This window comes from Balaenoptera ricei, chromosome 10, assembly GCF_028023285.1.
Source record: "Balaenoptera ricei isolate mBalRic1 chromosome 10, mBalRic1.hap2, whole genome shotgun sequence".
Lineage (NCBI taxonomy): Eukaryota > Metazoa > Chordata > Mammalia > Artiodactyla > Balaenopteridae > Balaenoptera > Balaenoptera ricei.
In genome coordinates, this window is record NC_082648.1 from 104,710,538 (window position 1) to 104,782,626 (window position 72,089).

Sequence of the window (72,089 nt, forward strand, 5' to 3'; positions counted from 1 at the left end):
GGGGCAGTTTTTTTCCAGATGATTATGGAGACTCATTAGAAGACTCATTTATTCATTCAGTTAGTAAAACCTTCCCGTCCTGGAAGGATTAAGTTCCAGGTCCTGAGAGGAGAGACATTTACAGAGTGATGGGATCCAAGGTAAAGAATGAGGCGCCTGAGACCCTTCCCTTGAGTTTATTTCCGTTGACCCCCCAGAGCATCTTGCCCTGCCCCACCCACCCCTGGCAGCCTTTCCAGTTGCTTAGTGTGTGTTTTCCCACATAAGAATTTTGACTAAATGTGGGCCATTGTTTTAAAACTATGAACTTCAATGCATGTGAATGGGGGTGCCTTATCTATGGCATCCTGTCTCCTCTTCCTTAAGAACTTCCGTGGTGTTATCTGCGCATCTAACCTGTTGTCACGTGCTGGGCGGTGGAGGGGGCAGAGGCATGCTTTGTGCAGATTTCCACGTGGGGGGGGGAATGTTGCACAGCAGTAACAAGGGGGGGCCTCCATACAGCAGACACATGAGCGGGTCACACTCTGCAGGCGCTGAGCAAAGGAAGCCAGGCACAGAGGGATGCGGTGTGACCCCACTCCTACGCGACCCAAACCCAGCACGGGTGCTCACAGAGGGATGGCAGGTACGGGCTGGGTTTGGATCTCATGAGAGTGGCGGAGTAGCTCCTACCTGTATGGGGATGTGGGAGCCCAGAAGCAGTAGCACCTTGGTGACAGGAGGGGCTGGGAGAGGCTTCCCAGAGCAGGTGAGGCTGAGCTGGGCTTTGGATGGTGCATGCGTGAAGCTGAGGGTTAGGATTAGGGCTAGGGATGGATGCCTTGGTTTGAGAGCAGAGTGTGGGTTTCCTGGAGAACAGAGCAGGGCTGGCTGGGGAGGGGAGGGGAGGTCAGGAAGCTTGGGGAGGCAGGAAGAGGGGGCGTGTGCACGCTAAGAAGCTCCCTTGAACTGCGCACATTACATGCAAATCCACACAGCAGGGGATCCCACAAACACAGCCCCTCCCAACACATCTGCTTCAGGGTGTGTGATCTGTTGCCAAGTGCCCAGCTTTCTGGACCTAGATTTCTCCCGGACGGGAGTCTCTCATCATCCTCACTGCCCCAAAAGCTGTCCTCTGTCCTGATTTCAGCTCCATCCGTCCTCCAGAGTGGCCAACACAGATACGGCAGCGGTCTGATGTGGCCCTCGCCCCAGGCTTGGCCATGGCTGCTGCACGGCTGCGTCCAGGGACCCCTGCGGGGTCAGGATTGGGGACCTGCCTTCTGCACGGTCGGTCCTGGGTACACTGCCCTCCTGGGAGGGAGGACGTGCACATTGAGCTGGCAGCTCTCTGAGGGGGAGGGCGAGGGTGCCTGCGACGTCCCCGAGGCTGAGGATATACAGAAGCCCATGCTACCGCTTTCGTTCCTAAGCCCCTAAATCATCTCCAAAGGCACATAATTAAACCACAAATCAGATAATCTGAGGGCTCTGGATTTGTTTTGTTTTGTTTGATCACATGTCACACGTCTGGAGCAGTACGCAGTAAAGTCCTCCCACACAAATGTCGCCCAGGATGACTCACGGTCCTTTGCAGCAGGATGCAGCAGCGGAATGCCAGCCAGAGCAGACCCAGGTCAGGTGCTGGGGCTCTGGGTACCACTCCTGCCTCAGTTTCCTCTTCTGTAAAAGGGGAGTAAAAATGGCCCCTACCGCTCAGGGCTGCTGAGCGTGGATGCCGTAAACACTAGGTTATTCTTCTCGGCACCCAAAGCAGCGTGTTCTCAGTTTGTGCACTTGTGTGTTTGTGGAGACCAGGGATGGAGCTCCGCCAAGACCTGGGAGTCCTGTGACCTCTCTGGGCTCAGTCCTCTCATTGGCAGACTGTGGGTCCTTCCTTCCAAGGGTGCCTGTTCCACACCTGTAGGAACAGGAAATCACGTGAGCAAGGCAGCCCAGAGCACCACGCCCAGGCCCACTCACTCAGGGCACAGGTGAAGGGATTGGGTCAGGTACCAGCCCGTGGACCCTTCTGTGGGCAAAGCAGGCAGAACAGGTGACAAGGTGTGGGTGGAAAGCTTTAGGACCCATGGCCCGCACAGCCTTGCCCATAGCGGGAAGGTGGGAGAGAGAGAAGGTCTGCAGTACCTGGCATTCTCCTGGGCTGGAAGCCTGGAAATCCCACGGCAGCCTTCTTCAGCGTGATGCCCAGCAAATCCTGCAAGACCGGGACCCATCCTTCCCACGTGGCCGCCCACACACACCACCTGGTTCTCCATCTCAGAGTCTCTCTGGCCCCTTGTGAGCCCACATTAGGCCTGCTTTCCCAGTTCCTTCCATGCAGGAGCTGGAAGCTTCTTTCTTAGGATATTGGCCGACCCTGCCTACCAGGGGTTTAGATCTGTTTTCTCACCATGTTTCTAATATTTCGGAGTCTTCTTTTATGTTGCAGTGACCTGTTTTTGTTAGGTTAATTTTTATTTACAAATTAAATAAAAAGCAATTTATTTAAAAAGTAGTTTATAAAAAGTATTTTATTCTAATGCATCACCCTTACATTCATTTACAATTTTTTTTTTCCTGTAGCCACTGTGTGTACGGGCTGTGCTAGGAGCTGGAAACACCCAGCCCTGCCCTGGAGGCCTGACATCGTCTGGTGGGGAATGGGGCCTATTCAAGCGATGCTGGAAACGCAGCCAGCCGCGTGATGGGCTGGAATTTGTCCACATACAAAACGTTGTTTCAAGAGGGCCAAGAGCTTCACCTTGCCTTGCAAAGCTGATAGCATGCTCTGCATTCGTGAGATTAGTAACACTCTGGTTTAAGAAATAAACTCCAAACATCGCTGGCATAAGGTAACAGAGGTTTCTTTTTCACATGGAGATCTTCCACATGGTGATTCAGGGACCAGACTCCTTGCATCTGTGGCTGTGTGGTCCCCTAAGGCCTCAGTCACCTCTGCTTTTAGCCACAGTAAAAAGAAATAGAGAGAAAGAGAGGTGCTTCTTAACTCTGTCAGCCGGGAATGTCAATATATTTGGGAGGACTAGTCACATGGCCTTAACTAGTCACAAAGGGGATTAGGGAATGTAGTCGCGCTAGCTGTGTCCACCATGGCAGACACAACAGTGGTCCTCAAACGGGGCCTGCCTTCGTTCGGGGGTAAACCATTGTCTATCAAGAGATTCAAGGCAAGTGCCCACCCACTGTCCTTGGGAATCCACTCTATCAGGAGATGAACCCAAATGCAGATCCTTCAAATCGAGATGTTAAACATTTTGTTTAGTAATATAAAAGTTATGTTCAATGTAGGCAAAGGGCATCTCTCCCTTGACCGGTGTGCATCTTCTCTGGTCGAGCCAGCAAACTGGAAGATGCAGGGTTGGGCTCAGAGAAGAGAAGGAATGGACAAGGAGAACTTCTACCCCAGGGCTGAGCACTGTCCCCTGACACTGTCCCCTGACAGTGGTCAGAAGCCAGGACAAGGGACCAAGAAGACCAGGAGTCGACACCTGTGAAGGGGCAGAGCTGCAAGAAACAAATGTAAGGTTTTCTCCCCTACCCAATAATCCTTCCACCATATGGTCAAGCCGGTTGACACTTCCTCCTAAATGTCACGGCAATCTGGGCATAATGCTCCATCTCCACTGCCACCAGCCTGGCCCAAGCCAACATCCTGCCTGGACTCACACAGCCGCCTCCCAGTGGTCTCCCTGTTTCTGATTCACCACCAGGTAGACATCACAGAGCAAGTTTAAAATATAAGTTAGGTCATGCATTCTCTTACAAATATCTTCTAATCATTCACTGAGATATTATTAATAATACTGAAAATCTGGAATTGGTGCAAATGCCCATCAACAGGGACTTGTTAAATCAATGTTGGTCCATGCACACAGTAGGGGCAGTGCAGGGGTACAAGGAATTAAGAGAGAATTCTCCGTACTATTAGGGAGTTATTGCCAAGATATAGTATTAAATTTAAAAAAAAACACAAAAGAACAATGGTCTAAAATATTTTTTTTCTGTTGAAATGGAAAGAAGTGGAATAAAACGATGAAACAATAAATCAAAAATGAGTTAAAATGGCTACCTACGGGGAAGGGGGGGTAAGGAGGTAGAAAAGAGAGACATCTCTGAAAACACCTTTTGTTAAAGATTTGATTTTGAAACCACATAAATCTTTAAATACTTCTAAAAGATGAAGTCAAAGAGAAAATAAAACCATAAAAATTTGAAAACAGCCTGAAATAACCTGTATTTCAAGTCGGTGGCCTACACACACAGGAAAAAAAAAATTATTATAATTGACTTTAAATTCAGCATTTTGACTGTACCTCCCTAGAGGAATATATCATAATACAAAAGAACACATTCAGAAGTCTTGTTGGTAGAAGCCATACTGTTACTTTGAAACTATCTCTTGTATATTTGTATGATAGAAACAAGTAGTAATTACACTGATGTCATTGGAGTCAAGATTTCCAGCAGAATAGAGAACAGATGCAAGTGTAACACAAAAGAAGTTAAAGAAAAACCCAGCAGTCTTAACTCTGAACTGGAAATGGGCTAAACTAATGTTTTTTTCCCTTTAAAGATATATTTGATATGTATTTCCCAGGTTAGTCTAGTTAAAATGCCCAGAAGCATTGACAGTCCGGAGCCATGAGCACTCTCAGACCTGGATTATGTTCTCTAAACACAGCTTCCCAGGAATTCCCTGGTGGTCCAGTGGTTAAGACTCCACACTTCCACTTCAGGGGACGTGGGTTCGATCCCTGATCAGGGAACTAAACTCCCATGTGCCATGCAGCATAGCCAAAAAATAAAAATTAAAAAAATAAAAATAAGAAGATGTAAAAAAATAAACAAACACAGTTTCCCACTGGAGAGAATCCGGTTTTTTGTGAGGAATGGCGAAGTCCAGCTCTCAGGCAAGAGCTTCGGAAGATGAGCCTGGGGAACGTCCTAAACCAGAAGCTGATGAAGCTACCAGTCGTGACTATGGCTGTGTCGAAGGGACAGGGGGCTGAAGGAGATAATTTGAGCATCAGAAAGAACATGGCCGATACTGACTGAAAGCGCTCATAATTGACAAGGACACTCAAAAACAAAACAGAAGTCATCATTGTTGGTTGCTAATGTAACCACTCATTCCTCTGAAAACTGAAGAAAGGGAGGAGAGAAGAATCACAATTGACTTTGCTCTTTTTGTATGAAGTATGTTCCAGGGTAAATAAAAAGTTGATGGAAAAACTATTTTATAGAAATACGTCAGGGTAGGCTTCCCTGGTGGTGCAGTGGTTAGGAATCCACCTGCCAATGCAGGGGACACGGGTTCGAGCCCTGGTCTGGGAAGATCTCGCGTGCCGCGGAGCAACTAAGCCCGTGCGCCACAACTACTGAGCCTGCGCTCTAGAGCTCACGAGCCACAACTACTGAGCCCGTATGCTGCAACTACTGAAGCCCACATGCCTAGAGCCCCTGCTCGGCAACAAGAGAAGCCACTGCAATGAGAAGCCCGCGAACCGCACGCAAGAGTAGCCTCTACTAACCACAACTAGAGAAAGCCCATGTGCAGCAACGAAGACCCAATGCAGCCAAAAATAGATAAATAAAATAAATAAATTTATAAAAAAAAAAAAGGATCATAGAATTACAAAGTCACCATTTTGCAACCAACAAAGAACACGTGGCTCTAGTTACAGTCATTGATGGATGATACACCTGTAGCCAGGAGTTGAGGGGGCAGTTATGATGGAGGGATCAGGCTGGCAGCACCTGACCCACCCATAATCTTGACCTAAGTAAGTGGCACAACCCACATAATCAAGCCAAAATCTAAGTCTCTGGATCTAACTACCATTTATCGGAAATTCAAGAATTCTAGAAACATTCTAAATAGCACCAAAAAAGGGAATGATACACTGAACTGAAATATTCTTCAGGTCCGATGACCTGACCTGATGCTTCCACGCCAAATCTTAACACCACCCACCCCCGAAAACGGGAGGAGGAACCATTAGAGATGAAACGAGGCTGAACAGACATAACAGCCGAATGGAGGTGTCAGCTGATGTGGACTCAAGCAAAACACATATAAAAAGACACTTTGAGACACTGAGGGCGTTTGGATATGGTCAAGTGAACTTAATCAGTTGCCTGAGGTCGTCTTTCAGCAAATGGCAGAGTTAGGGCTCAAATCTGGGACACGGACATCCTAGTTGTTTACACCATCCCATGACTCCTCCTTGGGTATCATATGAATTAATATAAAAAAATCTGCTGAAGAAGCCGGCATCTAACGAGAACTGACACAGAGTTTGCTGAATGAATGAATGAATGAATGAAAGAACGAACGAACGGTCCAGTGAAGGAGGCTGAGCCTTTCTCACAGGAGAGCTCGAAGCCTTGCAGCTGGTGGTCACTCTCAGCAGGATCCACCCCACTGGGTTCATTCGAAACCAAGAGAGACTCGAAGTGACCCAGATACGTGAACATCACTCCCGTTTCCTGAAGCCATGCAGAGCTGACTTTTCTTCTGAAAACAGAATAACCCTCCTAATGAGAATGGAAATGCAGACCTCATTTCCATGGTTAATTAGGAAGTGGAGAGCTCAGTGTCAGGGAGCATCTCCTGGTTTCTCCTGAAGCTGCTCCCTCTGCATCAAGTCTGTGCGCAAGATCCCAAGCTGGATGCTGACTGTGGGGGAACAGGTACCCAGAGGAGAGAAAAAACGGGCTTGGGGAAGAGTCTTTTCCCCCTGAGAACACACAGCACCACTGCGGTGATCTGGGACATGGCTCTTCCCGGAGAGAACAGCTAAAAGCTCTGAATTCAGTGATTCCATGAGCAGGATAGAACCAGCAGGCTTTGGCCAAAAGGGATGGTTTTTTTTGGTTTTTTTTTCCCTGGAGGCAAACACTTTCTCTTCAACAGGAAGGAAAGCACTGGCCCAGCCTCTGCCCAGTGGGAATTTAAGATTTGGTGAGGATTCTCTTGAAATGAAGGCAGCCTCTCTGAACTATTTGCAAGGCTCTTGTTTAGGGACCCCCAGCACCTGGGACAATTCGGGTACAGGGGCAACTGCAGCTGGAGACAAGCCACGGGGGAGATGGCGTTGAGATCCTGTCTTGCTGGGTCTCTGGGGTCAACTCCTGCAGGTTCTGTGGTCCAGGCTGCAGACCATCCTGAGCCGGCACAGAGCCTGTTCTGGGGACCCGGCCTGGGGGAAGATCTGGAACCCATCTTGCAGTGAGCGTGAGTGTGACTGTGGTTTGGTGCGTGATTGAGGAGATTCCACGGACCATAAACTCAGGCTGAGAATATCCTCAGGGTTAGAGAATGATGCTGCAGCTTTCAGGCTGCTTCTCCCAGACCCACCATGGCTCCAGGTGGGTCAGCAGCAGACAGCTTGCACTTGGCGATGGAAAGAGGGGCGAAGAGGCCCCAGTGTCTCCTCCAGGATTGGAAGGATGAGAGATGCTGCGTCCCTGCGCCCCTGGAGCGTGTGGAAGGCAGAGTGTACCAGGAGGAAACATCTGGCCAGAGGGCCCTGACGCCCGCCTGCCTGCCCGCTGGTCAGCAGAATCCGCCCCTTCCCCTCCTCCAGCGCAGCCCCCCCAGCGGCTCCTCCCAGCAGCCAGCTCCACACCAGGGGGCCCCCTGCTCCCGCACCTGCCCCTCCGCCCCCTGCTTTGTCAGGAAGAATCTGCTTTCTTCTTCCAAGTCTCACTGTCCTCACTGGATCCCACTTGAAGTTAGGGCTTCAGGCCAGACTGCCCCAGGCCTCAGGGAACCAGGGTCTCTGGAGTCTTCCTGCTGCATCTCCACTGCCTCTAAGCCCTCTCTGGCCCTGGGACTATTTCAAAATGAGACCAGAAGGGCCTGTCCTTCCAATCCCACAGATGGTGACTGAAGTCCAGCACCGTCCCAGGCACTGGGGGAATAAAGACGGACACCTGTCTGCAGGGAAAGGTGCAGGCGTGGGGCGCCCTTCATCATGGGTGCAAAGGACCGGAGCAGGACACGGTCAGCGCTCTCTGGGAAGGTCAGAAAGGGCTCCCAGGGGAGGTGGAATTTTTGAGTAGGGTTGTGAACTGCAGAAGGTAGGAATCCATCAGGTGCAAAAGGAAGGGCTCTTGACTCCCAGAGCCCTGGGTTTAAATCCTGGCAGGCTCTGTTAGGAAAAAGCCTACTTGCACAGGCCTGTTTGGCCGGCCCTCTTGATTACAGAGTTCAGGGAGGGTGTTTCATCCTTTCAAATGAACACAGCCCGAGGGCCCGTGAGTGCCAGCTGCCCAGGGGAGTGGAGTGCAGCTGAGTGCCGACCTCCGCCGGTGGCCCCAGGTCCACATCAAAGTGCCCACAGGTTGACTAGAGCAGCTCTGCTCCACCTCCACCCCCTGCAAAACCTGGGGCTCAAATGATGACATCATCTCATCTCTTCTTGCCTTTTATGTGAGGTTGGAAAAAATAACTCCCCAATCCAACCTCGAAATGAACAGTCATACAAACAAAAATAACAAAATATGGTTTTAATCTATTGCAAGGGCCAAGCAACTAACACATCGATGACAGTGAAAGGGACGTGGAGCTTTGGGGACTTAGTTTTTCATGGAAACACAAACTGGAAAGCGCTTTGGGGAGCAACTGGAGAGCACACATCAGTATGTAAGCCGTGCAAAACAACTCACGTTGAGGAGTCCAGCCAGAAAGACACAGGCAGCTTGGAGATTGATGCGTAACCGCATTCATGCCAATGCTTTTTCTAATAGAAAACACTGAAAAAAGAAACATGAGTGATGGAAATGGCCGAGTGAGGAAATGAAAGAGGGAAGTGGGTCTGCGCCCAGCAACCTGTGGGCGTGTCCACCCGCGGCTGTGCGGGAAAAGGGTTTTGCTGTGATACCACTTCAGGAAAAAATGCCTGCGAGTGTTAATATGTGAAACCAGAGAAAGCACACGTTGACTTGTGAACAATGATGGCTTCCAGGAATGTGTGTAAGGAGGGGTGTGAATGGCTGGGTATTCTGAATGTTTTTTAATCAACTCTTACTACTTTTACAATTAAAAAAAAAACTGGAAAAAAAACCCCACTTCCGTGCTAAGGTAAACACTGTCTGCTGGTTCAGGTACTCAAGCAAATGAGTAGTTTGTCTTCATCTAATTTGCTTAAAACGTGAATGACTTGAGAGATGCTGGCGCTCTGATGGTGGGTTCCGAGTGCCAGGGACGGCGGACCGTGCTTTTCACTTATTAACTCGCTTTGTCCTCAGAGCGTCTCTGCGAGGTCTGTGCTGTCACGATTCCCACTTTCAAAGTGGGAAACCTGAGGTGCAGAGGACAGAGAACTTGCCAGGTCCCCAAAGCTGGTGAGAGGCACAGCTGTGGTTTGAACACCAAGCTCCGAACTCTTGCCGCCCTGCCAGGGGGTGCTTCCGAGAGCCCCCATTTCTCCCAGCTTCAGGCCACCACCACCCAGAGAAGAAGTCCTCTCCTGCCCATCTTCTCTCTCCAGGCACTTGCTACGGTATCCCTAAAGGCTGGGGCACCTAGTGAGTCCTCTTCCCTCTCGGGGTTTGAATTCCGTGAGAGGGGGAGACAAATCTGGCTAAAATTTTACTAGCAAAACTCCAGTGACTTCAAACTGCCAAGCCTCTGGTCACAAGTCTCAGTGGGCAAGCTTCAGCCCTGAGGCCAGCTGCCTTGGCCCCCAAACTGAAGACAGCCAGCTCTGGGAAGGGTCAGGCTGACTCTGCACACAGCACAGACCCCGGCGGGGCGGCACCGGCCGTGGCCCCCAGTGGAAATCCACTCTGCTCGCGTCCACGCTGGCCGGCCCAGCTTCGCATCCAGAAGCCTCCCACACGGGCCACAAAGGGGTCTGCTGAATCGGACCCCGGGCCTCGATGTCCCCGCCGGCATTCAGGGACATTTCAAGGAGCCCTAAGGATGAAAACGTAAGGGCCTCCTTGGGGCCATGAGAACACTTCCAATGACTGTGTTTCCAGAGAACAATTAAAATCCAAATTGAAATCTCCTTTACCTTGGCAGTTAAAGCCCAAGGAAGTGAAAACCTGCCCTGTTTCCCTCCGGGTTCTGATTCCCTCCGCGGGAGCCCAGCACAGCGTCAGGACACAGGGCAGGGGGAGATCCCAGAGCCCAGCCCCGGGACTGCCCCTCCCACCCCAGCCCCTGCCTCCTGGGGACCAAGACTTTGCGGGGGGTCTCAGGCCGGCTGACCCCCAGCAGGGCTGCCACCTCGGAGACCCAGGAGGGCGCTGCCCACTGCTCTTCTGCTGAGCCCTGTGCCCTGCAGCTTTGGGGCCATCCTGGTGTCCCGTAAGGACACTACTTCACCTGCGCCCCCCTCCCCAACCCTCTGTCCAGCAGGAGTGTCTCCCTCATGTCACGGCCCCTCCCCTGTCTCCTCCTCCCTCGAGCCAACCCAGACATGGACGGGAAGAGGCTGACCTGTCCTTAGGTCCACTCCAGCCTGTCTTTCCTGCCACCAGTAATGCTGAGTGCAGATCCCAGTACCCTCCTTCCCTTCTCCTCCCTCCTCCCCCTCCCTCCTCCCCCTCCCCCTCCTCCCTCGTCCTCCCCCTCCTCCTCCTCCTCCTCCTCCTTTGATCCTGGTGTTTCTAGGACCCCCCAACTCTGTACCCACGCAGCCTACGCAAGTCATTGAGGAAACGCATACATGGGACCAGGAGGGAGACCTCGGTCCACCTGCCTGTGTAAATAGGAACTTTCCCTACCCAGAGGTGTTGGAAAGCCTCCCCCTCCTCTCAGTCCTGCTTCTCCAGGAGAGGGAGTGACAGGTCAGAATGTGAGCATTTGGCTGGAGCCTTCGGCTCTCCCACTGGCCTCCCCTGACCAGGAAGCCCTGGCTCTGCCCTGGGAAGGACACCCCGCTTTCCAGATGTTCCTCTCACTTGAGGAAAAGCCGTGGCCGGGCACACGCCCCCAGCCCCAACCTGTAGACACAGGGAGATGGCGATGCTGTCATCCTGAATCACACCGTTTCCGTTGCCCAGAGACAGGAGGGGGGCACCTGCTCCGTGTTTCACACCCCAAACCCCGACACACACACTGCTCCCCTCTGTGTGTCTCAAATAAACTTTGTTTGGGTCTCAAAGGAAGAACTTAAGAGGCTAAGTTCCAAAACGGTTAGGCCCAGCAGTTGACAAGGGGTTTCCCGGGCCCCTCCCGGGCCCTCAGCCTCGGCCGTCCCGTCTGTGGGATGAGGGTCTGCACCAGCCCCATCTGCCGAGAAGAGCCCCCGGGTCCCTGACAGACGGCGTTCAGCCTCTACCCGTCACAGCTGGCAGCTCAGCTCCTGCGCCGGGACGCGGCTCGCTCTGTAGCTAACAGCTCTTGTCAGTAGGTCTGTCCTCAAATCCGGCCGAACTTCTGTCTCCCTGCTGCTGGCCGGGCTGCTGAGGGAAGGCTGCTCTCCCCGGAGAGGCCCTGAGTGGCCCGGCGGAACCCTCCACTGCTCAGCAGCCTGCAGCCGCTGTCTGCCCCGCAGTGCCCGGGGCCTTGGTTCTCAGCCCTGGGCGACTTCCTGCAGCCTGAGTCCCCGGGAAGGGGCGGGGACCCCTGGGCACGGCTGTGACTCTGCAGCCGGCAGACCACCCGCTCCTCCCTGGGCCGGGCCTTGCTGTTGGGCTGGGGTCCAGGGGGTCGGGGGCAGCCTGTCTACAGCTCAAGCCTGAAGCCGGCGCTGCAGGAACCGCACATAGGCCAGACCCTCCCTCCCTCCCTCCCACAGCTGCTCCCGCACTTGTGGTTGATTTTTTTTTTAAACCAGCGAGCCAGACTTCACACTTAACCTTGCTAAATTCCATCTTGTTCACTTCAGTCCATTGTTTCAGCTTGTCAGGAGGCTTTTTGTACCCGGAGTATTTCTTCCACCACGTTAGCTATCCCTCTGAGCTTTGATCTGCAAATTTGACAAGCAGGCCTGTTACGCCTTTATCCTGGTCGTGGATAGAAACGCTGGATGGGGCCAGGGCAGGACGGGGCATGTCACTGGAGGTCTCCCCCCGCCTTGACATTGATCCATTTCTCAATACACTCGGGCACCACCGTGCTGGCAGCTCTACCGCTACCTGGCGGCAGAGGCCCGTCGCCCAACGCACGCGGCAGACCAAGCTACGCTGCAGCCCACCTGGCCTGGCTGCGGCACCCACCGCAGCCTCAGGGTGCTGCTGGCTGCATCTTCCAACGACGCACCTTATAAACCCCCGGGTGGCCGCATCTTTCCTGGCCTCTCCTCCACACTCTGTCCTCGTCACTCCCTCAGCCGGCAATGCCCCCTCATCGCCGGGTCCTCCTGGAACTCTTTTTTTAATTGAAGTACAGTTGATTTATAATATTGTGTTAGTTTCAGGTGTACAGCAAAGTGATTCAGTTATACGTACATATATATGTATATATCTATATTCTTTTTTTCTATTCTTTTCCGTTATAGTGTATTATAAGATATTGAATACAATTCCCTGTGCTATACAGTAAATCCTTGCTGTTTATCTATTTTATATATGATCGTGTGCATCTGTTAATCCCATAGTCCCAATTTATCCCTCCCCGCTCCCCTTTGGTAACCACAAGTCTGTTCTCTATGTCTGTGGGTCTGTTTCTGTTTTGTGAATAAGTTCATTTGTATCATTTTTTAGATTCCCCATATGCGTGATATCATATGATATTTGTCTTTCTCTGTCTGACTGACTCCACTTAGTATGATCATCTCTAGGTGCCCCCTGGAACTCTTAAAGGCCCAGCTCACGTGCTGCCCTTCCGAGGAGCCCCCCCTGTTGCCTCCAGCCGATCCAGGGGGGACCTCCCTGGTCTGTCCTTGGCTTGGCTGTGCTTCCAGAAGCCCCCGGCTCAAGGCTGGAACGCCCACTGGGTGGTGCACGCCGCATCTGGGCAGGACTCTCACGGTTAATTCATCTTGACTCCTCCCCACATCCTGGGTGGGGCCCATGGTCGTCATTCTAGGATATCAATGGACCGAGTGACCATGTATTGGCACTCTTTTATGATCTGGTCAGGCAAGGACCAACAGACTATGGCTTGTGTGGCCAAATGCGGGTTGATGCCTGGTTTTGTATGGTCTGTGGGTTAATGATTTTTTTTAACATCTTTAAAAGATTGGAAAAAATTATGAATGATAATATTTCATGACGCATGACAATGATATGAAATGCAAATTTCAGTGTCCATAGCTAGAATCCTACCGTGGCTGCCTTCCCACTGTAGCCGGTGGAGGCCACAGCCGCAGGGCCACAGGGCCAAAACTACATGCTCACTGGCCCTTTAGAGAAAACATTTGCTGCCTCTCTTGGAGAGAAATGGGCCCCTAGTAGGGCACACATACATCCACAGACTACAAGCATTTATTTATTCAAGGAGTAGTGACTTGTAGCCGGTTTGTGCTGGACCAGGAGCTAAGTGCAGGCAACTTGAGGAAATCACATTTAACTGGGGGAAAGAGACAAACAAGGAAACACAAAATAATTCCATACTGTGAAAAAGTGGCATGAATCACAGGGAAGGAGAATGTCTTAGAGCAAAGGGGCTGGGGGTTGGGGGGGTAGAGTGGCTACAGAAGACTCTGGCAAGGGGAGCCGCCCTGCGGGAGCTGAGGGCTGCCTGGAGGAGGGAGCAGGGGATGGGCGGGGTGGCTTGCGGAGGTCCTGCCAGAGGCCGGAGCAGCCAGACTGGATGCCAGGGAGGCCCCGCTCGCTGGACAAGGAGCCGGCTTTCCTCCAAGGTGCCCTGAAGGCATCAGGGTTCAAACAGGGAAGCCACGTGACCCGATTTGCATTCTGAGAAGTAACAGGCAGACACACAAATTAGCGCCGAGGACTGGACACGTGACAAAGAGAGGAAAACAGGCTGGTCTGGTCCCAAGTGACCCCTCATATTTTACTGCGGATGTGGAGGCTGGAATCCACGATTTCCCCCGCGCAGATCGTCTGCTGCCTGGCCTGCTGACGTTCATCCACCCTCCATTCACCCTGCTCCCACCCCGCTGTCACTGGTCAGCCTGCTCTGGCCCGTCCTGAGCGGGGACTCAGGGTGGATAGCGACCAAACACCCCCTTACATAGGAGGGGACAGCTCTAGGTGGGAGGGGCCCTCGTGTGTTCACACACACACACGGCCTGCGGTGGCAGCGTCACTGCACATATGGAGGTCGGGGCACAATGTCCCCGCCCAGGGCAGCACCCCAAGGAGGTGACAAAGGAGGGATTTAAACCCAGGAGGTCTCCAGCCCAAAGCCTACAGCTCCCAGGATGAACAAACGCTCACAAATGCACTCCAAGTGCCGGGGTCCCACACCCCTCCCCGGCAGACAGAAGCATGACATCCTGGCTCTTTTCAGCCCTGGCCTAGCATAGGACCCGGGAAGCCCTGGGCAGACTGAGATGGGGCCCCTGTGGTGCGGCAGGGCCCTTGGATGGGCAGGGCCACCCCACTTTGCCCGTGGGCCCCTGGTCTTCCCAAGGGCTCAGGCTGGCTCTGCTGTGACAGGCATTGGGTCAGTGTCCAGTTCCCCACTGGGATGGAAGCTGGGCTGGGGCAGGTGCCAGGTCCTGCCCTCTGGAGTGTCCTGGGGAAAGCAGAGCAGAACATGAGAAACACAGAGAACACAGGCTGGGAATGCCAGGGTCTCTGATGATGTGATTTGAAAGCAGAATATCAAGGGTCCCCACTTGGTGCCACCTCTCCCACCCCACCCTGACAATGGCTCAGACTGCCCACATTATGCTCAGCAAACCCTTCCTGGGGATAATGGCAGCAACAACCAGAGCACAGGCCTGCTGGATGCCAGATGCCTCACCCCACAGTTCCAGGAGGATAAGGGATATTTCTCTTTGCTTTATGGGTCTCTCTCTAGTGTCTGGAACACAGAGCGGGCACTCTGGGAAGATTATGGAATAAATATACTGACCTAACCCTTGATTACAGGAATGACGGGAAGGAAACTCAGAGTCACGGCTGCAGTGTCTGCTTACACGGCAAATACCACGTGTCCATCTGGAAACTGACTTGCTTCAGGAGATTCACAGCAGACACTACATATTCTGCTCTCAGATCACATCATCGGAGCCCTGACATTCCCAGCCTGTGTTCTCTGTGTCTCTCAGGTACTGTGCTACTTTACCCATCACGATGTATTTGCTTGTCAAGCTGGCTTGGTTGGTGTCTGGTTCATCGCTGTTAACACAGAATCCTGTCCAGTCCCAGGACTCCCTGCCTTGCCAGACCCCTAGTGAAGGGTGCACTGTCCCTGTGGGCACCTCTAAGGTCTCAGCACAGCTCCCAGATCTGACCAGTTACCTGTCCTCCCTTCCCCATGCACAGGTCCTGCATGTCCAGCTGCAGGTCATCTCTCTTGATTGGCCCATGGCACGCCAGTCTTATTCAGTACACAGTGTCCTTACAGCTTCCCCTTTCGACTGACTAGGACCTTTCAAAACTGCAGGCATCCCTTGCCTTTTGCTTCTGCCCAAGATGCCAAGCCTTTATTGATTGTTCTTCCCACATTTTCCCTAACAGCAACCCAGACTGAGGCATAGTCATTCCTGGATGAGTCAAATCCCTTCCAAATCAACATACTCCCCAATTCTCTCTGCTCCTATAGATCCTGCATTTGGCTTCTGAATTAATCCACACAAGGCAAAACCTCCACTGTTCATTCTTTCTCAGGAGACCCAGAGAGATAGCAGGGAAATGTGGGGGACAGAGAAGCAATCTGGGTGATGGGGCATGGGCCTCGGAAAATCCACTCTTCCATAAAAGCAATGAGAACGCTGGAAAAATTTATCAAAACCAACCTTTTCAGAGCTCTGTACATTAAACAAAGTCTTGCAACAACTCAAGAAATTTTTCTTTTCAGGAAAAATGGCTGAATCTTAGTAAAAATAGTAAAGTTTGCGGCCTTTTGACTTACACCATTCCCACCTCCCTTCCCTTACTCTGTGGTAGCTTTAAAAGCCAACAGCTTTAATGCCCCTGCAATCATGGTCCATTAGTCAGATGGCTCCAGAGAAACAGGGCCAACAGTACCAATAGGACACACACACACACACAGGTACATATAACCTAGTATGTATTTTCTATACATAAATATAGAAAATAGATTTACTATAAGAAATTGGCTTATATGATTATTCAGGCTGAGAAATCCCAAGATCTGCAGTTGGCAAGATGGAACAGGAGAGCTGATGGTGGAGCTCCAGGTCCAGTCCAAGTCCAAAGGCCTGAGAACCAGAAGAGCCTACAGTGCACATGACAGTCTGAGATCCAGCAGGCTTGTAAACCAAGAAGAGCCAACTTTTCAGTTCAGGCTTCAAAGCAAGAAAAGACTGATGTTCCAGTTCAACCAGACAGGCAGGAGGAGTTCCCACCTACTCAGCCTTTTTGTTTTATGCAGGTCTCCAACTGACTGGATGGGGCCCACCCACCTTGGGGAGGGCAATCTGCTTTACTCAGCCTAACAATTCAAATGTTAATCTTATCCAGAAACACTCACAGACATGCCCAGAGTAATGTTTGACCAAATGTTTGGGCACCTCATGGCCCAGCCGACTTGACATATAAAATTAACCATCACATATGGTGAAAATCAGTAGCCTCAGAACCATGGTAGGTATAAAAACTAGCAGCCTGACAGCCATTAGCAGGGACTGAATGAGTTTGCAGCTCCCCCCAAATCTCCAAAGCTAGAGAACTATCACTATGTGACCTGTTTGACAGTTAACTGGAAACAGCCACTCAAAGGGATAGTCTTTATTTGACTTAACCCAGAACTCACTCTGTGCAAACAAGCTATATACCCGTGATGTTTGTCAGAAACAATCAGCAGTGATTACTTAATGTTGCAGCTGCCTGAAGCAGTGACACCAGCTGCAGAAAATGGAAACTGGCTTAAAAATCTTAATAGGAAAATTGGGGGAACTCAATGTCCACAAGGGGCTTTGAAAAACTTTGAAATATTCCTGGGGATCTAGAAGGCCCCACATACTTCCAGAGCTGTGCACAAGCCCAGGAAAGACCTGAGAAGGGCTCAGTCTCTCACCTGGACTGACCTTGAGGCTCTGTGAATGCAGGAAGTGAAGGCTGAGGCAGAGTTGTAAACTGCCTGCCAAAGAATCGAAAGTGCAGCCCAAAGACACACAGACCCCCTCAGCAAAGCCTGAGAGGCTTATTGATGAAGGCATTAAAGGAAACCTATGTCCAATCATTAGCAGAGAACTGAACTAACCAAGGAGAGACCTTAGTTGCCACACACAGCAAAGAACACAAATTTTACAGAAATAGTTTGAGAAATTAACTTAACAAACAGCAGAAACAACAATAAGCATGGGGGTTGAAGGGCAATCTGATTTCCAGAATTGTTACATTATATTATTTAAAATGTACAGTTCTCGGAAAAAAATTATGAGACACACAAAAAAATCAATATATTATTGTTATTGTATATATAATATATTCTTGTATATATTACACATAGTATATATTCTTTGTATATTGTGTATATACAATTAAATTATCTATAATATTATTCACCCATTAAAAATTAGGAAATCCTACCTTTTACAAAAACATGGATGGACCTTGAAGGCATTTTGCATTGTGCTAAGTAAAATAAATCAGACAGAGAAAGACAAATACTGTATGAACTCACTCGTATGTATGTTTAAAAAAAAACAAATTTAGAAAAACAGATCGGACTTGTGGTTACCAGATGTGGACAGTGGAGGAGGGAAAATTGGAGGAAGGTGGTCAAAAGGTACAGACTTCCAGTTATAAGATAAATGAGTACTAAGGATGTAATGTACAATATGGAGACCAGAGCTAACGCTGCTGTATGATCTATATGAAAGTTAAGAGAGTAAATCCTATAAGTTCTCATCATAAATAGAATATTGTTTTCTCTTTTTCTTTCTTCTCTTTTTACATTATAAGATGGATGTTAGCGAAACCTATTGTGGTAATCATTTCACAATAAATGTAAAACAAACCATCATGCTGTATGCCTTAAACCTATACAGTGACCTATGTCAGTTATTTCTCCAGAAAACTGTAAAAAACAATTTAGAGACACACAAAGAAACCTGAATATATGTACAAAAGTGGGGTGGGGATGCAGTTAATAGAAACTCTCTCTAAGGAGTCCAGACATTAGGCTTAGTAGACAGACTTTAAACCAGATATCATAAATAAAACAGACACAGATATCACAAGAAAACTACCGACCAATATTTCTTATGAATATAAGGGCAAATATCCTCAATGAAATACTAGCAAACCTAATCCAATAACATATAAAAAGGATTATATACCATGACCAAATGGGATTTCAGTGTTAGTTAAACATCCCCCAAACAATCAATATAATACACCATATCAGTAGAATAAAGAACAAAACAACACGACATGTCAGTATATGAAGAAAAAACATTTGACAAATTCCAACACATTTTCATGATAAAAAACATTTAAGAACCTAGGAATAGGAAGAAATTTCCTCATCTTGATAAAAGATATATACAAAAATCTCACAGCTAATGTCATACTTAATGGTAAAATACCGCTTAAGATCAGGGATAAGACACTGATGTCTGTTCTCACTACTTTTATTAGACATTTTACTGGAGGCCCAGTCAGGGCAATTAGGCAAGACAAAGCAATAAGAAGCATCCAAATTGGAATGGAAAAAGGAAAACTATCTCTATTCACAGATATCATAATCATGCATATTGAAAATCCTAAGGAACCCTCACACACACAAAACTATTAAAACTAATAAACAAGTTCAGCAAGGTTTCAGGGTACATGATGACTATTTGAACTCAATTGTATTTCTATACACTTGCAGTAAACAATCTAAAAAATTATTAAAAACAAGTCCATTTACAAAAAGAGTTAAATACTTAAGAATATATTTAACAAAGGAAGTGCAGAACTTGTTTACTGAAAACCACAAAACATTGCTGAAAAAATTAAGAAAGATCTAAACAAATGGGAAAAAAACCTATATTCATGGATCAGAAGACTTAAGATTGTTAAGATGATAATATTCCCCAAATTGACCTACAGATTTAACATAATCCCTATCAAATTCCCAAATGTCTTTTTTTTTGTAGAAACTTACAAGCTGATCATAAAATTCATATGGATATGCAATGGATCCAGAAGAGTCAAAACAACCTTGAAAAAGAAGAACAGAGTTAAAGACTTACATTTATTAAATTTAAAACTTCCTTCAAAGCTACAGTAATCAATGTAGTGTGGCACTAGCATAGGGATAGAAATATAGATAAATTGAATAGAATTGAAAGTCCAGAAACAAACCTTTGTTTGGAACAAGTAGTGTTCACATGTGAAAGAATGGTGTTGGACTCCCTACCTCACACCATATACAAAAGTTAACTCACCATTGACTCTAGAATATGACTCTTCTAAATAAGATTATTGGCTCTTACTAGAGATAAAACTGTAACACTCTTAGAAGAAAAAAATCACAATAAAACTTTGTGGTCTTGGTTTAGGCAATTGTTTCTTAGATATCACACCAAATTGGACTTCATCAAAATTTAAAACTTTTGTGTTTCCAAAGTTCATTAAAAGAAAACTTATGTAATGGGAGAAAATATTTGCAAATCATCTATCAGGTAAAATACTTGTATTCAAATATATAAACAACTCTTACGACTGAACAATAAAAATAAATAGATTTAAAGGTGGGCAAAGAATTTGAATAGATATTTTTCCACCGAAGATATATAAATGGTGGATGAGCACATGAAAAGATGCTCAACATCATTAATCATTAGAGTAATGCAAATCCAAACCACAATGAGATACCACTTCACACCTAATAGGTTGGCTAAAATTAGAAGAAAAAAAAAAAAAAAAGACAAGCAATAGCAAGTTTTAGCAAGGATGTGAAGAAATTGCAATACTTGTACATTGCTGGTGAGATTTTAAAATGATAATGCCACTTTAGGAAAGAGTTTGCTTATTTCTCAAAATATATGGCAACGCAGAGTTACCATATGACTCAACAGTGCCACTGCTTGGTAAATATCACCCAAAATTGAAGCATATGTTCACACAGAAACTTGTGTATGAATGGTCATAGCAGCATTATTCCTAACAACCAAAATGTGCAAAACAACCAAATGCACATCAATCGTATAAAGAATAAATAAAAAGTAGCATATATATAGAATACAATATTTTTCAGCCATAAGAAAGAATGAAGTACTGACACATGATTCAACATGCAAGAACCTTGGACACATTATGCTAATTGAAAGAAGCCAATCACCAAAGATTCTGCTTACATAGAATGTCTAGAATAGGTAAATCCATAGAGATAGGAAGTGGATTAGTGATTTCCAGGAGTTGCAGAGGGAACAGATGACCGCCAGTGGGTACAGGGTACAGAATTTCTTTTCAGGGTGATGAAAATGTTCTCTAATAACCAGTGGTGATCATACACAGCTCTATGAATATACTAAAACCCACTGAACTGTACACATCAAAAGAGTGATTTTTATGATATGTGAATTATAACTGAATTGTTATAAATTACATTATAAAATGAAATTAGATCTTCAGCATGCTATAAACTACACAAATAAAGTTTGCCTGTTTGGGTCAGGGGAAACTTGAAAGAAAACGTTACTTTATCAGTGAGGCTGTCGAAGATGACCTGCTTTGTTTTTCTCTGTGGTATCTATCATCCTCTGACATCCATATATAGTAAAACCCAATCACGTGTGAAATCCAATAACTCCAGTTGTGTGATTGAGGTTACCGGATAGCTGATGAGTCCATACAGATAGCCATCTGGGTGTCTGGGGGTCCAACTGCACAATTCAGATCCTTCCCAGACCCTGCCCAAGTTTGGTGGCACCTGTCAATATCAGTGGAGATGATCTTGGACCCTGTGGTGTGTTTTCGGGGTTCTCCAGGGAAACAGAACCAGTAGGATGTAAAAATATGATGTATTATAAGAAATTGGCTCACAGGGTTATAGGAGATGGGTAGCTCCCAAGACCTGCAGACTGCGTAGGCAAGGCGGACACCCAGGGTGGCTGACGTGGAGTTCCAGTCTGAGCCCAAAGGACTGAGAATCAGGTAAGGCAATGGCGTGGTTCTAGGCTAAAGGTGGGAAAAAAGCTGACGTCCAAGTTCAAAGGCCACGGGCAGAAAGAATTCCCTCTTCCTTGGGGGAGGGTCAGCCTTTTTTGTTCTCTTCAGGCCTTCGATGGATTGCATGAAGCCCACCCACATCAGGAGGGTTCACTGATTCCAATGTTAACTTCAACCAAAATCACCGTCACAGAAACACCCAGAATTGTATTTGACATGATACCTGGGCACCCTGTGGTCCAGACAAGCTGACAAACACAACTAACCATCACACGGGGTCACCAGCTCTACCAGCCCAGTGGCCACAGTCCTAGGAGTATCTGGGCTAGTTGGCAGGTATCCCAGCTGCTCAAAGCAGGAAGCTCAGACCCAGAGAATCCCCCCACCCTGCGCCCCAACCTGGCTGGTCCATTTCTCCCTGTCTATGGAGCTAAGAAATTCAGTCCCCTTCCACTCGGGAATGGAAGCTGGGTAGGAGGTTAGAGCCAATTTCCACCCCTATTACTTGTATCTTGTGTGATGGTTGGATTTGTTAGTGAGGGGTTTTACATATTTACTTGCATTGGTTTATATCATTTTTCCCAACATCTAAGTTCTGTGGGGGAAGACTGGCATCCTTTCTCTTTTTCTTTTTCTTTTTTTTTTAAACTATTTTACTTACTTTATTTTCTCATTTTCTTATTTTACTTATTTTACTGTTTCTTCTGCCTGGAGTAGGGAGTGGTATAAGTTGATGTTTAATAATATTTTGAGTAAATAAAAATGAACCAAATTACATATGGATAAGTTAACCATAAATAGAATAAACCAGGTAGCTATGGTTGAGTTTTTGTTTTCCATTGTGATCAGTGTTCAAGATGCCTTTCCTGCTAACACCCATCAAAGCCCAACTTCATAACCTCTGAGAAACTCAGATCTCCCCACGATGTCTGTCAATTCCAGGCCTCATTCTCTGTTCTGGGTTCTGGAATCTAAGAGCGTGATAGGGTTGGGCTTCCCCAACCCTGATTCACTGAACCTACTCTGCCCCAGCATGTCAAGAGCATGCTGGCAGCTGAGGGTGACTGAGGGTCACGGAGGGCACAGGGCAATGGCGCCTCAGTTCCCGCTGTTTCATACTTCTCATATCCAGATCTTCACGCCTACATGAGCTCCCTAGAAAGCTCTAATTCTTCTCCTTCTGCCCAGAACAGTACAGCTATCCCACCTCCCACCCCCACCCCAACCCAGCACCGTCTCAGCAGAGAAAGAGCCCTTAGGTAACAAGACCCACCCTCTGTGGGAGATGTTTAGACTTAGCATTCCTATTTTTTCCTATCACCGTATATTTGGTGCATTCTGGTATTTCCCAATTCATTCACAATGGATGCATGTTACTTTGTATTTAGGAAACAATCAGCATTATTTTTTAAATCCCTAAAACAGCTCTCTGCTATTTCAGTAATTTGCCCAGGTTTAGTGAATGGTGGGGGAAGGAGGCAACTGGCCCCCAGCCTGAGGCCACATCCAACAGATCCCAGAGCACCCCCCAACGCTGACTTTCCCTTCCGCCTGGGCGTTTCTTATGGGCCGCTGGCTCCTTCATGAAGTCACCATTTTCTTAGCCAGCCCAGGTTTAATGTTTCTGCCCTCCTCTGTTCCTCCCTGCAGAATGCCCTACACGTCAAACCCATTGCCAAGGTCCCCAACTGAGACATTCCAAGGTCTCCTCTGCCCCACAGTCTCCATCGCGGCTCTCTCATTTAGGTCCAGGTGACGTCCCTAGGATTGGAACGTCCCTGCTTCCAGACTCTTCTGTCCATCCTGCCTATCACTGTGGACGTCCTGTCTTCCTCCAAAACCTGCGACTGATCCCTTTTCCCCTGAAATAACCTCCAACTCCCTCCCCCGCACCACCACCCCGCCCCACCATCCCAAGTCCTCTACTTGCCCCATTCACTCCTGCTGGGTCCTCTGACCCAAATTCAGGAACTTCCATTGAAGTCTGGCATGCTTTCATGCCCGGATGCCCCTGCTGGTGATGGACAATGGTCTCCTGCCTGGAATGCTCCTCTCACACTTCTCCACGTTCTAGAACGTAAGCCGTTTTTAAGACCAAGGTGAATTGCCAGAGCTTCCACAAGCATCTTTCAGTCTTCCACTCAGAAGGAATTGTCTGCACTCTGTAGTTTATGTCTGGCATAGTGGCCCTGCCCTTGGCCCTGGAGTAGTTGTTTCTGGGCTGTCCCGCTGGCAGGTCACCCTCACCCGCCTGGTCTGGGCCTGGCACACACCAGGGTGGGAGGCTCAGGGCGGTGGGGCCACGGCTGCCCTCTGGAGGGGCTCACAGGTATGCTGGCTGGGCTGCCCGCAAGCCCTTCTTTCCTCCCCTGGACTGAGGGGCAAAAGCGGGGGCTGTCACCCCTGTGGATGCCAGCCTGCATCTTGTCTGCTCCTGAGGCCTCTGAGATCCTACTAGGGGCGTCCCCCCGAGTCTCTCCGGGACCTCCCTCCCGCTTTGGCGTGTTCGCGTCTGCAACTTCATCAGAGATTCTGCCCTATTATTCCTTGTCCCCTGGGTCTCAGTGCACTTCTGGGAACTGCATAGGTGCTTAATAAACGCTCTCTAATAAAAGGGATTAGATAATTTATGGCCAAAGATAGAGAAAAATTGCCAATGAGAATTACAGACTAATAATGCGAATAGCTCCGAGTTCATCTTGAAATTTCTGTCTTGGCCTGATTCTCAACAAGGGGAACATAAAATCTAAGGTCAGCCTAGTTAGCCGGATGGCACAGAACTGCGGAGCTTCAACTGGCAGCCGGGGAGGCCTGATTACACAGATTAGAAATGCGTTTCTAGTGGGCCCTTTAATCCCCCGGTAGAGAAAGTAGGAAAGGGAGCCCGTGAATCCTTCGATATTTCCGTGTCTTTCTTTCCCACCTTCACATGGCACAGCTGGGAATCTGCCCTTTTCATACAAGTTTAGTTTCAATATTTGGACGTGGGCTTTTCCTCCTTGGATGGAGAAGCCAGGTCTCCCTTTTGAAAGGTAATCCTCGGACCCTGCAGATGAGCTGCCTGATGGCTGAGGTGGTTTTCCACATGATGGGGAAACACACATGTCACCACCTGCACGTTGTCTGGAAGCTTCTCAAGGAGGGTCAATCATCTAACTCAGGTCTGTGTCTAAACATAGGATGATATGCAGATTGACCATTTTCTCCCCGAAGCAGTAACTCTGTCTTTCTCTCTCATTTACATAAAGTCCCTGTTGCCCAGGCACCTGCTCGAGTTCCCTTCCTGGGATGACCCCCACCCGCTGTGTCCTCAAAGCTCCCAGCCTGGCTTGGAGGCACAGCCTCTGACTACCCCCTGCACACAATAAGCCCATTAACTGTGAAAATTGGGAGCACTGACATTTGGTGCCAGCGTAATTCATGAATAAGCAAAAATACACTGGCAATCCACGGGAGCTCTGGACAGCAGGACTTCCGGGATCCATTTCAGAGTCCCAAGAACTTTGGATGGTGCCTGGTCATCCCATTACTCAGGGAAGTTTGTTTATGGAAGGAAGGGAAGGAGGGAGAGGGAAGAGGAGAGAAAGGAGGTGGGAGGGAAGGAACAGGGGAGGAAGGAAGGAAGAGAAGGAGGGAAGGAGGGGGAGGGAAGAGGAGAGAAAGGAGGTGGGAGGGAGAGAGGGAGCCTTGTAGGGCATCTATTCCAGTAACTGAAAACAGGATGGCATTTCACGGAGCCATGAGAAACCATGGACCTCAACTTTCCCAAATACACAGTAATTGATGAAAAGCATACAGTATCAGTTGTGTAAAGATAATTATATGTTCTTAATAATATACACTAATTATATACACACTTGTGTATATAAATGTGGCACCTGGGTGACACCTGTGTGAAGTGCTTGTGACTAGAGCAGCTCCCCAGGAAGCAGCCCTGCAGCCACGGGGGGCTGGAGTGAGGGGTAGGGAAGTGGCCCTCTCCCTTGTCTACACAGCTTTTAGGGAGACCTAGCCCTTTATTACAGAGAGTCAATATTTGTACAGTTGGTTCATCGTAAAATTGTATAGTTGTGAGGTGACACGTTTTCCTAACTGGTCCCCAACAGCAAAAGTTACACGATGATCGAGGGCAATAGGAGGGAGTTATCGAGTGCTTAGGGCATGCAGGGCCGTGGCGGGCACCACCCAGGTGTCCCACGCAGCTCCGAGAGATGGGATCAGCCACCACCCTCACTTCACAGAGGAGGAGGAGAGGGAGGCATAGGGGGTTAAGAATTTACCCTGAGGGTCCACTGCTCCAAGTGGGGTCAGACATTCCACCCTGGCGTCCACCCCCAGTCCGTGCCCTTAGCAGCTGGACCTACACTCTCTAGCACCTTCTTCTTGACTCACTTCAGCTGTGATCCTTGGGGTCTAAAGTCCTGGAAAGATATGTTCTAGAAACCAGAGGCTTCTTTCCACCTCCTTGGTGTTTGTGTGTATGACGGGCATTGATAGGATTTAACATTGCAAAGTACAAAGTTTAACAGGTTTTACCCCCAGACTTCATTTTCTCTGTAAAGACACTGACGTTCTGAGGCCCTAGGAATTTGTCCACAACCGCAGAGCCGTTCAGGGTAAGAGCTGGTGGCCAGGGCCCGGTCGCCAGCCACCTCATGCCATGCTGCTGGGAGGCTCCTCGCCCAGCTGGTCCTTGGCCTTTGCAGGTCCTTTCTGACCCCCCGCTGCCCTCTCTCCCCTACTTTATCTGCTCAGGTCAGTCCCAGACTAGATGAGGCTCCAGTTCTCAATTCAGAAGTCACTTTTCATTTCTGGTTTTAAAGGACATATTATATTTTAATTTTAGAGTGATCTTTTTCTAAAATCATAAGAAAGAGAAACCAAAACCCAAAATGGGGAAGCACGCAGAGCCCTGAATCAAGATTGAGACACAGCAGCCAAACACAGTGGAAGTCAGAGGAGGGTAGGAGCATCGCGAGAGGACAACTATGACCCCGGAATGCAGGTGACTCCACAGGGACATGCAGCTCCAAAGTGGCAGGTGGAGAGAGGGACCGGGTCTGAGTCAGGTTCCCCCCCCTCAAGTGGCAGCATCAGCCACCAGGAGTGCCACCAGCTTCACTGCTGGTTCTGAGCAGACACAGGGGAGCACCCCTCATGGAGAAAATTGTGAGGGGCCCCTGGGGTGGCCACTGGCTGGGGCTGGCCTGGCTGGGGAAGCTGGTGGAGCCCTGCACCTTCTCCCCCAACGTGGGCCTGGGGCGGACAGTGAGGGCTTCCATTTTTGCTCCACCTGGAAGCTCAGGTCCAGAGCCCAGGAGGAAACCATGGAAACACTGACGCTTCTTCCTGTGAGAAGCTGAGAAAAAGCAGTAGAGGCCAGCTAACTTCCAGGAAGCAGGAGTGTAATAATCTAGACAGCGTCCTCCCACTGTCCCTGCCTCCGGGAGGCAGTCAGCCTTCACTGGCAGGTCACCTGTGTCCCACCCTGGGGTTCACTCACCACTCCATCCTCTGAGCTTCCTGAGCTAACACGGACAGGGCCTGACCTTTCCTCTGGGGGAAAATGAGCTGAAATAACAAGGCGTTTGAGCACAACTATTTCAGAGAAAAAAATAGAGAAAATGGATTTCAGATGGCATTAGAAATAAAAATGTAAGAACTGATCAAAAATTAAAATTCATCTAATAAATGTATTTCCTGCACCCAGGGTTACTGTTGAAAAACCTATTAATCTCATTCTTGTTTCTTTGTAAGTGATCTTTTCTTTATTTCTGTAAGCTTTTAGAGTTTCCTGTTTGTTCTTTTTATACGTGAATATTACTATAATATGTGAATGTATAAGATGATAATGGGGTAGTGTGTTCAAAGCATTAAAGGAAAGTACTTCAAACGTGGAAAATAGTATTTTTCTCCAAATAGGCTGTCATTCAAATATGAGGGCATGGTAAGATATTTTCAAGAATACAAGAGCTCAGAAGCTTTGCCGCACAAAGAACCATAATGAAAATAGTTTTTTTTTTTTAAATAAAAAAGGAGATGTTAAAGGAAATATCTGAAATAAAGACAGTCAAATATCTTGGGAAACTTGGATGTTCTTATCAAAATAGGAGAGAACTAAGACTAAGTAAAAAGAGAAAATATATCTAAAATAACTTGGAATTAAGGTATAGATACAATCAACATGATAGGGGTTTTGGCAAAGCCTCAACAGTAGACATAAGAGCTTGCTGAAGTTTGTGTCTGTGGTATAATAAAAAATAATAAATATTGGTCTCTCCATCCTTCACCCAGCTCCTTAAAATCCTTGGAGTCTCTGGGGTGATGAGTCTCTTTTGTGTGCTAATGAGATAACTGGTGGTGGGGGCACCCTAAAGGCTCAGGATGGAAGCTGGTCCCCAGAAAGACCAAGGCATGATTAGAGGTCTGGATTTTTCAGTCCAATCCACAACCCCAAGGAGGGGAGAGGGGCTGGAGATGGGATTCAATCACCAAAGGCCAATGATTTAATCACGTTTATCTATGTAATGAAATCTCCATAAAAAGCCCTAAACCATGGGGTTCAGCTTCTGGGTTGGTGAACATGTGGAGACACTGGGAGGGTGGTGTCCCAGAGAGGGAGTGGAAGCTCCACACATCCTGCCCCGATTCCTTTCCCTATGCTTCTCCTCCGTGTGGCTGTTCCTGAGTTGTATCCTTTATAATAACCTGGTAAAAGAAAGAACAGTGTTTTCCTGAGTTCTGTGGGATGGGAACAGATCCAAATCTGTATTTGGCTGAGCAGAACTGTGGGTAACCTGGGCACCTGTTTTCAGTTGGCATCTGATGTGGGACAGTCTTGTGGGACGGAGCCCTTAACCTGTGGGGTCTGCAGTAGCTCTAGGTGGTTAGTGTCAGAAATGAATTGGATTGTAGGACACACAGCTGGTGACAGAGAGTTGAAGTGGTGTTGGAAAAGACACCATGGACTTGGCATCAGGAGGAAAAAAACCTCAGTATCTTATTAGGAAATGTTAAATATATTAATTTTTAAAAGAGGAACAAAGAAAAATATATAAATAATGGACAGATTTTGATTAATTATGATCAGTGGAAATGATCAAATATGTCAACAAGCATAATAAATGTAAGTAAATTCATTGCACCAATTATGGAATGATAAATTGTCTTAAGACCGGAAATCCATATACATGCTATTAATATTATCAGACCTAAAATATGACTGAGGTCTGAGAATAAAAAGAAGAACACTTTCTGGCAAATATTAACCCAACAAATTTGGCACGGCAACATTAATATATAACAAAGTAAACCTTGATGGAAAAATATGTGTTATTGGGAATGCCTCTACTATACAGTTTTGGACAGCCTTACTTCACCAAGAAAACTCATATTATTATCTTACTAGATGTAAGAAAAGCTTCAACATCTATTTGTGTTAAAGAAAAAAAAAAAACACAAGGAAAAAAATAAACTCAGCAAAATAGGAATAGAAGGGAACTTCTCTAATCAAATAAAGTGTATCTGCAAAAATAACTTAAATACTATACTTAAGGTTTCCCATTGAAATACAAATTGAGAATGGGACAAATTGAGAATAGAATGACATCTATTCAACATTGTAATAGTGACCATAGCTAGAGCAATATGGTAAGGAAAAAAAAATAAAATCCACTTGAATTGAAAAGAAAGAAATAGAACTATTATTTTAGATGACATGATTATGTATTTGGAACAGACTCTAAACTATTAGGACTAAGAAGTTAATTTTACAAAAATGCTGGATAAGAATAAATATATACAATTGAATATATTTTGCATATCAAGAAAAAATAAATATAAAATAATTTAAATGATATTTTTTAAAAACAAAACAGAAAACTAGTTCTTCACTACAGATAGTTTGAGAAGCACTGTTGCATACTAAAACCTTTAATTTTTTGAGAATAATTAAAAGCCTACATAGAGAAGTACTCCATGTTTGTTAATTAGAAGACTCAATAATGTAAACATGACAGTCTTTATGAATCACTCAATAGGTTTAATGTAACTTCAATAAAAATTCCATGAGTTTTTTTTCTTTTTGAGCGTATAGAAATTGATACATTGAATCTAAAGTTTATATGGAAATTCAAAAGACCAAGAGTAACTATGGCAACTGGAAGGAAAGGGACAAAGCTGGATCACTTGCAATTCTACATGAAAAATTTTATTATAAAACTGTATTAATTGAGACAGTGTGGTATAGGTGCAAGGGTAGGTAAACAGATGAATGGAACAAAACAGAGTCCAGAAACAAATTCACACATTTACAATCCCCTGACAAAAGTCATACTGCAGTGAGGTAGAAAAGGATAAGATTTTTAGTAGATAATGCTTGGCCAACTGGATATCCATGAGGAAGTGAAAATCACAGTGTTACCTCACACCATATGCAAATGTCAATCAGAGGTGATTTTTTTAACACTAAATATAAAAGGTTAAAACAAGGTTTTTGGAGGAAAACATAGGGGGACATCTGTATGGCCTTGGAGCAGGTAATGATCTTAATCTTGATATAAAAATTGATAAACATATAGGAAAAAGAATGGCTATATTTGACCTTGTTAAAATTGGGACATCTGTTCGCCAGAGGACACCATTAGAAGTGAAAGCCAAGAAACAGACTGGGAGAAAATTCCTGTAAAACATGTAACACATGGGCTTGTGTCTAGAACATAATGAAAAATACATACAAATTAACAATATAAAGGCAAGCATCTCAAAATCAAATTAGGCCAAAGATTGAAGAGACACTTCATAAAAAGAAGCATTCAAATGGTCAATAAAGTATATGAAAACCCACTGCTCTTCATTAGTAATCCTGAAAATGCAAAATCCATTGCCAATATGTATCTACCAAATGCTCAAAATACGGAAGACAGACAATGGCAGGTCTTGACAAAGATGCGTAGTAAATGAATAGAACGTGGTCCTATTGCTTTGTGAAGCCATTTGGAAGAATTCTCTGCAGCTCCACAAATCTATGTCTTATGCAAAGCAATTCGATTCCTAGGTTCATACCGAACAGAATGTATGCACAGACTCTTCACAAGACATAGAAAGAGTTTATACCAGCACTATTCACTAGAGTCTACATCTAGAAGTTTCCCAAGTAGATTACATGCATCAGCCTTAGGATACTCATAGGTATGACATCCTTGCAGCAGGAGACTCAATAGTCCACAATGATGCCCAGAAATATGAATGCTCCTTTTACTGAGTGGAAACATCAAGGCACAAGAGAGTGTGTGCAGCACGATTCCATTTACACAAAGGACAAAAAAAGGCAAAACTATGGGGTTAGACCTGGCTGCCCTTGAGGATGGGAGAGTAACTGGTGGGGTGAATGAGGCAGGTTGTGGGACCTGCAGCATTCTGTTTCCTGGTCTTGGTGCTAGTTACACGTGTGTGCTCATCTACACACCTGTGAAAATCCATCGAGTGGTACATTTATGTGATATGCCCCTCCTGTAGGTATGTTATACATCAGAGAGGAGTTACCTTAAAAATATGAACCCTCATTTATGGTTTAAAAACCACTTTTCTAAATAAGAAAATGACAAGATATCCTTATCTGAAAAATAATGTGTATTACAATAAGCAAACAAACAAAAAAACCAGAAATATGTAGAAAGAAATTATCCTACAGAGGGACATCTTAGAAACAGTCCCTTTAAAATCAAGAATGAAACATAAAAGTCAGCTATCAGAACCTTTGTTAACTCTGATATGAAAGTCCTAAACAGCACAAGTACCAATAAACAACACCAAAAATAAGGACATACGATGCAAAGAAAATACTAAAATCATTATTAATTTCAGAGTAAGTAATTGTTAGCACAGAAATCTAATCTATAGAAGGATTTTTATGGGAAAGATTAACAAGGAACATTAGATGAAAACTAAGGAAATATGAATCTATTATCTTTGGTTAATAATAAAGTATCAATATTGGTTTATCAATTGTAAAAAATGTACCATGCTAATGTATTTAATGATGTCAAAAACAAAACTTTAAAACTTCTCATAGAAAACAGGGATATCTTTTATACCTTGGAATAAGGAATGATTTATTAAATGACACACAAAATATATTAACTAAAAACTTTAAATGAAAATGTTTGAGTATATTTAAATTAAAAATTTTTGCTTATCAAAATAAACTTAAGGAAAGTCAGAAAGTAAGTTACAATTTGGGAGATGAAATTTGGAAAACAGAAATAAACCAATTCATATCAAGAATGTATAACTGGGAGATTGGGATTGACATATATACACTAATATGTATGAAATAGATAACTAAAAAGAACCTGCTGTATAAAAAGTAAGTAAAATAAAATTAAAAAAAAAAAAGAATGTATAAAGAAGTTCTTTATTTCAATAGCAGAAACAAAACAAAACATGCAGCAGTGGTCAACATTAACAAATAGATATTTTATTCAAGAGCAAACACAGAGAGCCAATAAATATATGAAGACTTTACCATCATTACCTAACAGGGAAATGCAACTGAAGACCACATTCTACACGTGTTTGATTGAGAATATTTTTTAAATCTGAAAAAACTGTTGCAGTCTCTTGTGCACAGAGTTTGGCATCATATTTTGAAGCTGCACATTCATATACTCTCTGGCCTTCCAATTCTACTTCGGGGTGTTTATCCAAGTGACACTCTCGCATGCCTACACCAGATGTGCTCAAAATTGTCCCTGAGATCTCAGTTCACGACAGCCAAGCTGGACACAGATTGGTGAGTGTTGCTAGGAGGGGGACAGGGAAATGGCTTGTAACAGTCAAAATGCATACGTCACAGTCATGGGAGAAATGCTGATGAACACTGGAAATAAGATAAGCAAAGCACTTAGGCCAGGATGATTACACACAGCATGAGGTGCTTTTAAATAAAGTTAAAAACAATAAAAATTGAGCACATGTGTCTATTGGGAACCTTAAAAATAAAAGGATTCAACTTTTCTGTAAATGTAACTGTTCTAAAATTAAAAGTTTATTTTTAAAAAAATGGGGCCACGCAACTTAGGGATAAACCAACCATCCCCAGAAAAGTGTGTGCAGACTGATGGTATGAGTGTCAGTGGCCCCACTTTGGCCTTAAGGACACAGAGGATGACAGAGCTGACCAGCAGTCACCCTGTGAGGCTGGGGGAGGGGAGACAGGCACAGAGCTTGCAGAACAGGAGGGGAGAGAAGAAAAGGCTGGAACCAAGTGCTGATACATATAGCCCTACTCCCAAGGCACATCTCCAGGGAGATTCCCAGAGCTGGGACATATTCTGCGTGAACCTTGCCGCTTTAAGTCTTCCAAGAAAAATTCTCTCATTGAAAAGGAGAAACAATCAACAAGGAACAAGCAGTTGATGTGTGCAAAGACTGAAAATTAAAAGGAAAAAGGAGTAAAAAACTATAGACAAGAAAAGGCATACTAAAAATATTCACCAAAAAAAAAAACTGTATGAAGAGTCTAAACATTTTAACCAACCACATCACCATGAAGAGAAGAAAAACGACAGTAAACAAAATGAAACGATTCTTCTAAAGAAACAGAGTACAAAAAAAAAAAAAAGCTATTATAGTCAGAGATGCTACAACAGGAGAAGAAAGATGGGCTGGCAGACCTCAGAATAGAAGTTGAAGAGAAAAATAAAAACATGACAAAAATGAAGAGTGGGACGGATGCCACATACAGGAGACCAGACGGGCCTGAGGTTCCCCGTTTCCAACCCCTCCGTACCACCGTCCCGTCCAGGCCTGGCTTAGATCTCTGTACAGATGCTAGAATCCCTCTCCCTGGAATACACTCTCTCCCCCATCCCTGTGGTCCCTGTGATGACTGTTGGATCCAACTCCCCTTCCTCTGCACTGGGCAGAGAGATGGACACCTGGGCCCAAAGTTGACACCTACCTCTACGTTCATGAACCTCAGGCTGACATCCACCCTCCCCCAGACCTCTGCGTCCCAGGAAATCCCCTGGGCTCGATGCTCAGCTCTGCGTTCATCCCGGGCAATCCACCCTCCCAGGCTCAGGCGGTCAACTTGCATAACTTCTTTTTCCTTAAATATCCGTTATTATCGAAACACCCCACCCCATCTTACAACCTCATTTCTTATTTCACACACAAAACCCAGAAATAATCATTAAGAGACCGTCTCCCCATCACCAGGAAGCCAAGCGCCCCTCCCCAGTGACCCTGTGTCCAAGAGCTATCCACACCCCCACTGTCTGCAGGTCTATAGCCAACGCCCCCGTCACATGTGCACCTGACACTGACTCTTGTCCCCTTCCAAGGACTTTGTATGGTTGTCTCCACTCTCCAGCATCACTGGTTTTCCCTTCTTTTGTGGATATTCCCATAGCCGAACAAATGTGCTCTAAAATCACTCTTCTAAAAAAGTTATTTCATGTCACATTTCTTTCCAGGTACTGGCCCGTTGTTTGCTCCTCTTTATAACAAAGTCCTTTGCAAGAGTCATCTCTCTGCTTTCTCTCCTCAGAGTCTTTTTCGAACTCTCGATTCAATCACATTTTTAAAAACAGCATCTGTGTTGCCGCATCCGACACCGACACCCCTTGACCTGGCAGAGCTCGACCGCCCCCACCATGCCCTCCCTAACATGTTCCCTGCTCTTGGGTCCAGTGCGCCCCGGCCGTCTGGTCTCCCTCTTGCCTCCCTGGCCACCCCTCCAGGTCTCCTCATGGACCCTCCTCCTCATCACAGCCTTTCACTCTGGCTTCGCTGAGGTCCCATCCCCGGGCCCCTTTCTTCTCTGCCTTCCCAGGAGATCTCTGGGATCCAGTCCTGGGTTTCTATCACCATTTCCTCCCTCATCTTTAAGCTCAGGAATTGTGTACACAAATGTTCACTCTGCATCTGTACTTGTTGTCTAGTGAGTTTCTAAAATTTAGCATGTTCAAGTCTAAAACTCTTGTCTCTGCACCTTTCAAATCTCTCTCATTCTTTCTTATTCATTGAGCTTCCAAAATTTACCAAACTGCGGAGGCAAAAACCTTAAAATCACCCATGATTCCCCTCCCCTTTCTACCCCATATCCAATCCACATCCATCACCACTCAGAGGGAAACTCAAGCTGCATCCTGACTCTGAATAGCTCTCATACATCTTATACCACAGTAGCTGATGCCTCCCTTTTTGCATCCCCATTTTGGCCTATTGTCTACACATTGTCAATATATCATATTCCCCTCCTACTTGAAACCTAGTTAGGGGGTCCTTGTATTTAGAATAAAGTCCTTAGCCCTCCCCTGGCCAACAACCTCACACAATCTCCCTGGGGGTCCAGAATTCCAGGAGACATCCATTTATTTTGGATGGGCTGGGATACCAATGTTTCAATCTTAACAAAAATAACATTTAAGTTGAACAATTTATATCTTGAGATCAAGGTCAATGACTTAGGGCTTCCCTGGTGGCGCAGTGGTTGAGAATCTGCCTGCTAATGCAGGGGACACGGGTTCGAGCCCTGATCTGGGAAGATCCCACATGCCACAGAGCAACTAGGCCCATGAGCCACAACTACTGAGCCTGCGCTCCGCAACAAGAGAGGCCATGCTAGTGAGAGGCCCACGCACCGTGATGAAGAATGGCCCCCGCTTGCCACAACTAGAGAAAGCCCTCGCACAGAAACGAAGACCGAACACAGCCAAAAATAAATAAATAAATAAATAAATAAAAAAGAGATCAATGACTTAATCATCCGATGTAGGCAAAACGGTGGAACAAAGTGTAGTCTACAAGTCTGGGGATGGGGGAACAAGTATATACATATATACAGCAACACAAAGCTTCTATTTGAATAAAGGCTCTTTCTGAAGTCCAAAACTTTCTGAAGAAATGGAATACAAACAAGACAGACTGAAATAGGTATGGGACTGTGGAGAATTTCCATGTATACATGACAGAGATAAGAGAAGATAAAGATGAACGGGAAGTATCCTGCCATCAGTAAAAAGATAAAGATATCATGCTATCAATAACAAGATACCAGTCCTTGAAAAAAATAGCTCATAATAATAATACCGATAATACCAATAATAACAATAATACCAATAATAGCTCATAAAAATAATACCAAGATTATCAAATGATGAATGGGGTATTTGAAGATTAAAAAGTCCAAAAATTAAAAAAAATAAAGTACAACCAGAGTTACCTTATAACTATCTCCTCACTCTTATCTTGAATCAGAAAGAGGTTTTCAGTGGATGAAAATATTTTCATGAAAAAAAACCCACAAAAAAACAAACTCAGTATTCAACCATCATGAAACCAACAACAAATCGTGTTTCTTATGATTGCATTTTAAAGAAATGGATAGATTTTCATATTTGTGGTTACTTTTATCCTACACAGTGTTTATTTTATTTCTAATACTTTAATTGTATTATTTTTTCTCCCAATAATTTATGGAACAACAATGTGTACTTAACTACATTTTTAAAGATTTTATATTTCAGTTGATTTTTTAAAATATGTTTTATCATTTTTGGTATGTATATCATTTAGTTTCAATTTCTTTTTTAAGTGACTGTTGAACACCTAAAATAAAATGTCTGCGTTTTGACCCTGCATAAAATACCCCAGGGGCAGTATTGTTACTTCATTACAGCCTAGGCATCATCGCTAACCCCTCCCCCACTCCACTCTAGCCCCGCCAGCCACCTGGCTGGACTTCACTGTGCACAGTGGTCCCTTTCTTGGCCGATGGCACTTGCTCTGTGTAGTGCCTGGAACGTGTTACTGGGAAACTCAAATGTCCTCTCAGTTCAGGCTTTTCTGCACGTCATCATCTCAGAGATGCTTTCTTGACCATCCTTTCCGGAGAGATTCCCTGTCACTCTCTGTGCCTGTACCCTGTTTTATTTGTCTTAATGGAATTAATTGATCTGAGGTTAAATAATGTATTTGTTGCTCGTGATCTGCCTCCCTTGTTAAAATTAATCACCATAAAAGCAGGGATATTGTCAGGGTTGTGATAGAACAGTACCTGGCACGGAATAACATTCAATATGCATTCCTTAAATAAATGAATGAGCATCGCCCAAAACAGGGGTGTGGGGAGGAGGAAAAATGAAATGTAAAAACCAAAGCTCAGAAGTGGAAGGAAATATCAGAGACGTGGAAAGCAGAAAAAAATGAAGTCCAACGTTACTGATAAGTGGTGTCCCTTAAAAAAGAATCCAAATAGTGTCTTTGAAAATGTAAAAAAGTAATTCAAAATGTTATTTCAGACATTAAAGGAATCTTTAATCCATCCATTAAAAGGGCACCTCATTATCTGGGAAAAATTGATGTCAAACAAATCATCACTGAATCCTATCACAATAAAATTCATTGAATTTTAAAATAAATAATTTTTGAAAATGCATGCTAAAAGATTAAATCATCTAAAAGGGGAGAAACATCTCTTTGCTTAAGACTTCTCAACTATAATACTCAACACAATGAAAAAAAATTCCCCAAAGAAAGAGAAAGAGACCAAGAACCTACTACCCAGCTATACCCTTTATGAAAATAGAAACAACAGATAGCCGTTCTTAACACACGGGACCCATGGCCACTTGACATATAACAGGGTAAACTTTGCAGGTTAGTGGGTAAAGAATAGCTCTTCAATAAATTGTGCTAGGTCACCAGTAACTATAAGAAAATAATAAAGTAAACAGATCTCTACTTTGATGTAAGTACAGAGGTGATTTAAACACTCAAATCTAAATGACAAACTTTGAACATCTAAAACAAAATATAAGAGAATGCCAGGGAGAGGTTTTTAAAAATAATAACACTGTAAACATACACCTAAAATTAATACTTTGTAAGTTAATTAAAAATTAAAAATAATAAAAACAGTGCAAATCATAAAAGAAGAGAACTTCTTTTTTGAAAAGTTACCATGAAGGAAGGGAAAATTCAATCTACAAAACATATTAGCAATTCATGTGATTTATAAAGAACTAAAATTCAAAATATGAAACAAAATAACTTTTCAACAATCAATAGTTTAAAACAATCCAATTGGCAAAATATATGAATAAGCATTTTATAGAAGAGGAAAAGGACAATTAATACATGAATCAACAATATGCCTGATTAATAACCAGGGAAATGAGAATTTAAAATGACATATATATTTTAAGCCAAAAAGATTGACATAATTTTTAAAAATTTGACGTTTGTAGGCAAATATGTAAAATAATAACATTGCTTAAATATTGCTTGTTACAAACACTTTGGTAGTGAAAACAATTAGGCTTTATCTTGTAAAAAGTAAACATATTCATAAACTATGACTCAGCAGAACCATTCTAATTATATACACCTGAACCAAAAAGGAAATAATCAGAACACAAAAATTTATATGAGCACAGCAGGAAACATACAAAGTATTCAGAGCAGCTTTACTTATAATAGCATAAAACTTGGAAACAATCCAAATGGCAATAGGGCAATGAATGAATAAATTGCAATAAAAAGATTCTGCACTATATAACAAAAACATTGAATAGAGTTATGTCCATCTATATGTATGAATCTTAGACCTTCACCATTGAGTGACAAAAGCAAATTGCAGAAGATTGCAGAAACACTGGTACCATTTGTATAAAGTGCACAAGCAAGAAAAACTAAACAATCTGCAGCTTAGGGATATATATTAGTTTGGTAAAATAATAAAGGAAATCAGAAGATTCGTGAAACCCAGACCAGATTATTTGGTACCTTGGTGGGATGGAGCTGGGACGAGGAAGAAGCACATGGGAAACATTAGCTCTGTCATTCTGTTTCCTAAACAGGGAGGTGAGTGCGCAGGTGCTGGTTTATTATAAACATGTATAATATATCTTCTTTTGCATATATTGATGTATATCTTTAGCTCCTAGAACACTGCTTGTTACATAATATATACTCATAAATATATGTTGGGTGAATGAGTGATTACACATTTTCTCAGGATGACCTCCAAGAAAGCAAGGGAGTAATTCACAGGAGACCTGTGATCCAGGAAATCGGGGATCCACCAAAAGAGAGAGTTAAAGACATCTCAGAGGACTCTGTGAGCCCACCTGAGGGAGGGGGAGACGTGCAGGGACCAGAAGTGAAAGGCATAGAGAAACTGGTGTATCTGCCTGTGACATCATGGCGATGGGTGTGCAGCTCTCTAAGGGGATCTGGTGAAGGATTCATGGTTGTATTTAGATCAGCAAATGAGGCATTATTGGCTCCAGGGAAAATAGCAATGGTTACCATAGGGAAAGCGGTCATGGAACACTACAATACTGACATGATCATTATGCAGTAGGTACTGAAGGCTGATTCCACCAACACGGTGGCACCACCCATGGTGCTGGGCAGACAGGAGGAAGGGAGTGCATGCCTGGGGTGCGAGACGGGGGAGAAGGAGATTGTTAGATCCTCATCTTCGGACTCTTGCTACACCGGGCTTGGGAGTATACAGTAGGAAATGTCTACAATTTATAAACTAAGACAGAGCAGTGCAATTATATAATTTAGAATCTTGGAGACAAGTAAAAGATGAAAGAGCTATAAGAGATGGGACTAGGTGCCTCTGGGGAAGACTCAGGAGAAAGAAAAGGAAGGAAAGGAAGAAAGAAAGAAAGAAAGAAAGAAAGAAAGAAAGAAAGAGAAAGAAAGAGAGAGAGAGAAAGAAAGAAAAAGAAAGAAAGGAAGGGAGGAAGGAAGAAAGGAAGAAAGAAAGAAAGAGGGAAGGAAAGAAGGAAGGAAGAAAGGAAGGAAGGAAGAAAGAAAGAAAGGGGGAGGGAAGGAAGGAGGGAGGGAATAAGAAAGGGAAAGGGATGGGGCCGTTTGCTGGTCATAAGTCTTATTATAACAGCATCTTATTAACCTTATGCACTCATTTCTTTAAAAAGTTAAAATTAAACATAAAATACTTAGTTCAGTAACTTAGGAAAACAAAAGCAAAAAGGGAAAAATAAAATTTCCAAAATATCACCAGAGGGGGGAAAATATATATTTTTTCATCCAGAAATATATATATTTCATCATCCAGAAAGTTATTTTATTGCTGTGAAAATCTTATTCTTTTGCAAACCTAGCTGGCAGGCTCTCATTTACTTCACTCTATAAGGGTGTGATTTTACCTGAATTTACTGCAAAATTAATGATGACCTTTAATGAAACAGTGTTCAGACCCTGGTACAACCTGGTTACCTAATTGCAAATGTGTTTCCTAACATTTTAACAGCACTTTATGGCTTACGAAATCCTTTCTAACACCATTTCATTTTATCCTCTAATGCTACTTTTTAAATTATTTTCATGTTGCCCATATTTGGATTTCTATCAACACCCCAAAAAAAAAAACAAAAAATCATGATATCCTCAGACAAGCTTTTGATGTGAATACAGGAACACAAAGCTTTGCTATTTATATTACTTCCCTTGAGTTTGTTTTATCTTCCATTTTTTTTCCAAAAGATATTTCTGACGCTTGAACAATGATAGGTCTCAGCATTTTTCTCCCAGAAACTATCTTCCCAAGACCATTCTCCCTTGTTCTCTTTCTCCCTCCACACTAATAAAATGTCATACGTTTTCCACAGTTGGATCACTGTTCCCTGTAACTCTAGTTGGCTCCAAAAGCCTTCTTTGAGGCACAAAGGGTTCCTTTCCTCTGACTCAGTCTCTTGCTATTTAAACAGTCCAAGAGTACAGAAGAAAATTATAAACCAATCTCAGTATCAATATATATATGTGTGAAAGTATGACTTTTGTATGTGGATTTTTTTTTTTTTTAAGAAATTTTCTTAAAATTTTATTTATTTATTTATTTTTGCTGTGTTGGGTCTTCGTTTCTGTGCGAGGGCTTTCTCTAGTTGCGGCGAGCGGGGGCCACTCTTCATCGCGGTGCGCGGGCCTCTCACTATCGCGGCCTCTCTTGTTGCGGAGCACAAGCTCCAGAGGCGCAGGCTCAGTAATTGTGGCTCACGGGCCCAGTTGCTCCGCGGCATGTGGGATCTTCCCAGACCAGGGCTCGAACCCGTGTCCCCTGCATTGGCAGGCAGATTCTCAACCACTGCGCCACCAGGGAAGCCCTCTATGTGGATTTTTAAAAAATCTTTTATCTATCTTGTCCTATTCTGAATCTCAAAATCTTTCTTTATGGAATATTCTATTTCCACCCTTCATTTTCCAATATGAGCAGGTGGATTTTGGAGTTCACTTTCAAATTGTTTAGTCTGTTTAAAGATGAAGTCCAGACTCAACACTGACCAGGTCTCTCCATCTTTGATTCAGGAACTGGTCACTTGCTCACTTATAAATGAGCCCAGAGTACTGTGGGGCTATCCAGAGGTCCCCATGGTGAGGATGAGACAAACTCTGCTGATAAAAACCACAAATAACGCATACCCAGGAAATTATCACCAGAAACTGCCTGTTCAGATTCACTGTTTCCAGACATGAATTCCCAAAGCTCCCATGTCACATTTCTTTGCTCATAAATTTATTTTCACCTCCAAGAATTCTGGTATCTCTTTTCCTGTCAGAGTTGATGCTAAAATTTTCACCAGCCTATCTTCTATTTTTATATTTCCATAATTTAATATCTCTATTCTCTTATTTCAGTAATTTTGCTCATGATTTTCTAAGTCTTTTGTATATGTATGTGGGCTTGTAACATCATTTTGATGTGTCAAAAAATTCATATTTAAAAGTATAGACAGATGAAATTAAAGAAAATATTCTATTTATAATAGGGATATCAAATTATAAAAGTGTGTAAGAATAAACCCAAATAGAAATGTGCAATATTGTGCAAAGAAGAGTATTAAACAGTACTAAGGGATTCACCCAGAAAATCTTCGAACAAATGGAAGGTCATAGAATGGTCTTGGCAAAGCAGCCTGGACATCTTTAGATGTCTGAGAAATATATGATTTCCCTGAGAAATATATGAGTTTAAAGTGATTTCACCAATGTATACTACCCCAATTATGGTTGCATACTTTCTTGTACCTCCAGTGGTGTGTTTGTGTATGTGTGTACAGTATATATATATACACACACACATTATATATATAATATATATGTCATATCAAGTTGAAGTATCCATATATACTAGCAAGAATATCCAAGAGAGATATGTTTAAAAAAAGAGTCAGAATTTGCACAATTTACCAGATATCATAACATAAACTTACACTAATTAATACACTAAATAAAACAATGTGGTACTGGAATATCAATGGATCAATCAATTAAGCAAAATGCATAATATAGAAATTCACCAAGTGCATATAGTAAATTAATATGAGATAAAAACGTCATTTCAAAACAGTAGGAAAAAATGGAAAATTTGATAAATGCGTGGAGACGAGCATGGCTATTTGTAAAGAAAAAATAATCCTGTGAGATTTTTACCTTATGACTCACATCACATAAATTCTCCGTGGATTGCTTAAAGGTAAAAAAGAAAGAAGGATAGGAGGGAGGGAGGGAAGGAACGAAGGAAGAAGGAGGGAAGGGAGGACGGAAGGGAAGAAGGATGAAAGGGAGGGAGGGTGGGAGGAGACAGGAAGTGTAGCTGGTGAGGTTCTGCCCAGACCCCATTGCCGGGCTTTTCTTGCCTCCCTGGTTGCTGCAGATGTGGGCGCCAAGTGTTCCCACTGACTCTTCCCCAGAGGGTCCCCCTGTCTGTGGGGACACTAGGTGCCTGGAGCCACCTGCAGCCAATGACACTTGGGAGGGACAGTGCATCCTCTTTGCCCCCCCCCCCACCCCGGGGGAAGGGGAACATGGTGCTGCCTGCACTCCGGAGCCCCCATGGGGCCGGGCAGAGACCAGGCTCCTGAAACCAGGAATCTGCTGCCCTCTCTGGCACGGTTCTGCCCCTCACTCGCTGACACTAAGTCGCCAGACCAAACACCCGCCCTCAATTCATCACTGGCCAGTGATCTCCAGATCAAGTTCTGCTTCTAAGTGATCTGGCCCAACACAGGTATTTAAAAAGCATAGGACGTTTTTTGAAAAAATTTTAGAGTAAGGAAGCTTTTTCTAAGAGATTATCACTAAAACTGTAAACTAAAAGAAAAAAAAATGAATTCTACTAAAATTACAAATATTTAAACAGCATGATAAAAAAAGTAACATAAAGAAAGCCAATAGACAGAAATAAAACAAAAAATGTGTAGACATATGTCTCTGTATAGATACAGATTTATATCTATATGTATTATAAAGAGATAATTTTCTTAAAATTTCAAGATCGTTATCAAATCATTAAGAAAAATGCTAACAACTCAATAGATAGTTAAAAGATATGAATGAAGATTTGGCCAAAAAAGGAAATGCAAATATCACTTAAACAAATGATGGGCTTCTCAATCCACTACAAAAGACTAGAAAAGAAAAAAAAACAAAAAAAAACACTACAATAAGACATTGTTTTGAATTTGTCAGGTTGGAAAACCAAAAAACCAAAACCCCCAAAACCTCACTGGGATCTCCGTAAATTGTCAGGGTGCTGGTAGACAGTCATGCTTATAAATAACTGAGAAGAGTGTAAAATTTTCCAACCACTTTGACGGTCTGGCAACAGTTGTGAAATTACTAAGGTATCCACCCTTTGACTCAGCAGCTCTGCTTCTAGGGATTTATTGTACAAACATTCTTATGCATGTGCCAGATAATATATGACCAGGGATATTCACGGCAGCGCGGATGACAGCAGCAAAAGAATAGGGATAAAAGGGAATGTCTGTGAACAGAGGGGAATGTTTAAATAGATTGTAATACAGCCCTACAATGAAATGCTCTGCAGTCATTAATTTATTTAAAAGAGAGAAAGAAAGAAAAAAAAGAGTACCATATTTATTGAAAAGGAAACTCTCTCCAGTAACTTTTAGGTGACAGAGGGGGTGCAGGACAGTGCACCCATGCTAGAGTCTGTGTTGAAACTGGCAGCATGCCCTTGAGAGCGTTTTGCGCACATCACAGAAGTCGGCAGGAAGGATTCCCAGGGAGCTGCTGCTGACTGTCTCCACAGAGCGGAGTTTGGAGGCTGGAGCAGGGCTGGAGCGGATCTGCATGTGATACAAGTGAATTCCTCCGAGTGAGGGATCAGGTCCTGTTTCTCCTCGGGGGGAGGAAAGCCTCTCCCGTGTTACCTGCTCAGCCCCCCTCCAGAGCCCCCACTGGTCAGCTCCATCTCCCTCCTGCTCACCCCTGCTCTCCATCAGCTGTGGTTCCTGGTGTCCCGCCGTCCACTGCTCCTCTGATGACGGCCACAGCGCGTGTTCGGTGCCCACTTAGTTGGCCAGGCTCCGCAGTATGTTTTACTAGCACCATCATCATCTCCATTTAGTCCTTTGTCACCAACCCCCTTGTAGAGATGGGCAAAATCCAGCTCAAAGACCCAAAGTCACAGGAGAGTAAGCGTTCTACATCAGGGTTCCACCTGGTCGTCCTGGGGCACCAGTGCCAGGCAGGTGCAGGAGGTGGTCGGTCTTCCAGCTGGTACCCTCAGGGCAGTGGGCTGGCTTTTAGCTGACCAGCCTAGTGGGAGCAGACTGCAGCCATTTCTACATCTACAGTCCGTTCCCTGTCAAAGTGAGAAAGCCCCAGGCCTGGGGGGGGTGTGGTCCCCCAGTTCTGGTCAGGAAAGGAGCGTGAGTGGAAGCCACCAGCTCAGAGAACAGCAAGGGCCAGACCACAGAGACCAGGGTCGGGCATTCACCCTAAGGGCTGGAGATGGAGAGAAAGCTGAGGGTGGGGGACCTGGGACTGTCCAGGACCTGCATCTCGGAGGGTGGGCAAGTGGGAGGGTATAGAGCCTCGAGCTGATGGACAGGGTGTGTACAGGTAGCTGACTTTACCCACCAGCTGGCTCAGGCCCGGGTGGCCCGGAAGGGGTTGCATGGACAGCTGTGAGGCCTCCCTGGGGCCTGGGCCTGTGCTCTGGGAATTTTCATGGTGAGGTAAGGCCAGGAAAGCTATGGTGCAGAGTGAGCAAGGCATGGAAGACATCAGCCTGAAGCCGGGGTGTCTCGCCCAGGGTCTCCATGACCCCCAAAATGCATCAGCCACACTTTGGCACCTGTGTGCACACTCCATCCCAATTGTGGGTGGGGGAGGTCTGCTCCAGGACCAGGGACCCTGAACGGGGAAGGAGAGTGAAGGCCAACACGGTCCCTGGGGAATCCCGGTGCTGTGTCAGCCGTGTGCCCCAGGGGACGGTCACTCCTCAAGAGGCCAGAACAGGCATGCGGGTGAGTAAGAGGGTGGCTTTGAGGTTGTGGGTCTGAGCCAGAGCTGCTGCTCAGCTGCTGTGTGACCTTGGCAGGGTCAGGCCCACCCATGCTGGGAGCAGGGCACCCCGTCGAGGCTCTGGCCCAGCTGGCATCCAAGGGAGGCTTAGCCAGTGGGTGAAGAGCCCGGCCCAGAGGTCAGAACACAGGCTGCTCCCTGGTTGCCCTGCGTTGAGCATCTGATCGGGGGCTGGCCTTCCTCCCCTGGATGGCAGCGTCCATCTGTAAAGCCACGCTATGGACTTCTGACAAAGCATCTTTCCCACTGACCTGCTGCTCTGCATGGCCAACTTGATTTATTTTCAGACTGGACACATTTCCACCCCGGACAGGGTCCTGGCTGCTTCTGGGAGGGCTCAGACTGAGGACACTTGCTCTGGAGTACATGTCGGAGTCCACGAGGCTTCTCTTGGGCCGTCCCTCTGCCTGTCTGAGCCTCAGGCCACCACAGATGGGCATCTCACCCACCCCGGGCATTGCCCTCTCCAGCCCCGCACAGTCGTCCTTCAGGGGCAGCTGGAGCTCTCTGGGATGGTTGTGGTCATGCCAGCGGCGCCCTGGCTGGGAGCCCTGCCGTGCATGGGGGCACGTCCACCTGGAAGCCGTGCACAGGTTAGCACTGCCGCGGCACCGGGACTCTGCCCTTGCACTTGCACTGCCTTCAGCCACTGCTGCAGAGACGGTGCATCCCCAGCCGGGGACCCGCAGGCGCTGCAGCAGCTGTGTGTGGTCACAGAGGCCTCCAAACCAATGACGGAGACGGAGGTGCCTCGGAAGACCCGGAGGAATTGCGGGGTCCCAGCTCCGTGACTCAGCCTCGATGGCACAGGCAGTGGCCACTTCTCCTAACTCCTGCCCTCCCACGGGGATAAATGCCCCCCGGTGTCCTTCAGTTCAGAGACCTGCATACAAGACGGTGGGGACACGTGTCGGCAGGGAGCGTGTCCTGCTTCCAACCGCCCACTCCTTAACCAGCTGGGAATCCTTCGGTTTGTGGAACAGAGAGCACAGAGCACGTGTGGCCTCATTTCAACCAAAGAGCGAAACCAAAAACAAAGAGGCAAAAGGGAGGTTGTTTTCTCCCCGCATCTAAACGAACACAGGGCCTCATCGGGAGCGTGACGCAGCCTGGAAATCAGGGTGGGGACGGGGTCCGGGCCGGAGCGGGGCCAATCTGGGCTTCACGAGAGCCCGCGGCTCCCGCCTGGAGGAGCAGGGGCTGCGCCCCCTCCTGGCCCACCCCAGCCCCGGGCGCAGCCCTCTGAACATCCCTGACCTGAGACCCTCACACGGTGGTGCCAGGGGTCAGGTGGTGCCGTTCTTGCGTGCACAGTCCCTGGCCCAGAGTGAGGGCGCCAGGCCACCACCAGGTGGACAAGGTCCACCCCCCCGGCCCCCAGGGTGAAAGGAGCTTAGCGGTCAAAGCCTGAGTCTCTGGATGGAGAAACTGAGCAGAGAGCAGTGATCTGCTCCGAGTATCCCCTCTCCTTGGGTCTGCGGCTGCTCACCCCTGGGTCTCAATCCAGCATCAGGCTGTCCGGGCGTCTCCCTGCCTCTCAGACCCCCGGGCATGGTCCCTCCTCAGTCCAGGCGCTGGGCGGAGCTGCAGCTCAGCTCCATCCACAGAGACTGGAATATGGGGAGGAGGGAGGTCCCAGGCCTGGGGGACTCACAGCAGGGTCCCTCGCTGCTGGGGCCACAGGATGAGGGTGCCGGTTTAGAAGGGAGATGTGCACACACGTCTTCCCACCGTGCCAGGGTCACAGACCCGGCCCACGTCTGAAACCAGGCGGACGTGGTGCCCCGTGTGCAGTCCTCCGACGGCACCGCCCTGTCCTGCGGGTGCCCCGGTGGGGCGGACGGCAGGAACCTGTCCACTGAGGCCTCGCCCTCCCTGCCTGACGCCCTTTGAACATCTACACCTGCCATTCTCGTGAGAAGGGAGGGCCGTGGCTGGGGCGAGGACCCGTCCGGCAGGGCTTCTGCTTCCTGGGCCAGTGGACGGGCCAGGCGTAGCTGTGAGCCTCGTGGAAAGATGCTGGGAAGCGTCGGTGTGGCTGGAGAGATGGCTGCGAGGCCCGCAGGGTGTGAGCCGCTGGGCCGCCATCCCCCCACAACCTAGAGGTGCTGAGTCGTGAGATTCAATCCTTTCATCTCCCAAGAAAGGAAAAGGAGCCTCGATTCCCGGCAACCGTGGAGAGGCTCCAGGTTTGCTCGGCTGCATGGGGATTGCACGTGGTGGGTGGTGATAGCCACGGAGCTTCCCGGGCTGGCATCTCAGGGTCAGCCCTTCCCTCCAGCCACCCCTCTGAGCATCTTCGCTTCCTGGAGCTCTGTCCACGACAGCTGGCTAACTCCGCCTCCAGCTACTGCTCTTGGGGCCCAGTGGCTGGCGCCAACCTCGGCTGTCCATCGCATCCTGGAGGTGCTCAGCCTCGCCCCCAGCACAGGACCCCCAGGACTTCCTGTCCCCCTACCTGCCCTCGCGGTCCCGTGTCTGCCGTGTGACGCTCCCCGGCCACTGGCAGATGCCTCGTGAAGCAGCTGGCACACGCAGGACCAGAGGTAGAGGGCCTCCCACCCACTTCCCCACCTGGCGCTGCTCCCGAGCCCCCAGGACCTCAGCCGGCTTCGGGAAGAGGTCGTGGTCCGGGGACTGCCAGCTCAGAGTTCCTGGAGGGACAGATTCTTCCACTGACAACGTCGCTGAAGTCAGCAGCAGCCTCTCCTCCTGTAGCTGATCTCTCACAGTTATAAGACTACAAAGTCTGCTTTTACCTTATTAGGCTGCTTCTATTCTCGGCGTGCACTCAGAAAGGCACCGTGGGGCTGTCAGGTGTGGGTTGTCCCTGATGAGGAGCCCGTGGGGACCGTGAGCCTCCACAGAGCTGCCTTCACCCCGGCGCTCACACCGTCATCCCCATCAGCCTGGAGATAACCTCCCGCATCCCTCCTACCCCGTCTGGTCTTCCGAGTCCTGTGGGGCATGTCTGAGCCCCTGGGGCCGGTCCAGCATCCCTGTCAGGAGACTTTGGGGGCAGAGATCTGATTCTGAGGCCCAAGGACCAGCTTTGAGGATGTGCTGGACAGCACTTTCCAGGAGATTCCGGGAGAGCCGGCCGCCCAGATCTCGCTCTCCAATTCAGGACCTACAAGCCACGTGTGGTGTTTCACCCTGAAACTGTCAAAACTAAAGAGATTTCAGGATTCTGCTCCAACACTCTGCTTTCAGGCTCCAGCCTGAAGGCGCTGTAAGGAGGGTGGACGATGAGGAGGGTGGATGGACCCGGCCCAGCTCAGCCGCGCTTCACTAATCCAGAGCCTGTCGCTGCTTCCTTGGTCCTTAGCACCCACATCTGGAGGAGCTTTGCCCTATGGAAGGGTCTGGAAGGCTGAACGAGGGCTTCTGACTGTGACTCTGACATGGGCGGAGGGGGAAAGAGGAACGTGCATTTCTGGAGGTCCCTGGGCTGTTCCCTGCAGGGTCCAGGATGCCAGCATCACCCAGGACTCTGCTCATTTCTTTCTTTCTTTGTTTTTTAAATGAAATCTTGTGGGGGGGGTTTTGTTTGTCTTGTTTCGTTTTTTTAATATTTATTTATTTGCTTATTTGGTTGTGCCGGGTCTTAGTTGCGGCACGTGGGCTCCTCAGTTGTGGCATGCGAACTCTTAGCTGTGGCATGCATGTGGGATCTAGCTCCCTACCAGGAATGGAACCCGGGTCCCCTCCATTGGGAGCGCAGAGTCTTAACCACTGCACCACCAGAGACGCCCCTCTGCTCATTTCTCACAATCAAAAATACCCAGTGTTCTCGTCCAGTTGAGCTCAGGGCTTGAGGGTGGGCTTTGGGCAGAGCTGGGGCACAGGTACCTCTGGGGTCATTGGTGAGTGACAGTGGTGACCATGGCTGTTGTGTGTTGCACATTCACTGCCCAGGGTGTTCTGCACGTGCATGACCTTAAATCCAGAGACATTATGAGGAAGGGATGCTCATTTCCACTCAGCCGTTAAGTGAGCTAAATCTCGGGAAGGTGGAATCAGACGGTGCACATAAGATGTTCACAGTGTTGCCTACACACCGTAAGCTCTAAAAAGGTCTCCGTTAGCAAAATCATCTCCATCGTCATCTCCATCCCCTGAAGTCCTGCATCTCCCAGTGTCCAATGGAACATCCAAAGCAAGATTCTCAGCCTGTAAAATGTGAGGGCATTCCCGACACCACCCCAACTCCTCTGGAGGGTAGCGCGTCCTTGGCGGTGGTGGTCCCTCAGGGGCAGCTGACTCCACGCACTGTCCGTGCCCTTCACCTCACTTCCTGCTGGGTTCTGTCCAAAGGCTGTGTTACCTCTTCCAAGCATTTATTTATTTTACCCCTAAGGAAAGCTCACACCTTTGCCGAGAACTACATTTATTTTTATCTGTTATTTATTCCCCTGACTCATGAAATTGCACCCTTCAAGATGCCAGTACAAAATGTTAAATAAAAATTAGTAAAAATGCATAAAGTGGATGAAAGTTGTTAGGCTTCTTTTATCTCCTGAAATATGAATTTCAATACTTTCACTTTATGATCCTGAGAGAAAAAATTAAATAAAAAAGTAAGCACAAATATATATATATATATATATATATATATATATATCAAACTCTCACTCCTTCAAACTTAAATTGAAAAAAATTAATAAACAAAACCCAAAGCCTTGGCCCAGAACAATAGTTTTGTTGTCCTCTGAATGGGCAATGAGAAATCATTTACTGATTTACTGAGTGGTAGGTAATTACTCCAACTTCAGCCCCAGCCCAGGTGTCTGCAGCCTGATGTGCCCCTGACCCCTTCCCCCACAGCCCCATCCTAGACCCCGGCCTGTGGTCCAAAGCCGCGGCTGGGAGGGGCCCTAGTCTCTCCTGCCTGTTGATGGGGGAGAAGGTGTGAAGTCCCCAGCCATGTCTGCTCTGTCTCCTGGGGACACCAAGGGCACTTGAGAGGCAGGCTGGTGGGGGTCAGGCTGAGCACCCGGAACACATGGCTCCAGACCCCCAGATTGGGACTGGGAGGGTGAGGACCCCCATCTCCATCCCACCCCACCTGCCTGTTGGGACAGAAGGGCAGGAGAGGGGCGAGCTCCGCCGTTAGCCTTAGGCTCCTGGGCAGTTTCTCCACTGGAGCAGAGGGTTGGGGGCCAAGGAGAGCCCTGAAATGAGGCCACCACGTGTCCTGCCCTTGGGAGGTGCCTACTCTGGCCTGAAGCATCTACAGGCTCTAAGCTGAACATGGACAGGAGCTGTAAACAAGGGTAGGTGGGGTTGTTTTGTACCTGCCATGTACTGGACACTCCCAAAGGTTCCATCATTTCATTTTACCACACATAGGGGGAAGCCGGGCTCCAAGGGTTTAAGGGACTTGCTGCGGGTCCCACAGCCAGTGGAGCAGAGGGCAAGACCAGGTCGGCGGAGCCCCTGGCAGGACACCAGGCAGCTCTGCAGAAGCCACTGAACGATTGTCAGGATCGAAAGCCTGCATCAAGCCACCTGTGCCACTTGGAGGGGACGCGTCACTCCCCACTGGTGTCACCCAGCAGAATAGAGACAGAAAACCTGCCTGGGGCTTCCCTGGTGGCGCAGTGGTTGAGAGTCTGCCTGCCGATGCAGGGGACGCGGGTTCGAGCCCTGGTCTGGGAGGATCCCGCGTGCCGCGGAGCAGCTGGGCCCGTGGGCCACAGCTGCTGAGCCTGCGCGTCTGGAGCCTGTGCTCCGCAACAAGAGGGGCCGCGATAGTGGGAGGCCCGCGCACCGCGATGAAGAGTGGCCCCCGCTTGCCGCAACTGGAGAAGGCCCTCGCGCAGAGACGAGGACCCAACACAGCCAAGAATAAAATAAATAAATAAATAATAATTTAAAAAAAAAAAAAAAAAAAAAAACCTGCCTGAAACAAAGCCAAAGGGAGGAAGATGTCCTGGAGTGCAGTACCGGTGCCTTGAGTGGCATGGATGCTGGCTCAGCCCTGGGGCCTCTGGCCGTGGAAACCGTGTCCTGAGTGAACTGGCCTGATTTCAAGTCAGTCCACCAGCTCACACACATTGAAAGGTCAACCCTCCCTCCCTGCTAAGACTTCCTAAATTTTACATGGACTGAAAGCCATCTTAGCAGAGCCTGCCTCGCTAATGGGAAGGGTCCTGGGTGGAGGACAAAGGCATCAGAGTGTGGATACACAGCACACACAGGGGGCAGGGAGGGGAGCTGGAAGAGGGGTTTCATGGTTGAGGGCTGATACCGGGATGTTTCCATCACAGCAGCACTGAAATGCCCTGATGACACCTGCACACTCCACCAAGCTACACTGCACTGGCCCCAGAGTGCAGAGGGTCTGAGGCTGGGGACCACTGGACCTGGGCTCCATTCCAGCCTCTACTACCAGCCACTTTCCCTAAGTCCTGGTTTCTGCACTAAAATGGAATATTAGTGCCCTTTCAGGTTGTCATGGTGAAGACAGAGTGAATCACCAGCAAAACACAAACAGCTTCGGAGACACCCTGTGAACACTGGTTGCTTCCTCCCCTCCCTTCTCAGCCTGCTCTGTTTTACTCACAGGAACTTCTCGAGACCAAATTCAAGTTTCTTTGGATGACACAGGTGTCACTTGGGGCCGATAGGTGATGCCAGGGTTGGACATTTATAGGGCTCCCTGGCAGGGCACATTGATGCACTAGTGATGTGTCTCCTCCTGGGCTCTGAAGATGGGCTCAGGAAAGGCAGCTTCCCAAGCACAGAACTACCTGGGTCCAAGCCCGGTTTACACCTGGTCCACCCCACTATGAACCTGGGATCATTCTCATTGGGGAGTCATCCAAGTGTCTAGTTGGGGACAGGAATGAAGTGATGGTCCTTTCCACCCACAGTTCAAGATGTTACTGGTCATGCAAAACTAAAATAGTGCACATTCAGAGCCCTCAGTGTGTGGCTCTGATTAAAGTAGGAAACGAGGGCCAGAGAAAGAGAGGTTTGGGGGCCTAAGTAATGGAGGGGCCTTCCTGGAAGTCAGGGCACAGACCTGTGTGTAAAGACAGGGAGGCTGTTGAAGAGCTGTAATAGGAAGGAGAGGCACCAGGAGAGGGACCTCGAGCACAAATCAAGGACCAGAAAATCACAGGAAGGGTGATGCTCATCCCCCTGGTGCTGTGGGTGCACATACGTGTCCCCTGAAAATTCATACCTTGAAGCCTACTCCCCGATGTGAAGGTGTTGGGGGCAGGGCTGAAGGAGGTGATTAGGTTGTGAAGGTGCAGCCCCATAAATGGGATCAGTGCCCTTATAAAAAGGGACAGGAGAGAAGCTCTGTCTTCACCACATGAGGACATGGCAAGAAGGCAGCCGTCTGCAAACCAGGAAGAGAGCCCTCACCAGGGACCAAAGATGCCAGTGCCTCGATCTTGGTCCTCCTGCATCCAGAACTGGGGGAAATAAACGCATGTTTAAGCTCCCCAGTCCGTGGCATTTCCTAAACTATAACAAGCAGCCTGAGCAGACAGGAAACAGGGGCTTTTGGGTAAGTTTTTAGAAGAGCAGCCCTTGAGCTGAGTCATGAAGAATGAAGAGGGTCTCCAGGAGCAGGGCCACCGTTTAAAACAGATGCTTATAACACGAGGGGTGGGTTTCCCAGAAGGTCCCCCACACCCTGAGAGAGGTTCCACAGAGAAGAGACAACACTTCTCCTGCAAGACCAGGGAGGGTCTCAAAGGGCCAGACTCAGAGGTCAGAAGTGGTTGGATGGATTAAAGAATGGAGAGGAGATTTGGGGAAGAGAAATTAGGACCTGAAAATCATGGAGATGCAGAGAATAGCACATCTGGGAGGAAGAAGGTGAGGCCAGCTGAGACCAGAGAAGTGGGCTGGGAGAGGGTCTGAAGTCTTGAGAGCTTTCAACTCCATCAGAAGACTGTCAGGATTTATCGAGGGAGGCAAAGAGGGACTCGGCAGAATCTTTAGACGGAGGAGAGAGCTCGCCTGAGGCCCTGCTTTCTCTGCGTGCCCCACAGTGTCAGGCTCACCTGTGCCCACAGAGCTGGTGCTGAAATCACAGGGTTCACTCTTGAACCCAGAGAACAGAAAAAGGGAGGGTTGGGTTAAGGTGCTTCTTGGGAAGCTAACTTTGGGGGAACAAGCAGTGGGGAAGGGGCAATGTCTTCACTCCAAGCCTCTCTGCGAAGAGAAACTCTCCTGCAAATGGCTCGGGTGCAGGATGGCAGGAGATGGCTATTTCTGAGCTCAAATCCAGGATCTTTTATGATGATCCCAGCCCCCATGTGAAGGCGAAATCATTTGGACTCTATGCTATTTCTGTCCCAGACTGAGCCCTATTTGAAGAGAGACAAATTGTGACAAATGATGTGCAGTTGTGTTCTCATGGGGCTGGTTGTCAAGACCAAGTGAGTTTCCTTGAAGGTCTCCCCAAAATGGAGCCATATTTCTCAGGAGTAAGGAGGCAGGTGCTTCTCTGCCTCAACCCCTGCCTCTCTGACCCTGACCCCCTCAACCCCTTCCCCACTCTGGAGCAGGAGTGATGAAAACTGGAGTCTCTGTGGTCTTCATCATCGCTGCCCATACTAATTGACTCACCCCAAGTGGAGAAGGGCTGGCAGATGACACTCTAATAAGGAAACAGGTGCTTCTGTTTTAATGGGGCCGTCACAGCCACCTGCAGAGCCCGGGGCTGGAGTGCTTCATTAACAGGAATAGAGTAGCCCAACTTTGAACTTGAAAATCATTACAGAACTTGGGTTTCAAATACCTCCCCAGAGGCTTGGGGTTTTTCTTTGCTGTGCTCCTAATAAGGAACATTCTTCCAAAGAAGTTTTTATATCTTAAAATTTTATTTTTAAATCTTAGAATCATGTGCATTCTTCTGCCCCTCTGCTAGGTGAAAAATATGTTGTTAATTGTGCAATTCTGTGCCATCCACTGGGAAGTCAACACAGGGACAGGCACTTCATGATCTTTACAGAAGACTCAACACAGGTTAGTTTCCAAATTAGCAAAGGTCACAAACAAAAGGTTCAACCAGCCCAGCCCTGATGAACAAACCCATTCAGAGGCATTAAAAACCAAATGAAGTGTCATTGCTTTGAATGTGGTCCAAGAAGGGAAGCAAAGGCTTTTCCTCAGAGGTGTGTGGAGTAGAATGTTTTCAAACGAACACACTAGGAAGAATCTTCTACACTAAAATGATAAAAGTTGGACAAGCCTGATGACATGCATATCTGAGGACACACCTCAACCTCCAAGACATCCCAAGGATCTCCCTGTCCACTCAGTGTCCAGAGACTCTGAGTTCTGCTGTGTCCTACGTGCCATGTGTGGTAGGTACATGAATGAACAAACAATCAGACAATTCTAACTCCGGAGACTTATTCTTACTTGTCTCAAGCCAGAGTGGATTTGATGAATGGTTTTGAAAATATGCAGAATTCCTTGCATGCATCAGAAGGCTTCTGCTTGAAATATTGGTTTTTATCTTATTTGAAAATAATTATTCAGATAAATATTAATCTTGGATGACAAAGAAGCCAAGAAGCACATAGAATACCAGTAAGAAGGCAGATCATTTTGAACACGTGGGAGGCTTTGTACAGAATCAGAAACACATACATGGTTACCTCTTTAATGGACTCCCCCAATCTTTGTGCCCGAGTGCCCTAGCCAGACTGCTTTCCTGACCGTGGGAACATTTTGTTCTCTCATTAAATGTTTTCTGAGCGTTGGGCTGCTCTGTTCTTGGAATTCTGCCTTGTGCAGAAGATACAGTCAATAAAACACAAGGCTGGCCCTTAAAGTCGCTTGTAGACACAGGGGACAAATAAGTAACTAGACAAGTGACGTGTAGAGCAGTTGGTGTGGAGAGAGCTACAAGCACCCAGGTGGGCATTCACAACTGTGCTCATCTGCTCGGGCTGCTGTGAAAACACACCAGATGCTTATTGTTCACAGTTCTGGAGGCTGGAAGACCAAGAGCAAGGTGCCAACAGGGTTGGCTTCTGATGAGGACTCTCCCCGTGGGTAGCAGCTGGCTACCTTCTCTCTGCGTCTCACATGGTCTTTCCCTGGTACTTGTGCCCAGAGAGAGAGAGAGAGAGAGAAGTTCTCTAAAGTCTTTTCTTTTAAGGGCACCAATCCTGTGGGATCAGGACCCAACCCTCATGACCTCAATGAACATTAATTACTTTTTGAAGACCCCGTCTCCAAATATAGCCACACAGGGGTTTGGGGTTTCAACATGTGAATTTTGGAGACACAAACATTGTCTGTAACAACAACCCAGGCAGGGAGGAGCAAAGGGTGTTTGTGGGGGTAGGTTTTATAGAGGACAGTAGGGTCTCTAGGACAAAAGGCCAAGTGCAAAGACCTGGAGAGTTGAAAGAATGTCGGTGATGGAGGAAACCAGACTGAATCATGTGTGTGAGTGTGTGCATGTGAGTGCTTGCCTATGTGCACACGTGATCATGCATGCAAGCACCCGGGTGCGTGCATGCGTGTGTGTATGTGCACCCGTGCCTTTGTGGTGGAGGAGAGCGGGGCCTGGGGACCATTCCCAGAGTTGGGAGTTGAGGTTGGGAAGATCAGAACTGAAGAGCCACAAATGCCATACAAAGGAGCCTGGAGTTAATCTCGAAGGTAGTGATGCTCCCTTAAAGCAATTTTCTGAGAGAAGCCTGTCGAACACGCATCTGAGGAGGAGACTGCAGGATGGTGAATAGTGGAAGTGGGCAATGCGGAAAGCCAGGAGGACCAGTCCCTCAACAGGCCTGCAGGAAATTCTCATGGGTCGTTGTGAGAAGTCGTGAGATCAGCCACATGAAGAGCGAGGGCACCGGACATCCAATGACATGAGCAATAGTGTGCCAGCCACCTGTCTGCGGGTTCTTCACCTCCACAGGGTTTGGGTTCTTCAAGGGAAGGGCCAGGGTATCTTTCCTCTCTGAAATCCCTATGTCTGGCACAAGGCATGTGCCCCACCATTCAGTTTTACAACTGTTCCATCTTCCTGGTGAATCACACCTGTATGGCTAGGAGATGTCTTAAAATTCTATTTTAATGATTAATTAATGCACTGTAGCTCCAAAAATTACACATCATGATTATTCTCTATAATCAATATTTGTTTAGGTTTACTAACATGTTTACCATTTTTTTGCTCAACAATCCTTTAAACATCTTTTCCCTTGCCTCTGAAATAAGTATATTAGACATTTCTTTAGGGAGATAAACTCTCTCACTGTTAATTATCTAAAACTGTCTTTTACCCTCATTGCTGAATAATGGTTTCACAGGTGAAAATGCGAGTGTAACTCTTTAGAGACAGAATTCTACTCTCCTTTGGTTTCCATTGTTGCTGTTGGAATATAAGCTGTTGTTTCAAGCCATTTCCTTGCAGGTAATCCGGAGGCTTCTACAATCTTCTCCTTTTCCTCTGAATTAGGGTTCTCCATTGGTGTGTCTTGATATTAATTCATTTCTATTTATTTGGATTAGGATTTATTAAACTGTCAGTATATGATGATTTATGGTCTTAATCTGAAAAATTCTTTGCCATTATGTTCAATTTTGCTTTTTTCCATTTTTTCTTTCTCCCTTCCTTTCTTTCCTTCTTTCCCTTTTTTTCTAGAAGTCATATTTAAATCTAGACGGTTTTTCTCACTCTACCCTCTACTTCTCTTAAACAGTCATATTTCCCATATCTGAGTCTCTCTGTGTTGAATTTGGGGTGGTTTATTGAGACCTACCTTGCATTCTACCTGTCTTCTGCTCAAGTACTTCAAATCTTCCATTTAACCCATCCATTGAGAATTAAATTCAATTGATGAGATGTTTCACTGTGAAAGTGCTATTTGCTTTTCAGCTATGCCTGATCTTTTTGATTTTCTCATTCTTTTTAACACTTTTACTCAAAAATTTATTTTCTTTAAACATATTAAACATATCTGTTTAATATTCTTTTAAAATATTAAGCCTTGTGTATATAAGTCCTCTGCCCCCCACCCATACCTTTCACTCTTGATGTGTTTTACCTGATTTTAGTTATTTCTATTCTTAAGCTGAGTGTTTTTGTTCTTTGAAATCCCATTGAAGTCATGGATGGTAGTTTTTGAGGGGAGTGGGTACCACCAGGGAGGGCATGTGTTTGCCTCAACCAAGCGCCTGGGAGTGACAGCAACTGAGAATGATGTTAACAAACGCATCCACTTGGGACCCAGCTTCTCATTCTCAGTGTTAGCTCCTGTTTTAACCCTGGTACCCAAGGAAAATTACCTTCTGGTCTCCATTGGCATGAGGGGTGGGGGGAGTATTTTCTTTGCTCGTCCACTTTCTCTATGAGGGGGTAGCATTTATTTAAGAGTCTCAGTCCAAGCCCCCCCTCTCCTGGGGCCATCCCCATGTCTCCCTCACGACTGAAGTCTCCAGGGTCCAGGGCCATAGAATCCCTTTGAGGCAGTACAGCCGTCAGCACAGCATGGATTTGTGCCATGAGGACTCCCTGTGCTTTCATGGAAGCTTGACTACACACTTAAAATGCTGTTTTAACATGTAGTTCAGCATGTTTAACCTTGAGTCACAGCAGGTTTCCCAGGGTGGGAAACCCACCATGTGTCCCACAAAAAAGTCTCCCTGTGTATTTCAGACACGTCTCAGCCACGGCTCTCTCCATGTCTGTTTACCCTCCCTATTGTCAGCCACTCAAGTACAAGGACCATAGCTTCCCCAGCTCTGAGTCTCCTGCACCCGGCACAGGACCCTCCCAGGGGAATGATTTCATATCACGAGCATCTTCTCATCCATCATGTATTGCACCTCACAGCTATTCTACACTCCAGGCGTAGCAGATGTTTTCCCACTTTATCATGTGGGTAAAACCTGAGACTCAGACATTTTTAAGTGACTTGCTTGTGATCACACAGCTCATAACTGGCTTGCTGACATCTCAGATTTTTTTTCATGAGACCCTGATCACTGTCTGCATGCTCTGCCTTCATGACAAAGCTTTATCTGTGTCCATGCAGTGTGGCGTATTTATTTTACTGCCTATGATGGGTTCACAATAAATTGCAGACATTAATTTTACAGCCAGAGGGGCTGTTCATTCCTCAGCACTTTTAGAGCAGAGTTGCTACTGCATTTTCCTTTAGAGGGAAAGTTCTTTGAAACGTCCTGAAAAGTTTTTGCAGGATTTGACTGAGGAGTAAAATTTGATGAGTGCTGCAGAGGATAAAATAGACCATCATATTCAGTGGCTTTGACCAGAGGACTGGCAATTGCTGCTCCCTCGTTTTCTCCAGGTCTCTGTTCAATTTCACCCTTCCCGTCAGACCTTCCCTGATGGTCTCTTTAAAACAGCAATCCAACCTCCACCGGGGTGCTCCCCACACCACTTACCATGCTCTGTTTTTATCTGTAGCTTCTACCATCATCGGACATGCTGTATGTTTTGTCTGTCTCCCCCATTCGAATGTCAATGCCACAATGGTAGAGACACTGGCTGCCTGCTTTATTAATGTGTTTCCAATGTTGAAAAGAATGACAATGATATAATTTACAAGTATGTGGCTCATTCTTTCCATTATTTCAATTGAGACTGGTATCAACCTTCTGAGATAAGCAAGGGAGAAGTACAATAAGTCCCCTACATACGAACCTTCAAGTTGTGAACTTTCAAAGGTGTGAACATGCGTTCGCATGTCCAATCACGTAAGTTAGTTCACATGTCTGGCGTACATTGTCACATACGTGCATCCTCTACAAGTGGTTGTGCTTTTGTGTACTTTATTGTACAGTACTGTATAGAGTACCATAGTACAGTATCTTTATTTCAAGCCCAGGATGTCCGGAAGCAAGCATAAAAGCAGCGGTGATGTAGCTGGTACTGCTAAGAAGTGCCAAGCGATAACGATGGAAACAAAAGTGAAAATAATTGAGAGAGTGGGGCAACAAGAGGAAGAAGAAGTAAGTGAAGAACTGATGAGATTCACAATGCAGGAAATGGCAAGGGGATTTTCTTTATTTGAGGAGGCACTGTTAGTTTTTGAGGCACAGGACCTAAACATAGAACTGTACATGAAGGTTGCAACAGCTGTTCAAAATGCAATTCAGTGCTACCATGTCATCTATGATGAGAAAAAAAAGAGCTACTACCCAGACATCAGTGGATCATTTTTTCAAGAGGGTAGATAGAATTGAATCCAGCAAGGAACCAGAACGTCTGCCACCAGCGTCAGGTGTGAGTGAAGTTGCAGCTCGCCCTCCGTCTCCTATTGCTGAAGATCCTTCAGCTCTACCATCTCCCACCTCCTCTCCCTCCTCCAGGCAGTAACTCTTCACCTGCCTGTTCACTTGATGCCAGTCCCTGTATGCCAACTGTAGTACTGTATTACTGTACTTTTCAAGGCACTATACTGTAAGATTAAAAATGTTTTCATTTTGGTGTGTGTTTGTTTTTTATGTATTGTTTGTGTGAGAAGTATCATAAACCTATTACGGTAGAGCACTATACAGCCGATTGTGTTAGTGGGTACCTAGGCTAAATTTGTTGGACTTATGAACAAATTGGACTTGCGAATGCGCTCTCAGAACAGAACTTGTTCGTATGTAGGGGACTTACTGTAAATGATGGGAATGAAAGGATACTCAGAGAAACCTCAGTGACTGAGAGCTCGGGACTCATGACCAAGATGGTGGCCAAAGTTCACAGCAGCCAGTGACGGTTCCCAGAGTTCCCCTGCTGCCCAAGGGCAGGGAAGCCAATTAGTCACTGAGTGGCTTTGGGTAATATACTGAGTCTTTCTTTACCTAAATGTTCCCATCTGTAACCTCTCAGGTGGTTTCCAGATCTGAGTCATTGTGAATGATCTGGGGGGGCTTCTAGACCGGTGACACATTTTTATCAAATCCTGAACATATTTTTTATGCATTATCTCCTGTATGTACACGTGGTCTCATTCTAACTCCAGATCACTTCTTCTACCCACAGTTTATATCCCACAATGTCACACACACACAGTATTCATATGAAGCCACCTGGTAAAAGCCCTAGATTTTCTACACCACATGGTGAGGTTAAAAATAATAGTACTCACATCTCACGGTTGCCTGGTTCTGGATAGGCACTGATTGTCTAGTTTGAGCATCACAAGAACATGAAGCGTCCCATCCAAAGGATGAGAAACCTTCTAAAAGTTGTGGGAGGACCCTCGTTGGTCAGGACCCCCTCTGATGTCCAGAGTTTCAGCCCTATGTTCCCCAAATCAAGGCCAGTTACTAATGCCACTTGTGCATTGATGGTCACCCCATGGATGTGGACAGGTTTCCGCAGCCCAAGGGCCCAAAATAAGTACCACACAACACACAACAACAAAGGTGGTCCTTGGGTTTGTTTTTCATTCTGGCAACTGAACAGAATTAATACTTTCACAAGATTTGCTTTTAAGAGTACTATGGGGATTCAAAACTGTCAAAATAATCAACCAGAATGTATCAGTATTCCTTATTTGTTCTCACCCTCCAAAATCCACATGTTCAACCTTATAGGTTTTCTCAAAACACAAACCATTTAAAATTCCCAGCCGGAGAAGGAGCCAAGAAATGACATGTCTAAAAATGAGCTGCACCATAAAAAAGAACTAAATAATGCCATTTGCAGCAACATGGATAGACCTAGAGATTATCATACTGAGTGAGGTAAGTCAGACAGAGAAAGACAAATATTATATGATATCACTTATATGTGGAATCTAAAATATGACACAAATGAACTTATCTACAAAACAGACTCATAGACATAGAGAACAGACTTGTAGTTGCCAAGGGGGAGTGGGGGTGGGAGGGATGAACTGGGAATTTGGGGTTAATAAATGCAAACTATTATATATAGAATGGATACACAACAAGGTCCTACTGTAAAGCACAGGGAACTATATTCACTACCCTGTGATAAACCATAATGGAAAAGAATATAAAAAAAGAATGTATATATATGTGTGTGTGTGTATAACTGAATCACTTTGCTGTACAGGAGAAATTAACACAACATTGTAAATCAACTATATTTCAATAAAAAATAAATAGATACATATCAAAAAATGAGCTGCACACACAAGTACACATGTGCACACATGTACACACACATGCACACACACATACCCACACACACTCAAGTGGGTTTGGGTTTGGAGCCTTGGGGTTTAGGACAGCGGGTCAGTGAGATTTATGAGTTGTGACCCAGTAAGGGGCAGACCATTGTTTTATGAATTTCAGCTTTTGTGACAGGCTGTCATGACGGAGGAGTTCACAGCATGCCCAGCTGGGCTCACAGTCTCAATATTTAAGTATCATTCATAAGTTTATGAAACTGTCTGAAAATGTTCATCTCCCTGTTGATTCTAAAGATTTATTCTTCCTAGAACTTTTATTTATGTAGCTAAGTCCTGGAACTGAGACTCAGAGCAGGATTTTATTCTATTTTGGGGGGAAAAGTATCTGTTAAACAAGTAGGTGGTTTCTGCGGCATTGGGCTGAAGCACCTGGCTGGGCTGGGAAACGTTCAAACCAGTGGTTTTCAACAACTTCACAGCAAGTACGGCATTTGTCATTTCCTTCCTATTAATTCAGGTTTTTAAATAAAATAGTTCTGACAGAACCTGACTACTGAGTGCTGTTTTACAAGTTCCCTGTGTCTTCTTGGTCAGGGTTGTACACCTCCAGTCTGGGCCTCATGCCTCCAATGTTCTATATGCTCTTTTCTTGTCTGTTTGGACTGTTGGTGAACTTTGACCTCCCTAACACTCTGTGAGCTTGATTTTTTTCCTGGCATTTCCAGTACGTCCTCGTACGATGCCCGGCTGCTACGTGCACTCAGAAATAGCTATTGAATGAATGGATAAAGAAGATGTGTGTGTGTGTGTGTGTGTGTGTGTGTGTGTGTGTGTGTGTGTGTACTCAGCCATAAAAAGAATGAAATAATGACATTTGCAGCAACATGGATAGACTTAGAGGTTATCATACTAAGTGAAGTAAGTCAGACCGAGAAAGACAAATACCATATGATATCACTTATATGTGGAATCTAAAATATGACACAATGAACTTATCTATGAAACAGAAGCAGACTCACAGACATGGAGAACAAACATGTGGTTGCCAAGGGGGAGGAGAGGTGGGGGAGGGATAGACTGGGACGTTGGGGTTAGCAGATGCAAACTATTATATACAGAATAAACAACAGGGTCCTACTGTATAGCACAGGGAACTATATTCAGTATCCTGTAATAACCTACAGTGGAAAAGAACATGAAAAAGAATATATGTGTGTGTATATATATATATATATATATATATGTGAATCACTTTGCTGTACAGCAGAAATTAACACAACATTGTAAATCAACTATACTTCAATTTAGAAAGAGAGAAATACCTATTGAGCTGAAATCCAGCACATACTGGAACTCAACAAGCCTGGGAGATAATTAGCGTGGCTGTGCTGAGTCTCATCGTTCAGCTGCAGTAAATGACATCAAGGGAGCGGCTACAAGACACCACTCTTCCTTGAGGATGTAGATGATTGCTGTTTCACACCCTAAAGTCCCTGAGATCCTTACCCCTTCTGGCGCTTGACGGACCACTTGAGTTGGCAGCGGAGGCCTTTGGGAGCCAGAGGACACTTGTCCTGGGGCTGATGCTGAAGTGACGGTGGTCCCAAGGGGGTGGATGTACTGACAAGCCGTCGAAGGCTGCAAAAAGTGGATGAAAGGGGGGGCGAGAGACAGGGCAGAGAGTGAAAGGTTGGGAACAGGCTCTCAACCTGCAGGTGTGAAAATATATTCTTTGCAGACCATTGTTCAGAAAGAGCCCCGATATGATATTTGCATTGATTGGTCTGTAGGAATTGAATATAACGCTGTGTGTGTATGTGTGGGTGTGTGGACCTGAGCTTATGTGTCTGCATGCTTGAGGCACCACATTGCTATTCACTGGCATACACACATACACCGAAGCAGAAACTCGTAGGGGTCAAATGATTTGTATTGTTTACAATCGTGTTCATGATGCACAGCATTTGTGCCGAAGGTCTGTTTGCTTTGCTGCAGCTTTTGGTCCCGGGGGTGCTGCAGAAACAGGCTTCCTCCACCAGTGGGGACAAGCAGACAGGAGGCGGCAGAGGTGGAAGGAAGGAGGAGGGTGCTCAGTGAGGCTGCGTGGATGCTCGGGTCCGGTGGTCCAGGCTGTGCTGTTTCCGTGATTGCATTTCCTCGCTGGGACCATGTGGCTGCGTCCCTTCCCAGTGCTCAGGGCATGTCTGGTCTCCCAAGGGACTCAGGAGAAAAGCTGCCAGGTCTCCTGTTGGACCATTTAGGAAATGAGCTGGGATCTTTTGGGGTACAGATTCTGGGCCACCGAACTTCTCCCCGATCCTCTAGATGCCTGCTGTCTCCAGTCTTGTCAGTTTCCATGTCCACAAGCTTGGTATATCAAGAAGAGGTGGTCAGCTCAGCCTGCAGGGATGGACAGGGGCATTTTGGGAGAGAAGGGGTCAGCTGTGAAGGGTATCATTAATTCACTCAGTCATTCAACAGACACTTATTTGGCATCTACTGTGTTGTTTCTTGTTAGGGTTACATTTATGGCTAAAACAACCCCCCAAATCTAGGTCTTCTGCAGGAATTGGGAAAAGTTCCCATCAAGGAGTCAAACTTTTTCCTGCAGGCAGTGGGTGCCAGTTTCTCTGTGCTCTAGTTGTTCCAAAATTCATTCTGTACTAAAATCTACATTAGAGATTTATCTAAGTGAGGGGGAAGGTTTATTTCTTCCTTTATAAAATGGGAAGTGAGAACTAATGGACCTTAGAAGTCTTTTCCACATCTAAGAAATGGTGACCCCCCAGCTCTATGACCTGCACTTGGGGTCATTTCTTCTGTCACTGCTTCCATTGGATGGTGCCAGATGGGGGCAGTTGTCTCCCCTAGATCATTTGTCCATCCATCTGTTCATCTGTCCATCATCCCCCTCCAAATAGCTACCTATCCACCCATCACCCCTCTATCCATCCACCCACTTACCCACTCACCCACCCATTCATCCTTTCATCCTTCCAATCTTCCACCCATTTACCCAACACCCATTCATCTCTTTATCCATCTATCTGTCCATCCCTTCATCCCTCCATCCAACCATCTCTCCTTCCTCCCTCTTTCTCTCTATCCATCCACCCATCCATCCATCCATCCATCCATCCATCATCCATCCATCCATCCATCCATCCATCCATTCTTCCCTTCCTCTTCCCTCTCTCTCTCTCCATTCCTTTCTTTACACTAAGCCAAGCACAATGAGCTCACCTATGCTTTCAGCTGGGTAGATGCTGGGGTGAGGGTGAGATGGAGAAAAACATGTGTCCCTGGCTTCCTCCGCTACAAGCCAGCAGCTTACCTGGAAGACAGTCATGTGTTAACACCAGTATCAAGTCAAGCCTGCTGCGTGGCAGCTCCAGCCAAGCTACCCAGGATCAGGAGTGCAGGGCCTGAGACCCAGTCTTGCAGGAAGGCCCTGGAGCCCTCTCTGGTGAGTAGGGTTGGCACATCAGGCCACATGTGTCAGAATTAACCCCTGAATCCAGGAGGGGCTCCCATGTCTCTGCTGGGTGAGGATGCCAGGCCTGGCCTTGCCTTGTTTCCTGTGTGCTAGATGGGAATTCTAGAATACTCTGCTCCATGTCCTTCACTAGTGTTTTTTGTTTGTCTCCTTCTTATTCCACAAAGCCTCTTCTGTGATCACTGCAGCCTCCCCTCAATTCCACTTGTTCTACAATAATTACTCTAAATCAGTCCACAGTGAGGGAGTCAGTTATGGCATCTTTCCCGGCTTTCTGGGATCACATGGAGCAGACCCCCTGCCTTCACCATGAGGACATAATGCTCACTCTGCCGTCTACACTTCTGTGTTAACCCTCCTTGGTTATTTTATAAGTAGATGTCTTATCCAAACATCAGTCTCCATGAGGCTGTGAGTAATATCTCGATTTTCTTTCTTTATCTTCCACAAACCCCAGCACCATTCTGGGCAAACAGTGGGGGCTAACTTGTTGGTTTAATCAGTTTGTGTTTCCAACACCTGCCCTAGTGTTTTCACAGCTCTTCTTAGCTCTCTGCCACAGCCTGAGCTGCGCTTCCTCCGGGAGGCTGGAGATACCTGCTCCTACAGCCCATGGTCTTACACCTTGAGCAGCTCTGACCTGATCTCCACTCCATCAGAACACAAGCGAGTTCTGATCACAGCTTCCACACAGGGAACCTAGGGCACTTGTGTTGTATCTCTACACTTCCTCTCCTGCAGCCTTCAGAAGCCCACCCTGCCCCCAGAAAATCCCCTTGGATTTGATGTGTGTTATCTCCATAAGTTCTCCAAAATTTACCTTCTGACCACAGACACAGTCCCTGTATTAAGTGACAAAAGAAAAGATAGAACCTTCCAGAATGTGGCGCCGGGCTGTAAATCTCAGACACTCAGTGCACTGGGGGAGGGTGCGTTGGGATCAGGCATCAGGACAGGGTTGTGTGTGGGCCCGTGCGCTTGGGGGCAAAGCAGGCAGGAGGAGGGGCTGTGCTCGGTGTCTGCAGGGGGCCACGAGGGGCAATGCGCTCAGCTGCCCACTTCTAGTACTGAGATTAGGGACACGGAAAGCACCTGCCACGGTCTGTGCTGTAAATCACTTTCTCTGTAGATGAATCCCAAACTCCTTATGTTGAAAAACATAAAAAGCAGACAAAAATCAACAGTGCCACAGGGTGAGTTAAGGAATGCCCAGAAGCTGAAGGTAGCCTTATAGTGCATCCGCTGAAGGATGGGCCACTCGCCGGGGTCTGTGAGGTCTTGCTGCCACCGCTCTGTCCTGAGGAATCCAGAAACAATGGACCAGCCCATCGGGGAGAGAGAATGTTCTCAGGTTCAGAGCCAAGGTGGAGGTGGGCTTGGGGGAATTAGGGCTGGGGGTACAGCACGAGCCTGGATTTCCAGTGCCTCAAATGCCAGCCTCAGTGGTTTACCTTTGATCCTGGAGCCATGGGTATTTTCCTGCGTGCAATCCAGCTGAAAACTCCCCAGCACCCATTTGATATCCTAAGTGTCGGCAGAGGGCTCCTCTGTCGGAGGGGCTGGGGTTCTCATTCCAGCTTTCTGCAGAAGATCTATTTTTTGTTTCATTCGGAAGCTGGCCTCTGCTTATCAAGTGCCGTTGCTCTATCATTTTAAACAAAATTGTTCCTTTTGTAGTTTCACCCCTGCACACGCTTTAATTCATGGGAATCCAATTGCACTTCCCGAGGGACATTGCTTAATGCGGTGTCAGAGTTGAATAAATAATAAATAGGGCACGTCAGGGTTCCCGCATCCTCACTGCTGGTGGCCCTTCCAGGGGTGCACGTCAGCCAAGCAAGGGGGCGTGACGTGCCCAAGCCAGGCTCCCGCCCAGACTGACACCCCAGTACGGTGTGGACACTCATCTGGGAGGGAGGTCACTGACGTTCAGCGTCCTCTCTGCACATTTTGACGTAACCCACGCACCGGCTCTCCTTCCGGCTGTCCATGCGCTGTGGGTCTGCAGCTTTCGGCCCGTTAGATTTCTGGGGCTGAAGAAGCTACAGGCTGGCCAGGAGTCTGGCTGTGACCAGTCCGTTGAAGGATGCTGGACCAACATGATTGGTAGAACGGCAGGAAGGGTGAGGCTTCTTGCTCTCGTGGAGAACACGGGGTGAGGACCCTGAGACCCAGGCCCTGAGCTGGACACGGACCCTGTGATCTGGGATAATGACATTTTAGGGTCTCGGTGACCTCATCTATCAAACCAGCAGGCAGACCCTTAAGCTGCTCCAGTTTGTCTGAAGAGGCAGGACCCATTGTTGAGTCCTGGGAGACCATGTCTACTGGGGAGGGGGGACTGTGGGCGCCTAAGCCCTCACACGAGGTATTAAGGGATGAGGGGAAGATGTATAACCTCAGAGAGGACATACTCACAGGTGAGGATGTTTAGGGATGCTGGCTAGGGGACCCCAAGTCAGGATACAGAGAGAAAGCAAAGGTTCCAAATCTGTCCTTCCTGTTGGTCAAGATTTGTGTCTCATTTCCATTTTCTAATAATATGTATTAAAAGTAATGGAGATATAGAACCCCTTCCCCAGCCATGCACAGAGAAGCGGACTCCAAGATCCTGACGTGTAATCAACGTGCTTCCCACAAACTAATCCACCGGCCGAGCCAGGAATGATCGCTGCCCCTGAGCAATGGCAAAGACCCCTGAGAAAGCATTTTGGATTCTGATCCTATCTTTTGTACCGAAGGAGGAATTCCTCCCCTGGAGTCCCCACATGCCCTTCGGGCGAGGGGACACGAGAGCCCTGGATGTCACAAGGCTGCAGGTATCCACACACACACGCGTTTCTGAGCTGCTGTCTGAGGCTCAAAGGGCAGGTGGTGGGGTCTCCTCAGTGGAGCCAGACCGCCCCCACAGGCTCCCGCAGCCTTGCAGGGGGACAGCTGTGTCCTGGAAAAGCACAGGCTCCGGGAGGGTCGCTTTGCATTGGTGTTTCTGGAAGGCAGAGAGGGATGAATGGCTCCGTGACAGTGGGAGTGTGGGACAATTACAGCGTGATTTCTCTACGTGTGGTATGGCAGCTCCTAAACCCCAAAGACGGAAAGCATCAGCAGTAAAAGGCACATTAAAAGAGAATTTAACCGTAAGAGCATGCCTGTCCCTTTAACGAGAGTCTGCCTTCCCTTGGAATCAGCTCCAGAAAGCCCAGCCAGAGATATCTGATGAGCATTTGCTGCGGGCCCAGGCACCTTGAGTCCTGCAGGCTGGGCTGGGGGGCCCTGTGGATCGCCTGCACCCCCTGCTATTCCTGCCCTTCTCGGTGGCCTGGTCCCGTCACTTCTGAGTAAATCACCTGGCATCAACCTTGAAGGCCTCCTGGACACTGGTGATAAAGTGCTCTGAGTTCTGCAGGGCCCCCCAAACTCCAGAAAGAAAGTGGAAGAAACCAAGCAAAACGGTAAAAGAACAAATACATATTTTCAGGAAATGCAGGCAAAATGATCCAATCTAGAGCATGGGAACAGCTGGAACTTTGAAAGGCTGGCAAGATTGGCAAAGAACAACCAAGGGAAACACAGAAGGCACCATGACCTTAGGGAAATGGGCAGTTTCACAGAAAATATACTCTTATTGAAACTGAACAGTAAGGATGGAAGAGCTCGGTAGCCAGTAGGAACCCGAATGAGCAGATGATACCTTCCCCCAAGACCAGCCCTCTGAACTTCAAATCTGTAAATCAGCTGGATGTTTTCTTTTTTTTTCTTCTTAATTTTCTTGAAGTATAGTTGATTTACAATGTTGTGTTAGTTTCTGCTGTACAGCAAAGTGACTCAGTTACATGTATATTTATTCTTTTTCATATTCTTTTCCATTATGGTTTATTACAGGATATTGAATATAGTTCCCTCTGCTATACAGTAGGACCTTGTTGTTTATCCTTTCTCTATAAAATATTTTGCCAGAGAGAAGTCCCAAATAAACAAAATAAGAAATGAAAGAGGAGAAATCACAACTGATAACACAGAAACACAGAAAACCATAAGAGAATACTATGAACAATTATATGCCAACAAATTTAACAACCTAGAAGAAATGGACAACTTTCTAGAAACATACAGCCCACCAAAACTGAATCAAGAAGAAACAGACAACTTGAACAGATCAATCACTAGAAATGAAATAGAATCTGTAATTAAAGAAAAAACTCTCCCTACAAACAAAACTCCAGGACCAGGTGGCTTTACTGGGGAATTCTACCAAACACACATGGACATTTTCCCGGAGATGTCTCAAAGGGATGTGGAACTTACCCAAGAACCCTTCTGTAATGCCCGCGGCCCTGATCCTTGCCCCAACCTGTGGCCCCAACATTGGTTTTTATGAGCATTACCATCGTGTACTCCACCCCCAACCTGAAAGCTCCAGTCACCTCTGTCCCACATCCCTCACACCCAATCTTCTTTTAAGTGTGTCTAGACTCTGGCCCCTTCATCCTTCCCCCCCATCGTCTCTTTCCCAGGGTGGCAGGGACTGCTCCCCCAATTTCTAGGGGTGCCCTATTTACCCGTAAGGTGGAGGTCATGTGATCTGAGAGCGTAAGTGGTGTGGACCGGTCTGGGCAGAGGCAGGGAAGGACCACCACATCTCTCTTCCTGGGGGCACTTAGCACAGCTGCAGGATGGCAGCAGATCACCCACCATGTGGAAGGTTTAGAGCTGGGGAGAAGTAAACCTATTACTTTGTGGTGTGTGGCTGAAGTAACACACCTGCCTTGACTTATTTGCCTGGAATCACAGCTGTGCCGGCCTCACTGGTGTCTCTGATCCCCCCGGAATTCACCCCAATTCGTGTTTAATGATGTGCTCACGGCAAGCTTTCCTAGCGCAGATTTCGTCTACGTGCCCTTCAGCAAGTGGCCAGCTCTGCCCAAGCATCATCCACTGTTTCCACAATCCAGCTCATTCCTTGGCAATAAATCTGTTTGCTGCTCTTCTCACCACTAATTTTGAAACCTTGTATGTGTAATCTCATGGTAGAGCATAAACTCGGAGGAATCATTCAGACGGACATGCCATGCAGACAAGGAACAAACAGGATTTCATCCTGGCTCAGCCCCAAGTCCTCCAAGACATCCCCCGAGGGGCAGCGTACTGCAGCGGTCACTGGGAACCTGTCCGGGGGGAAGTTGGCCCGATCTTGGATCCCGGATTCTCCACTGACTATCCAGGTGGCCCTAGAGAAGCTGCAGAAGTGTCTGTGCCTCTGTTTCCTCAATAACAGCTACCCAAGAAGGGGGTGGGTGGGTAAAGATCCAGGGAAATCATGCCTGCAAAGCGCTCAGCCCTGTGCCTGGCACACAACACGCTTGCTTAACAAATGTTCAGTACGGTTCCTCGTCACGGTTGGGCAGCTCTGATAATTTTTCCTCTTTCTGCATCTACATCTGCTCCCCTTCCACTTCCTTCCATCTGTCTTGTTCCAATCCCTACGGCCACACAGAGGAGGCCCTCTCTCTTCCTCACATGACAGCCCATCAGAGACGTTGTAAGACAGGAATCACCTTCCTCCAAATCCTTGCCTTCCTTCCTGCACAGACCCAATTCCCGTATCAGCTGCATCCCTGCTGGAGTCTCTGTCGAATGCCTGGTGTTGTTACCTGGCTGTCAACAAGGCTGGACCCTTGTTATCACAGGCCAGACTGACTCCAAGTCAGCGTTCTTCTCCCATCTTCCCTGGAATGCATTAGTTATCCTGAGAAATGTCTCTGCATCCCTAAAAGGTAATCACTTTTTTTCTAGTTTGTCGTGAGCATCAGATTTCCTAGTGAGCTGCAGAATTCCTAAGCCCTTTTTGAAGGGAATACCTTTCTACTCAATAAATTAGAAACTGATCCATTCAGCGGGACACCAGCGCTGGGTTGTGCAAGGGAAATGTTTGTGCAGTAAGTTTCTCCCGGAGGCCCGTCTCTCCCGTGACCAGGCGCTGAAGAAGGCATTCTTGTCAGACACGCACCAAAGGCTTTCGGGGAGAATGGCAGCGGGCTACAGTCCTCTGGATGCTGGCGTGAGACACGCCAAGGTCTCCCGAAGGCTTCCAGAGTTCGGGTTCGCTACGGCAGCTGCTCTGTGTTTGCGGACCCCTCCAGGGGCTGCTCCTCCACCTCCCGAGGGGCCCCTGGGCTCTGACTGCCGCACAGGGAGTCGTTGGGCCTGCACAGCATCTGTCCGGGCTTCCACTCTATTGGATGGTCTGGCGTTGGGCGCAGTCTCCCTGCCTCCGCCGTGGTCCTGCCTCTGCCTCTCTCTCTCCGCTGCATCCGCACCCCCTCCTCTCTCTTCTGGCCCGGCTCCGGCTCCTGGGCTTTCCTCCACCTCCGCCTGCTGACCTTCCTGAGGGAGGGCTCACCGTCCAGGAGGATCTCAGGCTGAGATCCGTGCAAACAGGCATTTCTCCGCTTGGCATTGAGTGAGTGACACCCTCCTTGTAAACCTTATCACGCACGCCATCTCGCGTAAAGCAATTCCCACATGGGGCTGGGGACTTGCCCCATCTGTGAAGTCTGCCCCACGGCCCTGTGATACACAGAGAGTTCTTTTCTTTTCTTTTCAGATGAGAATTCTGAGGCTTGGGGGGTTTGGAGACTTGCCTAAGGTCACACACTGAGTCTGTGGCAAGATTTAAAAGCAAGTCCACTGGCCCAGATTCTTGGTCCACACTGATTCTGGTGCACTAGGGCTCACCAATATTTAGAACCAACATCCTCTTCCTCCTCCATTGCAGATGTGATGAAACAGGTCTACAGGGGTCAGGATGCTATTTCCCAAGCACAGACAATGATGGACAGAGAACTCTAACCTAAAGGTTCCAGCTCCCAAATCGGATCAGATCCCTCTCAGCAAGCCACAGCCACTGCGCCCTGGAAGCAGAGGTCCCCTCATCAGCCCATGAGCACGCACATCTGAGCAAGTCCTGGGCACCAGGCACTATGTGGGGCAGGGATGGGAGAAGGACTCCTGTCTTGGGGAGGCAGCAGTTGCCATGGGGGGAATGGGGAGGGAAAAGTCATAGGGAGAAGCTGACATCGTGGGTGGAGAGTGCTTGCAAAGTCCCTGGGTGGACTGGATTTATTTATTCTTTTCTTAGCGTGCACACACTGCATTATCTTCCAAATATCACGGTAAACACTTCACCAGGTTGTGAACCCTTGAGGCGGTGTGAGGGGTCTCTTCTTACCCCTTTGCAGATGAGGAGCTGAGCTACCAGAGGTTCTACTCCATTATGAGGGTCAGACCGCAGGCAAGGGTTCCCGCTCTCCTCCGCAGGCACCTGCACAATGGCGGTGCCCTCGGGGCTTCCTGCTAAGTGGGTACATCAGTACCACGTGACATGGTGACAATCGACCCTGCTGCCTCCTGGAACCCACTTCTGCCTGAGTCAGGAGCCTCGGGGTGCTGAGGCCCGGCCACGTTCCATCAGCTTCAGCACTTGGCGCGTGCACAGGACCGCCACAGGGAAGCGACCTTCACTCCCACACAGGAAACGCTCCTCATCTGTAGAGCCCTCTGGGTCTTGAGGACAGGCTGGGGGTTAGCCAAGCAGAAAGGGCATGAAACAGCCTTCCAGGTACCAGAGTGAGTAAGAAATCAGGGCAAATGGGCCGGAGACATCCCAGGCTGAGGAAGGAGGATGCAGGGACCCCCTCCCTGCCAGCCCCTCCTCCCCAGGGTTGCTGTGAGCAGCAGACAGAGCGGGGAGCCGGATCCAGGCTGTCAACACGAGGGCTTTGACGAGACCGGTTCTGACAGCCTCAGAGAGCCGCAAACACCCGGCATCGTGACTATTTATAACTCTGTGCTTCTCGTCACCCAGAAACAGGGGAAACGAAACAGAGCTATTTGGTAAGAGGTTTGGGCAGCCTCGATGTGGGGGA